Genomic DNA, 72,089 nt, shown 5'->3' on the forward strand with positions numbered 1-72,089 from the left:
AACCTTACAATATCACTGTCTCTCTCACCCCCATGGCAGCATCTGTCACACATGAGTTGTACATTTGATCAGTACTGCCATGGAACTACTTCACAGGAGTCAGAAGACTTTATTTCCATGTTGTGTGTAAGAACTACTCACTGAAGGTGAAAAAGCTTTGAGGAAATGGTTGGTACCAACATACAGCCTGGGACAGATTTCTTGAGCAATTCCACATTCCAGCTTTCCAATCCGATGAACCTTGTTTTTCTACAGCCTTTAAGCTAATTAAAACACTGATTGTCTAAGTAGTTACTGAATCTGTTTCCGAAGCTGTTTATGATTCCCCAGTCACTCATTAGAAGGTAACCAGTCATATCTTGATGGCTGTGCTATTTCTGTGTATCTTTACATATATGCAAACTCAGTAATTTTTAGAGGTGTATGTGGAAGCGTTATTTCACCCAGATGCCTTGATTGTATCAATGCTACTGCATGTCTTTAGTTTATTTCCTTCTTATCTGCTGAATTCCTAGCAAATATGTCACATGAATTGATAAGCATACATGAGATCGCAATAAGATAAACTGATTTTCAGAGGGTTAGTTTTCAGTTACTCCATAAAGCTTCATCTTTTACCATGATAGAAGCTGGTCTTTGTGAAATTATGGTAGTCAAAATCATTGATAATCAGAATCACCTGAAAACTTAAGACTTATAATTTAAAGCAGCGAATACCACCTTTTCATATAGTTACAAACTCACTGTGTAGGGGAAAAAAAAGAAGAAAAAAAAAAAAACAACACTTATACATTGTCACTCCTGCACTTGGGTTGTCATGCTTAACTTGTTACTTACATGGCCAGCCCCGAGAAGTTCAAAATCAGATAAATTTTACATTTTTTAAAGCTGATGTATCATTCCAGGATCACATTAATATTAGTAAAATCCACACATCAAATGATGTTTCACTCTTGCTAAAACAAACAAACAAACAAAAAAAAACAAACAAAAAATATTTTTATTGCATTAAGTTAAAAAAAAAAAAAAGTTAAAAGACAATTAAATGTCTAAGAATTTGGTGGATTATTATCGTGCCATACCTAGTTCTGCTATATAGTCAATATAGGTCAATATAGTCTGCTCAGGCATTCAAATACGAGAATTAAACCATGGGGGGGAGAGGGGAGGGAAGAGAAATGAAGAAATCACTGTGATAAACAACATAACTAGATTATTTCAGTAATTTTTTTTTTCTGTTCTGAAGAATAATCATAAAGAAACTGCTGCTTTCCCAGGTATATGTGCTATTCAAATTTAATCTCTAAATGTCTTTCAAGATATATTATACTACACACTATTCCACAGAATATGTTTCATGCCCCAGTGGTATATGAGGAAAGAAGGCCATGTTTGGGCAGGCATCAGAGTCAGCTGAGCCTATGCCTCACAGCCGTACCAGGAGAAAACAGTGGGAGACTCCCTGATGCAAATCATGGAGTCTTCCTGGAATATATTTCTGGGCATGTGAAGGAGGAAAACAGTCAGAATGGTTATACCATTGGCAAATCATGCCTGACTGAAATGATTGCTCTCTGTGATATGACTGAGTCTGTGAATGAGGGCACAGCAGTGCATGTCATTTACCATGTTAACAAGGCTGTGTCCTGCAACATTCATTTATTCTTGTATTGAATAAGTTAGAACATTATGGTCTGGGTGGGTGAACAACTAGGGATGGGTAGCTAAAAATCTGATTGAAGTCCTGCTAGTGGATAATGATTCATTCTCTACATGGAGGTTGGTAACAAGTGGAGTATCACAAGTGTCTAACCTGGGACCTGTTCTGTGAATGTTTCATCAGTGACCCAGAGGAGATATTGGAGTACGCTCTTGTTAGGTTTGCAGATGAGGCTAAGTTGGGGGGAACTGCTGGCAGTAGATCAGGCTGCCCAGAGATGCTGTGCAGGCTCTGTCTTGTCCTTGGAGGTTTTCAGAACAGAACTGGATAAAGACCTGAACTAGTTGGTCTAACCTTAAGTTAACCATGCTTTGAACAGGAGGTTGGACTGCAGAACTCCTGATGTCCTTTCTGAAATGAACTATCCTATGCTTAACCCCAGTTATTAGAAATGCTGGTTCTGTTATTTCATTGTAGTGGATGAAATAAATGTCAACATCTTGATTCACATATTGATAAATTTAACAGAGGTAACAGGCTATAATAAAATAGTTTAAAAATTCATGCAATGTGTTTTCTTTTTCATTCAAAGTCTATAACAGCCAATTTATGTTAAATCTTGCTTTAATGATTTTGGACACTATTCTCTTATTTGACTATCCTATGACTTTCCAAGATTACTGACTTTGTAAAAGACTTGGAGAAAGAAAATAAAAGTCATTAAATAATTCCAACTCCCATAAAATGTCAAGCTCCTTATCTTTTCTCTAATAATCACAGGTTTGACCAATTCTGTGGGATACTGTTTTTGAGCAAGCACTTCTTTCTGTTCAATTTTAGCTCAAAATTCAATCTTTGGCAGAGAGGGGAGACAGACACCTCAGGAAAGCAGTTTAACCCACTAGAACAAAATTTAACAGAGTACATCTGTTTGATCCAAGAATTATATCAACATAGATAGAATGGTGTGTATGCAATTGAGTACTGTGTGCAGTTTTGGGTGCTACAATATAAGAAGGATATAAAACTATCAGAGTGTGTCCAAAGGAGGACAACAAAGACAGAGAAAGGTCTAGAGGGTAAGATATATGAGGAGTGGCTGAGATACCTCGGTTTGCTTAGCCCAGAGCAGAGCAGGCGGACGGGAGGCCTCATGGTGGCCTGCAGCTCCCTCACGAGGGGAGCGGAGGGGCAGGCGCTGAGCTCTGCTCTCTGGGGACAGCGACAGGACCCGAGGGAACGGCATGGAGCTGTGACAGGGGAGGGTCAGGCTGGGTATTAGGGAAAGGTTCTGCATCTAGAGGGTGGTCAGGCACTGGGACAGGCTCCCCAGGGAGGCGGTCATGGCACTGAGTCTTTCTGGAGTTCAAAGAAGCTTTTAGACAATGCTCTTAAGATATATGGTTTGCTTTTTGGATGGTCCCATGTAGAGCCAAGAGTTGGACTTGATGATTCTCGTGGGTCCCTTCCAACATGGGATGCTCTCTGATTCAAAGCAGAAGGACAACCATGGTAACCATGGTTACCACACTTAAAGACAAACCTTCAGTATGCTCAAGAATAGTTAAGTGACACCCCACTAGCCATTAATTATCACATATACCTAATAATAGTATGTCGCATGGGAAAAAAACTAATAATAATAATAAGAGCTAGACTGACTATGCTACACAGTCTAGTTTGCTAAGACATTGCTAGCCCAGACTCTGGCAAAAGGATTCTAGTAATCTTTCTAAACGTCTGCTCTCCAGGTACAGATATAACAACACATGATATGATCATACATATACATTGAAATGATTTCAAATATACTGGACCTTTGTCAAGACTGCTATTCACTATCTTGAATTATCCGAAAGCCTGAATATGTTTTGGATCAAGCCACTTATTATCAACAGGGTGAATTAAGTATAGACTGTAGTCTCAAAATGTCCTTGCACCTGCAGATTGAAGTCAGACTCTCAATATTAATGGCTAATATTTTGATAGGTTATCTCTGGGTGTGTGTGCATATGGGTGTGAAAGATTTTCAGAACAAGTTCACAAATCTTCCATCATAGTTAGAAGTTGAAGTGTGTTGTACCAGTACAAACTCTACCATTATTTTAAACTCTAGTTTAGTTTCTAGTTATATTTCTAATCCTTTGCTTCTGCAAAATCATTTCAAATGTTTCCAGCATCATCAAATGTCTGTCCTTCACAACATAGATAAAAAATAATGCTTTAGTAATGCGGTAACCTAAACATGATTTTTTTTCTGAGATAGAGGGCATAAAAGTGGTGGTACATTTTTTACAGGCATTACGAGTTATGTCACCAGTGTTACTCCTATTATTTGCAAAATAATTCCCACTATAGATAACGCTATCATATTCATTTTACTTATTTTTTCCATCAAACTATAAAACATTTAATCATTCACTGAATTCCAAGATTATCAGCAATTTCCAAATATTTTTTTTTCATCCTAATATTTTTCATCCAAATATTTTTCATCCTAAGATGTGTATTGATAATTACCAATTGCTTTTACATGGAACAATGGAGGAGTGTTCTGTGTTCTACAGCCTACAAAATCTATTATCAAAAGACTGTTCTTGGGCTACCAAGAGCAGTCTCTTGTTACCTACCATTATATAACTTTTTTTTCTTAAAATGATTTAACAGTAGTTGGTTTTCTGCTCCCACAAAAGACTGTACCGGAGAATCATTTAATTCTTGAAAACTTTCTAATTTGTAGTCTAAATTGATTAATGATCAGCTTTTATCTTGGGCCATCAACTCACTTTTCTTTTCCCACTTGAAATATTCATAAGAATCATTCAAGCCTTCCTTAGACTTTCTTTGGCTACCTAAATTTGACATGCTTTTGTATTTTTTCCCCTACAGCAACACTTCATTTCCACACTTACCCCTGTAGGCTGTATTTGAGCCTCACTGACGGTGACTGACTGTAGCATGATGTTATTCCACATTAGACACTAAGAACAGTAAAAATGCCTTATAAATGGTTGGTGGAAAAAGAAAATCATTCAGGACTCCAAGTTCCACAAAAACAGAAAGTTAATCAATCACAATCACCTGTAAAAAAATCTGAATTGCTGAATTCTGATACCCATAAAAGTACTTTCTGTGGTGTAATTAAATTACTGTTCTTGATTGGGAGAAACAGCATAAAGTAGAAGACAGTATTTGCATTAGTTTTTATGCTCTTGTACTTTTTTTTCCTTAAAAATCATTCTCGGAAATTTTCCTTTGCAGGATGATGTTACATTGACTATTGAGGCTTAGCAATCTTTAACATTAACCTGGGCTACAAAAGGCAGTATCAAAGCCTTACAAGAAAAAATATTGCTGATGTAAAGGAATATTCTCTTTCAAAGTTATTGCTGAAACATATTTCATTTTCCAGTCAGCTTTCCTAGAGTGGGACACTATGCCTTGCACTAGCTGCAAAATTTTGGTCTATGGCACTTAGGTAACAAGACTGCTCCTACAGTCAGAGCAGAGATATACATCTTTACAGGGCAGTTCAGTAGGTGCATAAAATATGTGCCCTAGGCTTTCTCTAAACTTAAATAAAATAAAATAAAATAAAATAAAATAAAATAAAATAAAATAAAATAAAATAAAATAAAATAAAATAAAATAAAATAAAATGAAAATAATAAAAAAGACACTTTTAAAAGTCCACTTCTTCCATCTATCTACCACAAATTAGATTAATCTGATTTTCTTTTTTTTTTTTTTTTTTTTTCCTTTTCTACCACTTTTTACAATGTATAGGAAACAGGACTGTATCATGACCTGAACAGGAGTGTAAATTAGCAGTTGTTCCAAAATAGTAATCTGAGAAGCACAAGTGTAACTCCAGCACAGTTCAGATCATAATTTTGCCCCCGGTGATGAGTAACTCCCATACTTTCAAAATGAAACAGTTTGCAAACCACCGAAACTACAAGCCAAAACTTGCTAGGTTGGCATGTCATCAGAAGAGCTGTTGTGGGAAAGTGCTTAGGGAATATAAATCTGCCAATTTATCCTTTTACTTTTAGTAAATCACATCTCTGATGGTGGCCCTAATGTTAACTTTTTTTTGCAGTAACACACATGAAATGGATATTCTTACCTAAATAACTGAATTCATCTAAAAAGCCTCAAATTTTCTGAGGCTACATGCTCAAAGATACCTGTTACTATTACAAATACTAATTCTCGTAAAAATCATTTTCTCCATTGAGAAGTCCTTCCATGGCAGAATAGTAAACAGTGCAGAAATTATATACAATTTAGTCTGCACATTTAATTCATTATAATCAGGGGCTTTTGGACAACTCTCCTCCTACGTTTGGCAGTATATAGACTGTGCTCTGTTGCTTTAACTTTGAATTTTGCAACACTCCACATCTATTTGGTGTGTACCCCAGAGTCAGCTTAAAATGTACAAAGCTTTCATCAAAGTTGGCTTCAATTTCTATTTCAAGTTCTATTTTAGAGAAAAACTTTACTTCTCTTTTTAAAACTTATATATATATATATATATATATATATATTATATATATATTTGTGCCTTAGGGGATTATTTGTAGGAACTGATGCTGATGATGAATCTATGTAATTAGAAAATATGTCTTCATTTTTGGCAAATTACTAAATCCCTACTCCTCCTCTTCCACTAAAAAATGAGCTGTTTAGAAATGAAACATTAGAGTATTTACCAAAACAATTACACTGCATATAGAGACCATAATCAATATACTTTATATACATAAAATAGCTTTTACTTCTTTCTGATTTGCCAGCTAGAATTCATTAACATAACTGACATCCATCAAAGGTAAATTCCAGAACACAGCAATGGTCTACCAAAATACTATTCTGAGGAAAAAGGAAATATATACATATATATATATATATATATATATATATATTCCATGTATAAGATAAAGATATTCAAATCACAAATCACTAAATAAATTTCCCAAATTGCTACACAAATCTGGTAGCCTTCTATCATGGGGTTACAGCATTAGCAGATAAGGGAAGAACAACTGACCTCATCCGCCTGGACTTGTGCAAAGCACTGTCCCCCATGATATCCTTGTCTCTAAATTGGAGAGAAAGGGATTTCACAGATGGACCACTCAGTGGGTAAGGAATTGGCTGGATGGTCACACTTGAATTGTGGTCAACAGCTCAGTGTCCAAATGGAGAGCAGTGATGACTGGTGTTCCTCAGGGTTCAGTACTGGGACCAGCACTGTTTAACATATTTTTTGGTGACATGGAGAGTGGGACCAAATGCACCCTCAACAAGTTTGCCGATGACACCAACCTGTGTGGTACAGTCGACACACTGGAGAGAAGGGGTGCTATCCAGAGGGACCTGGAGAGGTGGGCCTGTATGAACTTCATGAGGTTCAACAAGGCCAAGTGCAAGGTCCTGCACCTGGGCCACAGCAATCCCAAGAACAAATATGGATTGGACAGAAGCCCTGAGAATAAGGACTTGGGGCTGTTGGTTGATGAGAATCTCAACATGAGCTGGCAATGTGCACTTGCAGCCCATAAAGCCGACCATATCCTGCACTGCTTCAAAAGAAATGTGGCCAGCAGATTGAGGGAGGGGATTCTCCCCCTCTACTCTGCTCTCATGAAACCCAACCTGAAGCATTGCGTTTAGCTCTGGGGCACCCAGCACAAGAAGGACATGGACTTATTAGAACAATTCCAGAGGAAGCCACAAGGATGATCAAGGGGCTGGAGCACCTCTCCTATGAAGAAAGGCTGAAGGAGTTGGGGTTGTTCAGCCTTGAGAAGAGAAGACTCTGGGGAGAACTCATTGCAGCTTTCTAGTACCTAAAGAGGGCCGACAGAAAAGCTGAGGAGGGACTTTTTGTCAGGGAGTGTAGTGATAGGACAAGGAATAATGGTTTAAAAAAAAAAAAAAAAAAAAAATCAGATTTAGATTAGATATGCAGAAGAAATTCTTTATTCAGAGGGTGGTGAGTCACGGGACTGAGTTGCCTGGAGAAGCTGTGGATGCCCCATCCCTGGAAGTGTTCAAGGCCAGGCTGGATGGAGCTTTGGGCAACCTGATCTAGTGGGAGGTGTCCCTGCCCATGGCAGGGAGGGAGGGTGGAATTAAATGACCCTTCCAACCCAAATCATTCCATGATTCTATGAAATTATAGATTATTTCCTTGCAGGTCATCCCAATGTAATATCTGAGGAGGTTTCTCTACTTAAAATTTATCAAATGTAAAGTGATAACATTATACACAATAAATCAATCTGTTTTAAACATGAAAGTCCTGCATCATATAATAAGAGTTTTAAATTAGGTCATAATGGAAAACTATCTCTTCAGGAGGACATCCATTCCTACAAATGACAGTGAAGGAATATGTTTTTGTGTTCTAAAATCTTAAACTCCATGGAGTACAAGGGCCTGGCTTAAAGGTGCTAGGACTTAATGACTCCAGGAAGGTCCTGATTCTGATTTGTGCTTTAAAGATCAGCTGAGAAACTGAAAAAAGGAACAGAGAGGACAAATATCACACACACACAATTTTAAAAGAATATACAATAGAATTACACTAAAACAGATCATTTAGATTAAATGAATAGTAAAGGAAAGAAGCTTGACGTGTTTAAAACCAGAGCTAGAGAGACCTATGGAAAGGATAAGTTACAGTTGCTCTTGATAGTGTCCCAGAAGGTCTCTTTGCCATATTCTGGTTTTAATACTGAGAATAAATATTATTAAAATGCAAGTACTGAGAAGAAGAGGAAGATGATTTGGACAGAAGGTGCTCATATACAACCTTGTGCTGAGAACCTGCTAAAGTGAAAAGATTTCCGGCATTAATACATGAAGAAAGAGATCTGTCTTTGACAGGGGAAAATAAACAGTAAAACTTCCATGCTGAAACATATAATGGGATGAGGGAAAAGATGGAAGAAGGAAGCACAAACCCTGTGAAACCAAAAATACAGTTCACAAGGTTCACAAAACCTCAAAACAAAACAACACAAGGTTTGCCCATCCCTTACTATTACTCATCTATGAGAAATGTTCATCCCTGACCTCTGATAAATCTTCCTCCCTGTGAAGTTTCTCCTTCTGCTTTTGGATACTGTGCTTTCTGCCAGGCTGCTACACAAACATGTTTTGAGGAATCTTTATTCTAATTCTGAGAATGAACATACATCTGCCAAAAGAAGAGGTGACTTTACAAGATGCATAAGTTTATAAAGAGAACACAGACAATGTGCTACATCAAAACACAACTAAATCCTGCAACAAACTAATTTCCAGCAGCCACCACTGAAACATGAAGCATGATTTTTTTTTTTTTTTTTTTTTTTTTAGGCTGATGACTGAGTTTTGTTCTCCCAAAAGGTAAGAAAAAAATATTCCAGTAGCTGGAATATTTGCCAGCATTCCCAAGGAGACTGACAATTTACATTTGTTTTCTTTCACCCCCCACTCTCTCAACTCTGTGCTACTTTACAAGCTCAGAAAATCTAGAAGTGCTGTAATAGAAAAAGTACAAGCAGAATAAATTTCTGTGTACTCATGATCATGTTTTATATACAAAAATTGATTTTCCTTTTGACCCATAGTTTTCTGGACCTAACTTTCAGTTGTATCTACTGTTCTACACTAAAGACAGCACAGAGCTGTATCACCCTGCAGGAAAAACTAGGGTAGAAGGAAACACATTGTTTCCTGAAGCTCTACATTTGCATTGGAGACATTGGGTGTGATTTGTGACACCCTAAGCATAACACATATTTCCTTCCAGCATGATCAGCCACTTCTGGCTGTGTGTCTGTGGGGGAGAAGGTATGATTACATTTACTTCTGCCTCTATTCCTTTGAAATACTTCCATGAGACTGAACCTGCACATTCTTCAGTACAGCAGTTGCAGTCCTGGACTGTCACAGCCTAACTATACAGAAAGTCTGGAATGGAGTGAAAGGGAACAATTTATTTCTAAATAAATAAGGAACGGGTTAGTACATGATTTTTCCTTCAACATCATGTTTCCTTCTAAAACAACAGATTTTGCAGACATGATAGAATGCTTACCATTTTCCCTCCAAAGTCTTGTTCCTAAACATATTAGAAAGCAACCTGATACCAAACTTCATTAGTGTTAACTTGGAAACTCTCTAAAGCAGCCTTATATTCCAGCTTAGTAATAATGAGAAAGGGTGGAGTCACATACTATTTAAACAACAAAGCAAACTGTAAGCTATGATAAATAAATGCCTGAAAGAAAACACCCTGACTCCACCTTTGTCTGATTCAAATGAAAAAATACCAGTTTCAACCAAACCACAAATGCACACATACACACACAAATACACACAAACAATGCCATTCTAAATTCCATGATTTGATGACTGAAGCATTTTGAACAGGTGAATTACTTCATCAGTAAAACTGCTGTCCTTTGAATGATACTCAAAATATTTACAGGACTTTTTTTTTTTTTTTTTCATTTATCTGCTAAAAAAATGAAAAATTAAAAAATATAAGTTTCAAAAATTAATATCACTATGTGTTCTTAAAAATCCTGTGAAAATGCATTTTGTATTTTTTCTATTGTGTTACATGCTACAGTTCTTATGGCTTGCTTTTCATACAGTTCATGCCTTGCTTTACTGATAGGTTCTTTGTTTTTTTGTGTGTGATTTTTTTTGTTTGTTTGTTTTTCTCTATCAGCAAAGAGCAGCTACTTTAGCTCTTCATTTTATTCCCTGTTGTCACTGTCCTTCCTTTAGTTTTTGCATGCTTTATGTCTCCCATGTAAACAAACAGGCCAAATATTTTGCTTCACTCTTCAACAAATTCCTTGAGTTTCTCCTCCTTCTTGACTGAACATGGCCAGAAAACTGAAAATTATCTGTCTTCTGAACCACAAGCTGTAAACTCACAATGTAGCTGCCACTCTCCTGGAGCCATATAGAAATAAACCATAAGAATAGCCAGACCAGGTAAAAGCAAAGATATTTTTAGCCTGGTATCCAGTTCCCAGCATTGGCCATTAGCAGATGCATAGAGAAGAGCATACAAACAGGGCAAACTTTGATTATACATCCTCTACACATTCTCCCAGCCTCCAGCAATCTATGACTCATAGATTTCCTGCATGATCATGTCTTCTATCTCCAAAGAGGCCAAAGAGGCCTAGGGAGATGAAGAACCAAATACAACTCAGAACTTGCTGATGAGACACATCTAACCTGAAAGCAAGAAAGGAAGCATATGTATAAAAGGGTTAAAATATCAACAGTAGTTGTAAAGAAGATTGTGTTAGGCACTGAAAGCAGTCTAGCCACAGAAGATAGCGGTCTAAACCTACTTTGCAAATTAGCTGTACAGAGCAACAGGTTGCCACTTCCAGATATACACACACAAAGAGTCCCTAACTCATTTCAGTTACAATCAGGTGTTTGATAAGCTTAAATAGTAGGTTTCACTATCCCTTTTGACTGGAATAGGTTAGAGAATACTCACACTAGTCAAATTGCAGATCCAAAGTCCAGTTGCACTCAGAAGAGAGGCAGTCAGCTTTTCAGCTGGCATAGGTAGACATGACAAGTGCTACCCACAACAGTATAGGGCTAGAAACGAGAAAAGATGTACCCTGAGCCACCTGAAGGTACAATGATTCCCAGTTATTCATCATCACACTGTCACCAGAGATTACCACGTGTACAGTTCTGCAAAACATAGTGCTGTAGTAATGGACAGAATCATTCTCTTGTTGGTAAAATGAAGGCTTGTTTTCCTTATGAAATGCAGGTGTCACTAGCAGAACAGAATTAATGCTTTTCCAGGACAGCACTCCTTTATAAATTCTGTACTAAACTGGGTGATATTCCTCCTAGTCTGTTTAAAAAAAAAAAAAAATGGCTAAATGACTTCACATTTTTAAATAATCTGTTTGAAATAATTTAGCTGATTTTGTCAAAAGAAAGTAGAAAATGCTCACGGGAACTTCCAGCTGAACTAGAGGGTAGGATAAACCATAATGGAAGGCAATGGTATGCATCTAGGAAGCAATAGTAGGGTATCTTCTGCTTCAACAGTTGCAACACTCCTATCTATACACACCTATCTGCAACCATGATGTCATAGACAAGCCAGCTTCACATGGGAATTTTTACTTAAATCATTATCAGTTAATAAAAGTTTTTGATCATTAATGTGGATATTGAGAAAAAGGGGAAAAAAAAAAAAAAAAAAAAAGGAAAAAAAAAAAAGAGAGAGAGAAAGCATAATTAGATAACACTTAGGGAAATACATCTCCTTGCCTTCCCCAAGTTCAAGTTAAGCCAAACATTTATGCTCCCCAGCTGCTAATGGTAATTACTCTGACATACATCATGGGTTACAACATTCAGTCTGTCCCAGTTCCTCCCTTGAAGTGCTGGGGGAAGTTGGGGCTATATGTTCAATGTTTCTGCCATTCTGTGCTTACTGGTTTCTGTTTGATGCTCTTGGTTTCTAACTGTTTTTCTCTGAGACACTTTGCTTCTTGCTGATTTTCTTCTGCTGCATTTTGCTTATTACTGGTTTTCATCTCGTGCATTTTGCTACTTTAGATTTTCCTTCCCTTTTTTTTTTTTTTTTTTTTTTTTTGCTACTCCAGACATTTTCCAACTTTCTTTCCATCTGCATGTCTCCAGCTATGCCTCCAGCCTGTAGTGGCTACCACTTTTCTCAAATATGTTTGAGCATCATGTATTCCCTTGACTGACTGAAGTTTTGGTGTGAGATGGGTTGTTCAGATAGATTACAGAACAGCTGGAACTGACTGTGGCAGACACAGAACAGTTCATGGTTCCTCACATGCAAGTCACATCTGCAGCCCCTTGCTACCAAGATCCTGAAATTTATGCCCAAAATACATGGCTGAGGTAAAACACCATACTTATATTAGATTACTAGATTACTTTTAGTATCTGTGTGAACTTCTTTAAAGAGCAACTCATTTAATGTCTTCAAATGATGTTACATCATGTCATGAAATCATCTTCAGAAACACAGGAAACATCTTCAATAAATGGATTTTTTGCTATATATAGCAAGTGATTTAAAGAAGGGTATGACCTCAAGAAGCTTCAGGTAGACAATGAAAAAGGCCTCCAACACTCACAGCTGCACTAGAACAAGTGCGTTGCTTTATCACTTTGATAGTCTTTGAGCAAGAAAACATATCCCAATGTTTAGACCCCAATGGGGTCTATAAAAACTTGTGTGTAGTACTGGTTCTTCCCTAGACTGATAAATTTTTATGTGGTGGGAAAGGCAAGCAGGCATCACCAACTGAAGACAAAAATATAGCTGGAAACACCTGTGAGGTGACTGGGGGAAGACAACAAAAATATTATATATTGTTTCTGCCAGTGCACTGTCCCATCAAGACATTTTAGTCACAGCTGTTTGGGCACCTTGTTTATTTATGAGAGAGATGAAGCAAGGAAAGGGGAAAGATGGCCTGCAGAAAGGGTCCAAGACTTTCACAGATGTGGAATGTTTTTCACAGGTCTGGTGTTACCTCTGTCACCCTAAGTCCTTTCCTTACCAGCCTTAACTTTCAGGTCATATCCTAGTCTATACCCTACATATCTGAGACACCAAGCATAAACCTAGATAATCTAGCAAACCCTATGCCAGTTTTTTTTTTCTTTTTTTTTTTTTCCTCTTTTCAAAAAGCTGGTTCTGTTGAACCATTCATCATTCAACAGAAAGCGTAGTTAGTTTTGTCAAGCAATTTGTCCTGAATGTTGCCTTGAGCTATATCTGTATTTAGATAGATAAGTATTTAAACCATTCTGTTCAAACTACAGAACTTTTTTTTATCCTTCTATTTGAGCATCTCAATTTTTGCAGCTAATGGCAAAGATGCTTTTTAACCTTTCTTACTTCAATTATATATTTTACTTAACCTTAAGGATAAGGTCATTTGACTGTTGAAACAGTCCTTCTGAGGAATGCAGTTCCTGAAAATGGATGTGAACTTGCTTGAGTGTCATGAAACATAACATTTGGACTTCATTCTTGCAGATGGACAGGACCTGAAGCTGTTAGGCAAAATGAAGCCCCATTGTATAAATCTGTCCTCTTCCTTTTTTTTTTTTTTTTCTTTTTTTTTTCTTTTTTTCATAATGCAGGTGTCATGAGCAAGGTAAAGTCATGCTTTTCTGAGATAACACTTCTTTAATGACACTTCTGCACAGTAGAGCACATCAACTTTTGCACAGTTACGAAATCTGGGAATCAAAGGTTGCAGTGTTGTTGGAATTTGAGGTTTGGACAAACAAACTTCCTCCTACTGATTTGTGGCATGTGAATGGGGTACTTCAGGTCTTCCTTCACAGAAGAAGAGTACAAAAAGCTCACCCACAGTGAAGGATGGGGTACATTACTTTTCTGATTACACAGCATATTCTACCATATTCCTTCAATATCTTCAAATTTAATAATTCAGAAGAAATACTTCATGACACAATAAGTATTTGAAACTTAGAGACATTTCCCTTGTGGGGTAACTTTTAATATGGCTACCAACCAAGCACTTCTGAAGCAGTTGCAATAAACAAAGGAGTCCAACCCTTACCTAATTGGCTAGCACATACTTTCAGGCTCCAGAATTGCAAAACATGTCACATATCAACAACAGGCCAAGTCATCAAAAACTCCATCTCCCAAAAAGAAAAATCTTGATGGATGGAAAACATTTAGAACCACTGGAGGGAGATTTGGAAGAAAAAAAAATGGGTAAGGATGAGCTAAAGGAGCAGTGGTTGCCCTCATGGCTCAACAAAGGATTTCAGAAAAGGGTGAAACGATGCATTTCTGAGATTACCTCCCAGTTAAAAAAGAATGAGTTCCAACACAAAGCTAAAAGTAAAAACATACAGCCAACAATGAAGTGCTGGACCACAGTAGCTTTGCCTTAAATAATCTCTTACTTCCCACTAAACTACACTTTAAAATATGGTTCTACAGCAACTGAAGTAAATCTAATTACTATCTGTTGCTGCCTTTACTTTTCGTGAATTTCTTCCCTATTGGTAAAAGAGCAGGCACACCACGAACCATCAGAATCAAAAGCAAATTAATAAAATTTTACACTTGCAATGCAGAGTCCTGAAGTAGTAGGCATGGTTGGTAGTGGACCCTTGGTCCATTAGTATATAATGCTCATCCTGTTAGGGTATGATGACACACTAAGGTCACATACCTAATGGATTCTAAATACAAAACAGATTCCTGCCACCTTGTTTCTTTAAGAAGGAAGCAGTAAGTAATGTCTCCTGCTTCTGCACACTAAGTAGTAGAGGTATGTGATTTAATACTCAAGTGTATCAGACTGTGCTTGAGAGATCAGATTTCAATCTTCCTTCATAAATGATGAAAGTTCTTGGACTTTGTTACTAACATTATTATGGCATTTAGAGGTTTGAAGTTAAGAACGGACTCATTACACTGACAACTAGTCTAAGAGAAATGCTTTTCCATTCACTTCTAATGTATTCTATGAATCCTTATCATACTCTTAAAGCACATCATGCCAGTTTGTATGATGTTACACAGCAGATCTCAATGTGTTATGACATACTGTTATCTGCAACATGCAATCCTAAAATCAGAGCAGGTAATGAAAATGCATTTGTTCTTTATATAATCCTTTCACTGATCATTATTTCCCTTTAGAATGCAAATTTCAGCAATATGGGTAGGCATGGACACATACAAATAAACATATAGTAATAAGAAAAACAAAATGAAATGAGCAATACAATCTAATTTGAATACTGAAAATAAAACTGAAGCCTAGTATAAGACATTTGACTATACCCATTTAAGTCTGTTTTTCAGAAATATGACCCTCAATGTTGATAAGTCCTTGTTCTGTTCCTTCTTTGTCCTTGGTATATAGGGAAATAAAAAATCCATTTGCTCCAGCAAAATAAAGTGTGGAGCGGAAATCATATGAAGCAACAGGACAGTGAGACCGCAAGTGAATAGATGCATCTGAAATGGCCTTATTTAAATCTTCCCTATGGCAATGGCTTTGAATTCACTGGAGAAAATCCAGGGCATGAGAAATTAGAAATAGGCCTGAAATCCTTGTCAGGCTCTGTGAGAACACATGCAGAAGTGTCCAATGATATGACAACAAACAACAGCCGACATATAAGCTTCTCCTCTGTGAATTATTAAAGGTGGCCTGGCAGAATTAATATTATTAAGACTGCTTAATACTGTATATTTTGCCTCTTTTTAGCTGCATCTAACTTAAAGAAACTACAACTGAACCAAACTTAAAATGTAACTAAGATATATTCACTTAACATAAGACTTATTAGTCCTATGGAAAATCTCAACTGAAATGATTCAGCCTTGAGATCATTTTACCTTGATGATCTTGACCTGAAAATTGTAGCAGATATATCCACAAATGCATCAGCCATCTTTGCCACATCAGCAGTGGACTCCTCGGTGGTAAAGCACAGAACTTAAATTAACAAACATTAGATTTTAATCTGTTGGCTCAAGTCCGTAAATGTCCTCAGACAGGTACCTTCTGGATGCCTAAAAATGGACTTCAACATTTACATCATTAGCTTAGATCTTGAATTTCACAAAAAATTTTGCTTTCATGAAATGATATGAAAAGCAACAGTATGGCAAGCAATACAACATTGCCTCACTCCCTTCATTTTGACTACAAGACAGATTAAGAAATTAGTAGTGTTCAGATCTTAAGTACAGAGATACTACTCTCAGCCCATATATTTCACAAACTTTCAAAATGTAGGAATTTATTATTTATTAAATTTATTATAATAAATTATATTTATTAATTTATTGATTATTTATTAAAGTTCCTCACTTTTTTGTTTGTTTGTTTTATTTTAAGTATTAGTAATACAGGTATACATAATTTCCCTGCAGACAGATGGAAAGGAATATTAACTAAATATGGAATCAAGAAATGTAAAACAAAAGTTAAGATCAAGTAACAATGGAATTTAAAATAATAGGCAGAAAAAAAAAATCATGGTCAATGGGACTTGATGAAAGATTTGTTAATAAAAATCATGAGTAAAAGAAATCATAGTTCTTGTGTCTGTTGCTATGAAGAGGTAGGAAGAATATCAATTACACCAGAAAAGGCAGATGACAAAATTATTATTCATGCAGGAAAAGGCAGAGGTTTTCAGCATTTATCTCTTTTCTATATTTGAAGAAAAAGCTAAGCATGCCTTTGTACCATAAAATAATGGTGAAATATTTCCTTTTCAAGATTAGCTAAGGATGATGTTAAAGAGAAGCAACTAGAAATAATTGCTGCAAAGTAAATAGGCCTGGATAACTTTCTGCTTGTTGGAATTTTCTTTGCCAATGCTTCAAAGAGGTAAATGTGATGATCCAAGGCAAACTAATATAACAGCTGCAACAGCTCCACAAATTAAAGGGGGAATTGTTAATGCATATTACTTTATCCCATCAAATGATCAATTCCATTTGTATTTATATGGCCTAAATTTATATGAGAGCAGCATACCATTGTGCATGTTCCAATTGGTTACCACTATGAAAACCTGGCTTATACCTCATTGAAGTATTTAGGAAAGCATTTATCAGGAAGAATGTAATCAAAATGACACACTTCATGACTAGTTCACCAAATCCTCATGAATGAAGGACAGAGAGGTTCTGTAGGTAAGGAGACACAAAACTATACATAGATGACCAAACTGCGTAGTAACAGAGGCCACGCTTCTTAGAGAAAGTGCTAAATACATCACCTTCTGACCTTAGTTGGAACTGTCAACACAGACTTTCACACCTGTACATTAAATACAGATTCTGAAGTGCTAAACAGTTTCTGGATCAGTATTGCAACTAAAGTCTGCAGAAGTAGAATATGGTTAGCTGCCCTCCTCTATGTAGGAACATACTATGGTGCTTGGCATTGGTTTTCTTCTCTGATCTCATCTAGAAAGAAGTTTTAGTCATTATTTTCTAGTATAAGCAGTTCTGGATATACCTTCTCTGACTTCTCTACTCGCTTTCTTGCAGTCCAAGGCCATTCACATTCCTTCCGTTTCCACCTTCATCAACCTAACAATTATCCATAGCTTCTAATTCAGTGTCAGCTAAAACACATCTTTAGCATCATTTTCAACACTGCTACAGACTCTTTCAACACTTTTTTTTTCTGTATCACTATCTTAAATGCGGTCAACTTGGTTCCTTTTCACCTCACACAAAATATACTATTTATATCTTAGTATAACAATGTCCTTTTATAAATATTATATATATATATATATAAAAATGACATGTGGACCAGGATATATTGCCCACTATTCCTCCATCACACAAGACTACCCTAACAAGGAGGGACATATTCAGAATGTTTAAACAGTGATTTCACTTGGAATTTAGATTCTCAGAGTTCAAGAATAATTAAAGCTGCCTACCCTCAAGAATCACTTTACTGTTGAACATGTCAAACAGCAAAAAAAAATATTAGAAAAATTCCATTTTGTTGCCCATGAAAAACTACGCACTCCTTGCCTCACAGGGTAGGTATAGTCAGAGCACCATTAGCCTGGTAACCGGAAGACCTTCCAGGAAGGTTACAGGTGTGCCTCTCCTTAATGCCATGAGTCTAGAACCCATATCTTCCCTTCCTTTGTAAGCGTCCTCACCACTAGAGTATTTTAGTGCTTTCACAACAGGGTGACATTTCATTCCCATGTGGATGTGTGGTGGTTTTACCGTGCTGGGCAGCTAAACACTACAACCGTTCTCTCGCTCCCCCTCCTTAGATGAGAAGGGGGAGAAGTAAAGCAAAGAACAACTCACAGGTTGAGATAAGGATAATTCAATTAAAGGGAAATAATTATAATAATTACATAAAGACTACCATGAACTAAACAATTTAACTAAGGGGAAATAAAAAGGGAAAGGGGAAAAGGGGGGGGGGGGGGAAGGGAAAAAAAGGGAGGAATACAAATAAATAAAACAAATGAAGGCTATGTGGAAGTGCAGAGGAAAGAAATTACTCTCTACTTCCCACAAATGAGCGATGATTGACCACGTCCTTGAAGCAGGGCCTCAACGCACGTAGCCGGTGTTTGGGAGGAGGACTGACGTTTTCGCAACGAGAGCCCACCCCTCCCCTCTTCTTCCTGTTTCCACCTTTTATTGCTGAGTGTGACATCACATGGTATGGAATATCCCTTTGGTTGGTTTAGGTCAGCTGCCTTAGTGATGTTTCTCTTCTCACTTTTTGCCCACCCCCTAGGAGGGTTAGAGAGAGGCCCGATGCTGTGCCAGCACTGCTCAGCAGTAGACACAACACTGGTGTGATAACACTGCTGTTCCAGCTACAAGTGCAGAGTACAGCACTGTATGGGCTGCTGCAGGGAAAGTACAGGATGTTGTTGCCCTCTGCCAAACTCTGAGCTAGGTGCCTCTTCAGACATACCCTTTTGCATGATGAATGTCCACACTAGTGCTGACGGCTGGTCAAAAATGATTGCCTAAACAACTCAAGAAATACAAGCTCCTCTTCCTCAATCCCAGAAGGGGCAGCCAGGATGTAAGCTGTATGTGGCATTTGGGAAGGAGAGTGTTTGGTCTGTGGCACAACCATCTCTTCTTTGTCCTAGATTTATTGTTGCTATCAGATAGTGAAAATGATATGGAAAGGTGGAAAATACATAATTCCACTTTACATTATGTAAAAGGGGATAATAAGTCTACCTGCCATAGTCTTAAGAAGGCATGCAGGATACCTGCCGTAGTCTTAAGAAGGCATGCAGGATGTGATCACAGGTAGTTTCTAACACAGTGCAGAAGGGGAAGGACAGAAGGATGCAGAGTTGTCAGTTGAATAATACTCATAAAAGTCCGTTAGAGCTAAACAATTACTAGGACTTCATTGTAAGGACTTATATCTGTGATGTAAACAGACTTGAGAATGATGTCAAAATACATTCTTACTGTCTGTGTAGACAAAAGCACAATTAGGTAGTTATGACTGTCCCACACGCTATATCTATACCAATCGGGTTAAGATTATGATTGTGCATTCATGGAGTACCTGAAAATACACAGTAAACTGAAATCACATGTAATATAAACATAGTTACTGAAAAGTAACAGAAAGAATTATTCAGATATCTAAATAGATAGATGCCTGAATAGGCATCTAAAACTTCAGAAAACAGTATATCAGAGACTTCCATGTAGGAAGATGATAAAGCAAGTGAAGGCAGATAATGAAGGACCTGCACAACTCTCACATAAGTTTTGAGCAACAGTATACCACTGCCTAACAGTATACCACTGCCACCTAAAACAGCATCTCTTCACATATTTGAATTACCGCCTAACTGTGAACAGTTACCAAAAGAATACTGAGGCCCTACCTCCTCAAAATAAGACCTTTTGGAAGGCTCTCCATTTATACTCCAAAGTTGTAAGTTCCATGTCAGGTGTCAAAAATTATACACAGGAAAGCAATAAAAAATAATATGCCTAAAATATTCCAAATGGAATATTCTTGTATGCCTCAGCTATTGCTGTCCAATTTTATCTTATTGTTTCGATGTACACATTTTAAGATCTGATATAGGAGACTTATTAGCTTGAAATATGAATAAATTCATCCTTTCAGAAAGCATAATAGTTAAATTGTAGCATATTTTTTGTTAATTTTTAACATTTAGGAAGCAATTAAAAAACTAAACAACTAGATACACTGATTAACATAACATAAGCCAAGATAAACTTTACAAAGTTCATGGAAACAAAACAGAAAATGAAAAATTATTATAATAAAGTTAGTATATTACTACTGATAAGATACACAGAAAAATATCCTTTGATCACACAGTCATATGTGGTTTATGGTACATACCTTAGTTATCTATGAATAAAACATTGAGCAAGGACAGTCACTAAATTTCTAATTATAGTAGAAATGTTGGAGTGCATTCAGCTGAGCCTTGATCAAAGATCATTTAATGATACTCATTCCTTCCCATCTTTTTTTTTATTATTATTATTATTATTTTTTTTTAAATTTAAGAGCATATTAACAAACCACATATAAACTTTCTGTGTATGCTATTAGAATTGTTCTTCCCAGACACTTGATCTGACTTCAAAAAAAAAGAAAGTGTAGCCTATACTAACAAGAACAATTATAGTTACAGAAAAATATATTCAATACATAATCTTCTTCTCCACATGAACTTCTGTCATCAATTATATGCATTAGCATAGTATTGAGAATCCTTTGTAGAGAGGCATACACATCAATTCAGCTTGTTACTGGTACCATCTGTGGCTGATCCTAATGAAAATAGCAGTGACTGGTGATGGTTCTGCAAAAGACTACATGTAAGATGCCTGTGTAGGACTAGGTTTTTTACTAGTTAATAATTAAATTCCTTTAGCTTAGCAAAGATCAGGAACACTGGTAATTTGCCCATTAGAAAGCTGGGGCACACCCATTCAGAGTAATCTGGTGTTTCCCTCCTGTATGTGGTTCAAAGGACAGACAGATTTTATTTCTGTGGTTAGTGTAACTTTAAAGCAGTTCTCTCATTACTGAATGGTTGAGAAGCTGAAGCGCAGAAAGTGGAGATGGAGACACACTGGAAGTGACCGTAATGAAAAGTAGTAATAAAGATATGAATGCTTTTACACTGTTCAATTTTAGCTCGTGAAGCCTTAACTAGGAGCTTATACAGCCATAAAAGTGCTTGAAAACTTAAACTGCTGTGCTGAAGTGCTGTCACCCATTACACTGAAGAATGTGTATTCATCGTGTCCATATTGCAACTACTATGTTTTTTTAACAACTCTGGACTTAAGCCACCAAAATCCCTGTCCTCTTAATCTATTTTAAATGTTGCCTCTTGCTTTTAAAATTAGAAATATGTCTCTATAGAGAGTAGAAATGAGTAGTGTAAGACCATAAGAACATACAAGATTTTGTTTGACTGTGTTGGTATTCTGTTTGTTTTTTAATTTAGTATCAATATTCAAGACAGATCAAGTAAAGAGATAACATCTCTTTTTGCAAGTCTTCACTGATATTATTATCATCAACATCATCATCACCATCATCATCACCATGAAGTTCAACAAGGCCAAGTGCTGGGTCCTGCACCTGGGGCGCAATAACCCCAAGCAGAGCTACAGACTGGGAGAGGAATGGTTGGAGAGCTGCCAGACAGAGAAGGACCTGGGAGTGATGGTGGATAGTCGGCTGAGTATGAGCCAGCAGTGTGCTCAGGTGGCCAAGAAGGCCAACGGCATCCTGGCTTGTATCAGGAACAGTGTGACCAGCAGGGCTAGGGAGGTGATCGTCCCCCTGTACTCAGCTCTGGTGAGGCCGCACCTCGAGTACTGTGTTCAGTTTTGGGCCCCTCGCTACAAGAAGGACATCGAGGTGCTAGAGCAGGTGCAGAGAAGGGCGACGAAGCTGGTGAGGGGCCTGGAGAACAAGTCCTACGAGGAACGGCTGAGGGAGCTGGGCTTGTTCAGCCTGGAGAAGAGGAGGCTCAGGGGCGACCTTATCGCTCTCTATAGGTACCTCAAGGGAGGCTGTAGCGAGGTGGGGGTTGGTCTGTTCTCCCACGTGCCTGGTGACAGGACGAGGGGGAATGGGATTAAGTTGAGCCAGGGGAGTTTTAGGTTAGATGTTAGGAAGAACTTCTTCACTGAAAGGGTTGCGAGGCATTGGAACAGTCTGCCCAGGGAAGTGGTGGAGTCATCATCCCTGGAAGTCTTCAAAAGACGTTTAGATGTAGATCTTAGGGATATGGTTTAGTGGAGGACTGTTAGCGTTAGGTCAGAGGTTGGACTCGATGATCTTGAGGTCTCTTCCAACCTAGAAAATTCTGTGATTCTGTGATCATTGAAAATCAATTAAACTTTTATGTCCTCAAGTATAGAAAGCCATGGTAGTACTTCCACTGAGTTTTGGAATCAATTTATGATTAACAAATTACTGAATTATTTTACTGTGAACAGAGCAATATGCCTTTTGGATCCAGTCACTGAAACCATGGAATGATATAAATTTTCTACTATTAAGCTAATAACTCAGCTAAGGTTTTCCAATATTTATCTTTCACATTTCAAAATTTTCATATGATAATTTTGAAAAGGGGAGGTAGAACAGAATATATTTCAATCTGTATTTCAGCATTTACTTAAAACTAAACAAAGGTACATGAACAATGTTTTGTTTTGTTTTCTTTACCCCATACAGAGAAACCTAAGAATCATCTGTTCCAGTGTTTCTCATTTTAAATGGAGGATTACCTATTGATCTACTTTTGCAACTTTATACTTTTTTATTAAATAACAAAAAATAACCTAAACCTTGACTTTTTTTTTTTATCACTTCTTTTTCCAACCTCAATTTTGCTCATTTATATGTTGGCAAACATAAAATTCATAGAAATTGTGACTTCTTACTATATCCACTAGTATATAGATTACAGGTTGAAAAATATCCAGTCTCTCTCATGATTTTATTCCATTGAACAAAACACTGGGATCAATTACTTGCAAACTTTAGTAGTTGAAGTATGTACTGCTGCTGAAACAAACAGAATTAAACTAGCCAAACATAGGACTTTATTAAGAGTTGCCTCACTGCACAAACTCTCTATTCCAGCATTTTGGCTTGCACCGCACAAAGACCTGAGGGCAGGCAGAGGTGGTCTCCTTCTCACCCACATTTGTTATTCATTGATTTGCCAATATCAGTATCAACCTGTTCTACTCAACAAAAAAGTTGGTTTCCACCTTGAAATCTGAGACTTAATAGGCATTCTATTATTTTTATCAGCCAATTATATCTCTGAATATTCTTGTTATCCCTAAAAATACAATATTCTTTTTAATCTTGTTACATTCTTGGCCCTTGTGATTTGGCAGTGAGTTCCACACTCTAATTACAAGTTTTATAAGTAGAGGTAATTATAGGTTGTAGGGGTTTTTTATCAGTTTTGAATGTTACCTTTTAATTTTCCCTAATGTTCCTGTGCTCATGTTAGATGACAGAGAACACAGTCATCTAATCTACTGTACCTAGACAATTATTTTACTGCATACCCTTTCTTAATCTTCTCTCTAACATAAAAAAAAAAAAAAAAAAAATCTTTCAAAAGAGATTTTTTTTCATATCCTTAGTCATTCTCATTACCCTTCCTTGATCCCACTTTAGTTCTTCAATACACTTTTTGAAATGGGGAAAACAGCTGCTGAGTTTGTGCAGTCTCCCTATGAACGCAATATGTATAACAGTGGAAGATGAGGCCCTGAGAACTCAGTTCTGTAGAGAGCCATGCTCCTTGAGTCATAAATATTAATTCTGGAGAGATTTTCCAGTCAGACTTCTCTTGGCACAATGTCACAGTATATAACATAAATTCTGCATCAAATCTGTAACTTCTTTTCACATGTGAGTATATCTTCTTGCATCCTTTTCTTTAAATCCAGTTTCAACATGAAGTTTTCAATTTACAGAGAACTATATTTATCCTCTGATATCCATTTCCATTTTACTTCTATAGATTGTTGCTTTGTTCCAGTTCCCACGCTGGGAAACTTCTTGTGTGAGACTTAAAGAGCTATCAAATAGGAGAAGGAAAAAAAAAAAAAAACTTCTAGGCAGTGATGGTAAAAGCTTACCTCTTAACCTTCTCCTGAGCAAACAAAATGGATCAAGCTATTAAAGACTGATGTTTTAACACGTGGTTTCTTGACCTTATATTTTCCTTGAAAGCCTTACCAGTTTTTCAGCATTCTTTTGACAGTACCCCAGTACTGGTCTCAATAACACTGTACCAAAAGGGTTACATTTATTGCTTATCCTTAAATTAATACTTCCCTGTTAAAAGGTCAGCATTCAGCCCCTTAGTGTCTTCATCAGACACTTGTAAACAGGTGGTTATTTCTACAAGTAGCCTGTACCACTGCCCATCATTACCACTATCTTGTATATTCAAAGGCTATTTTTCATTTATATTATTTACATTACTTTTATCATGGAAAATCCTCCATCACAGATCAGATATTTCTACTGTTCCAAATAAAAATATGGTCTTTAACTCAAAGGTATCTTTGGATTTCTCGTTTCTTCTTCCATTTCTCCAGCTTCTTAGCTGAACACATTTCACAAAGAACAAAGTATGTGGATAGGTAGATTAATCTTGACATGAGTTAAAACCTATTAATTGTTTGTGATTTCATCCTCCATCCTTCATAAAGGCTGAAACACATCATATCAGCTCACTAGTAACAGAAGTTTAAGATATTTCTCAAAGATCCAGAGTGTAGTAAAACACAATTAAACTCTTAAGGGTCATACCTTGTTTTCTGATTTATTCATACTTTGTTACTACTAAGTGCTAAATCTTGATTGTCTCAAAGGAACATTGCTTCTGCAACAATCAAATAATGATTATTTTCATAGAGCCCTTGATCCAAACAGCTAATCAGACTACTGCTAGTAACATCTACCTGTATATATTGTACATAGTCTAGTCTGAAAAACAGTAATTGTAGTTATACAAGACAAAGTGAACTTCTAGTAAAGTTTTCAAGGGCAGATTGTAAATAGATAATCTCTGCTAATACAAATGCATCATCAATGATAACATATAAGTACAAACAAAATTGTGTATCTCTGTGTGTAAAGGGGAAGCAGGAGATAATAGGTATATACTACCTAGCCAGGACACAAGAAAAAGCCTGTTTACTAATGTAGAAATATGAACTAAAGTGGAAGTTTACCCTCCTAGTGGTAGGTGTCACCTTTGACTGAATTTACTCAGTAGTTTGACTGAATAAAGGAGAAAGAATGCACCATATTGAGAAATTTAAGGTCTATTACTGCTAGAGTTGTCAACATCTTTCTCTAATCGCTCATCATTCTAATAACATTTTCTTAAAAAGCAAACAAAATAAGGAGACATTATGGCTTTTTTAAGAAGCACTGGTCAAAAGGAAGGCAGTGAAGTTGCTGGAAAAGTGTCCTGCTAACCTGTCTGTAGGACCTGGCAGAGTCAGCCATATCTGTTGTTCATCCTAACTTGCAAGTAAACAGGCAGGTACAGCAGGGTCCTGCCTTAGCTGCATAGTGAACATGACTGAGGTCAGAAACAAACAAGAACCATATGGGAGATGGAAGTGAGAAGTGACAAGGAGGAACACCAAAGCATTGCCCAGCCACGCAGGGATTGAATTAAGAGGGCCAACACTTGTTTGCAGTTAAAACTGGTGAAGGATATAAAGGATAGCAGGAACACCATTGCAGGTACATTGGCAGCAAAATGAGAGACCAAGTAAAACCTGGCCTTGCTGCTGAAAACAGTGGGTGACCTTACGACACAGGGTAGGTACTCAATGTCTTCTTTGTCTCAGTTTCTACTGCCAAGGTTTGCTCTCAGATCTTCCAGAGCTCCATGCCAAGTAGCAAGGGTCAAGTTAGGGACTATTTAAACAAGCTGGAAATGTAATACAAGTCTATGGAATTGCACAGTATACATCTGAGAGTACTAAGACTGCCAGCAAATGTCACGCAAGGGTGCTCTCTATCTTTCCTGAAAGGCCACAGTGGTCAGAGGAGGATCCTGACAACAATAAAAATGTTATGTCTGTCTTAGAAAAGGGTGAGGATGATCTGGCTGACTAAACTTACCTCAGTCCCTGGGAAAATTATGGAGCAAGCACTCATGGAGACCATTCCCATTCATACAATGACAAGTACATGATCAAGAACAGCCATCTTGAATTTACCCAGTGCAAATTGTGCTTAAGCAGTCTGATTGCCTTCTACAATTAAATCACATGCTGTCTGGGAGAAGGTGGAGTAGTAGGTGTTACACTCCTTGCCTTCAGCAAGGCTTTTAATGCAATTTCCTACTGTCCTTCGAGCCAAACTGGGGAATAATAACCCAGATAGGTGGACTACAAGATTGGTTAAAAACTGGAAAGATCATTGGGCTCAAAGGGTAGTTAATAAATGTTTGAAGTCCAATTAGCAGGTGATTCCAAGTGGCATTTCCCAGAACCAAGACAGGGGATTACATTATTTAATCCACGACCCACATGATACAATGCTTAGGAACCGCAGGGTGACACCAAATCATAGGGTGCTCTACTGTAGAGTAGAGCAGCCATTCAGGGAGACCTCAACAAACTGAAGGAGTGGACAACAGATAAATATGCCTTGAAGTTCCAAAAAGATAAATACAAGGTCCTGCATCTGGGACAAGACATACCTATGCAGGAGTGCAGGTTGGTACTTCCAGTTCTATGGGTGAGGGCAACGAACTGAACAGTGTGCCCTTGCAGCAACGAATACTAACCACATCTTGGGCTGCATTAGTAAGACCATAGCCAGCAGGTCAAGGGACATGATTATTACTCTCTGTTCAGCACATATAAAGCCACATCTAGAGCACTATGTTCAATTTTCTCACTCCCAAAACAAAAGAGAGGCTGAAGAGAGTAAAGAGAAGGGTCACTAAGATGGCTTTGAGCATCTGATATATTTAGACACTCAGAGGCTGAAGGACCTGAAAACACCGATATTCTTAATAAGTGTATTGGACTTTTACTGCTAGAGCATTCCTTATGGTTATATTATGCAAACAGACACATTTTGGCCATCCTATCTTGAAGACCTACAATAGCTACAGGTGTACATTCGACAATGCTAATGCCAGCAGTGCACTATGTGATGATGTATCACAGTAAACTTTGAACTGGGTTCCACACAGACATTAGAAGATAGCTTACAGTGGTACTGTCTCTGTGCTGCAAGCAGACACTCCAGTGGAATTTCTGTATTTCTATGCCTGATGAACTCATGCTTGCTCAGAGACCCTTGCACAGAAAAAATGATTTGTACATCAAAGAGCTAACTGGCATCCTACCCATGAATGATTTTCCATTTATAGTTGCAAAGCCACCACTAAAGAGGCCAGAACTAGTTTATAAAATATTTCTGCAGCTATAATTGTTTAGGACCACTGAACTGCATGTTCCAAGCCAGATCAAAAGGAGCACCACAAACCCATGAAAGGCTTATGTGTAAAGACAGGGTAAATTCCATGTCTGGGATCCATCTGTAATTCTGTCAAACCAAGAATCCTTGTAGCTGTATACAAATTAAATGTCTGTCTGCCAAAATTACATGAATGAAGAACAAATACTCCCTTATCTTTTCTTTTTTTTTTTTTTTTTAATTTACAGTAACTACCTTATTTTCTTTAACGTTAAATGTAAAGTACCCTTCCTGTTACACCGCTGTGAAAATACAAATCAGATCAGGAGTTGTACCAATACCAGATATCGATCTTGGTCTTTTTTACCAATTTGCCTCAAAGAGATGTGTGAAGGTACGCTATGTTCTCATCTTAAAGTATTAGGGCTGACACACCTGAAGAAGATACAATCCTAAATGCAAAAGTATATTGAAGAAACTCCAAATTATTTTCTGGAACAGGCTCAAGGCAAATGTATCATTGATCTATCACAGACTGACAAGACAAAGATGGATGAATGAAATTGCAAACACAGCTGGAATGAAAAAGACCTGATGTTTTACATGTGCAGACTAGTGATACATGCATGACTTTTCATGCTTAACGATATAACAAAAATAATAATAAAAAAAAAACTACTTGTAGTGTTACTTACCTAAATAATTAGCATTTATCTATATTAATATTTAATGCCTGTTTTTCCTCTTTAGAAATATTTGCTATTTTAATAAGCAGATATCTAATTTTGAGCATGAGGAACACTTCCTCTTTGTGTAAAACAATGCTTAAAATAGCCACTGACAAAAGCAGCTAAATCTTTACAATATACCTAGGACATGAATTTTCAGATCATGAAATCTTCCTGTTATTTGTGCCTGTTTACACCTCAGCAGCAATAAACTGTGCATATGTCACTATCTGGAGAAACCTTTTAAAAATTTCTTTCATGTTATTAGAGATAGCCAAAATTCCTCACCAAAAAAAGAAAAAAGAAAAAAGGAAAAAAAAAAAAAAAAGTGCCCTTTTATTGTTTTATCTGATAAGTCCAAATCATTATTTTTAAAAAAAAAGAAAAAATCATAAACCAGAAGCTTCCCAATCCCTTCAGCTGCTCACTAACCCCAGTGGTTTAGCCGCATTCCTCTGGAAATACCACATTCTGTACGAGATAGTAACTTTTATAGACCAATTGATCTAGCTTCAAAAAGCACATTCTGGGACACAAAGGGTTGAAACTGCGCCTGAAAACTTGACCTTTACATCAGTTGGTCTAATCTAATAAAAGATATTACGCCTCCCTAGAAGCCCTCGCTTTGTTTATAGGCATGACTGTCTGAGATTGTAGCACTACTATTATCAGAGAATGCCAACTGCAACACGGCTCTCCCAGCGCCTGGAGCGGAAGGACTGCCAGCTCTTGAAGTGGTTGTCCAAAAATACCTCCACTTCAGGGATCCCCGTGCAATATCAGCTTCTCCTCCCCCACTTTTTCCAACATGGGGACACCAGGCGTTCCCGTTACGCAGCCAGGGCACGGGTGCTGTGAGGGGGCCTGTGGTGCTGTGAGGCACTCTCTGGGTCTGCTGCCTGCAAACACTGTGCTTGGCCAAACTTCGGCCTCGCTCGCCTGCCTGCCATCCCTCCACTCAGCGCCTCTGGAGAGCGGCCCAAGCAGCTACTGGAGCAGTTCTCAAGATGCTGTTACACGCCAAGCACAGCAGACGCTTATTTATTTATTATTTATTTTCGAAACCAGTGGCCCACCACCTCTGGCGGGCCGACGCTTGGCAGCTTCTCCCCTCCCTGCCAGCCTCCTCAGCCCAGGCGGCCGCCGGCGGCCTGACGTGGGGCGGCCGTTAACGGCCTCCCCGGGGCCGCTCGGCGGCGCCCCGGGAAGCCTCGGGGGAGGAGGGCGGCGGCACTGGGGGGGCTCCGTCCCCTCAGCGCCTCCTCCACCGTCGCGGCTCCGCCATTCCTGTAGAGGCAGCGCCCCCTGCGGGGCGGGCGGGGGGGGCGCCGTGCCGGGAGGAGCCGTCAGCCGGCCGCCGCCGGAGCGGGGAGGCGGGGAAGCCCTCGGGGGCGCTCCGCGGGGGCTGCGTGACTGGAGAGGAGCGCGGGGCTCACGGGCACGGGAAAACACCGCGGGGCGAGCGCACAGCGCGCTGCCTCGCCCGGCGCCGGCTCTGCGGAGAGCAGGGCGGGAGGGGAGGGGAAGGAGGGAGCGGGGGGAAGCGCCGCACCCCGGCCATGGCGGCGGCGTGTCCCCGGCCCCCCCTTCCCTCCCCGCCCGGCCCCAGACGCCGCGTCTCGGCCCGGCGCGCGGCGACCTTCCCGCAGCCGCGGGGCGGGGCCGCGGCGTTCCCGCCCTCCGCCGCATGCAGATGAGGCCCCTCCTCATTGGCCTGCGCCGGGAGCTCTTTGAAAAGGCGCCCGCTGATTGGCCGTCCGCAAATGTTAACGCAAATAGGAGAATCTCCCCCCTCCCTCCTCCTCCTCCCCCTCGCCCCCCCTCCCCTTTCTCGCCGCTGGTGCGTGCTGCGTGCCTCAGACGCCCTGTAACGCTGCGCGCCGCTTACTACAAACAAGTAGTTCCCGGCCCCCCGCCATCTCCCCCCGCCCGCCGGCGCGACGGGGAGGGCCGGGGACTCCGCAGCCCCCACCGCCGCACCGCGGGCGCCCCGTCGCGGAGGAGAGGAGGGGTCGGGCCGGGGCGGCGGGGAGAGGCGTGTCCCCCCCCATACACACACACCGCCTCCCCCGCGGAGGGATACCCTCTCGGCACCATCCGCGCTCTGCCCGCACCAAAATATTGGGAGTTAAGAAGCGGCTCCGCGGCGCCGCCGCCTCAGAAGCGCGCGGGCAGGCAGGGCGGCGGCGCGGCTCCTGCGCCCAGCCCGCTCCCCGCCGCCACCACCGCACCGCAGGGCCGGCTTTACGGACGCGGCCCCCGGCTGGAAGGGGCCCTTTCGCCGCCGCCGGAGAACGAGGACCAGGACAAGGAGGGGGACTTGGCGCGGATCCGTGCCGGGGAGGCCGTCGGTGCCCGCCGCAGGGCCACCAGGGAAGCCCCGCGCGGAGGGTCTGGGCTCGGTGAGGAGGAGGAGGAGGAGGACGCAGGGGGCTCCCCCCGCACGGAAGATGTTGCTCTCCAAGTTCGGCTCGCTGGCCCACATCTGCAGCCCCGCCAGCATGGACCACTTGCCGGTGAAGATCCTGCAGCCAGGTACGGCGGGGCGCCGGGGGCTTCCCCCCGCGGGCGGCCCCAGCCCCGTGGCCGGCGGCACGCAGCCGCCCGAAACTTGGGGCTCTCCCCTTTTTATTAAGATTTTTCTTTTTTTTTAATATAACCGAAGAAGATTTTTGAGGAGGAAATTTTTTAAAAAAAAAAAAAAAAGCCTCGTGCAGAATTAGGGCGACGCGTCCAGCGGACGTGCTGGGGGGGGGGGGGATTTAATATATATATATTATTATTTTATTTTTTAATTTTTTTTTGAGCCCTAATTTTCGCCGAGGCGTAGCCCGGTCGCTAACGCCGCGCTTTCCCTCCCGTTTCCCCAGTGAAAGTGGAGAAGGAGCCGTTCGACAAAGTGTACCAGGTGGGCTCCGTGCTGGGCAGCGGCGGTTTCGGCACCGTCTACGCGGGCAGCAGGATCGCCGACGGCTTGCCGGTGAGGCTCGGGGCGGCTCGGCGGGCTGCGGGCACGGGGCGAGCCCTGCCCTGCCCGGCCCCGCCGCTCACCGCCCTTCCTTTCCCCCCTCCTCGCCCCGCAGGTCGCCGTGAAGCATGTGGTGAAGGAGCGGGTGACCGAGTGGGGCACGATTGTAAGTACTTCATTTTTATTTTTTTTTTCTTATTAATTTTATTTTGGGGAGGGGTGGGCTCCGTCGGGGCTATTGTGTGGGCGGCGGGGCTCGCCCCGCCCGCCGGCGCGGTGTCTGCGTCGGGGGGAATTTGGCGGGGGTTCGCCGCCGCAGCGCCGCGCCCGCCCCTCGGACTGCGGCAGCGGAGGAGCCACCCCGCGGGGCGGCGGTGGGTGGCACTGCCCTACCCTGCCTTGCCTCGTCCTGCCCTGCCCTGCCCGCCGCCCCCGAGTGACCCGCTCGCCACCCCTTTCTCTGCCCAGGGCGGCGTCATGGTGCCCTTGGAGATCGTCCTCCTGAAGAAGGTGGGCTCCGGATTCAGGGGGGTCATCAAGCTGCTGGACTGGTACGAGCGTCCTGATGGCTACCTGATCATCATGGAGCGGCCCGAGCTGGTGAAGGATCTCTTCGACTTCATCACGGAGAAGGGAGCCCTGGACGAGGACACGGCCCGTGGGTTCTTCCGGCAGGTGCTGGAGGCGGTGCGCCACTGCTACGGCTGCGGCGTGGTGCACCGGGACATCAAGGATGAGAACCTGCTGGTTGACCTCAGGACAGGCGAGCTGAAGCTAATCGACTTCGGCTCGGGGGCCATCCTCAAGGACACAGTCTATACTGACTTTGATGGTACGTGCCCTCCTTGCCTGGGGCAGCCCAGCCACGGCGTGCCGAATTTGGCCAGACCCCGTGCCCCTCCCAGGGCGATGCCCTATAGCTGACGCTTATCCTGTTTCTGGCGCCTCCAAGTAGCGAGGGCGCCTCTGACGCAGCGGTTCATATCAGGTCTATCGGTAATGGAAACCTTTGGACCCGAAGCAGCTTAGGGTGTTCAGTTGCATAGGAAAGAAGCAATTCCAGGCAGTGACGCAGCAGTTTATATTTCCCTGTCTTGGAAAAAGCATTTTTTTTCCTAGAGGGCGATCTGTTTACATGGAGGTTTCACCAGTGTCGGATGTTTCCATGTGTGGATATGCAGTTTTTACATGCAGTGCTTTTTTTAACTCGAAGCAATAGCTCTCCCCCTCCCTTTCCGCTGGTGTCCTGGAAATCCCGCATTGCAGATTTCAAAGTGATGGGACAAATACGCTCCCTGCAAATAACGTGATACTAGCTTCAGGGTCAGGCTTAATGGTTTAGAGATGGGAAATCTGAAAATAAGCTTGCACATGATAGAGGATATTTTCCCTTGCCCTTTGAATGTGACTGATGTAACCAAGGGACTTTTTTTTTTTTTTTTTTCCAACCTCCATCCTCAGCTGCTGCACTTAACATCTGTTTGTTGTGAAACCCGAACCCCTAGGCCACGTGACCTTCAGCATCACAAATTCTCGTTTTTGTTTGGTATCCAAGGAGCACCGCAGGCAAAGAGAGGGCGGGTTAAAAAGGCTGCTGCAGAGAAGCATGGGGCCTTTTTTTTTTTTTTTTTTTAAACATAAAAATTGTAAGCAGCCTTATTTTGTTTACTGCCCAGTGGAATTGGATAAAGCAGATTATCCCTGTGTAATAAGGCAGACCTGAGTTTCACCTTCTCGACTCCTTCTCTTCTCCTCCCCGACAGCCCCCTTTGTCCTTTTGTGTCTATTTTTGGTGTGATGCTGCAGACGCCACGTGGTCAGTGAAAGGGAGCTCGCCTTAGTAAACAGTCAGCTGATGGCAGCCCTGTTATTCCTTGCAACAAAATAGCACAACCGGATGGTTGATGGTGTAATTCCACAGATGACCTGAAGTTACACCACTAATGGTTTGGGGCCATAAAAAAAAAAAAAAAAACTGCTTTTTTTTTCTTTTTTTTTTTTTTATTCCAAACAATGAACTTAATTTAGCCTTAGTAGAGCTACTTGAAGAATGGGAAAACACTAATCCTTTACTTTTTTTCCTGCTTTTAGGAACGAGAGTATACAGCCCGCCAGAGTGGATCAGATACCACAGATACCATGGGAGATCAGCGACAGTATGGTCTCTGGGTGTTCTGCTGTATGATATGGTTTGCGGAGACATCCCTTTTGAGCAAGATGAAGAAATCTTGCGGGGACGATTATACTTCAGGAGGAGAATTTCACCTGGTGAGTTGTGTGGGGGTGTTGAGTGGGGACTTTTTTATTTTTTTAGGATTTCTGTTTTTTTTGAGATTATCTTGAACTTACAAAAGTTATGTGTCTGGGTGGGTTGGCTGGTTGTTTTCCAAGACAGTCTCTTTATTTTTCTGATCTAGAATTCCTTCTTTGCTTGTTTCAGAATGTCAACAGCTGATCAAATGGTGCCTTTCACTGAGGCCTTCAGACAGACCAACACTTGAGCAAATTTTTGACCATCAATGGATGCACAAATCTGAAGTAGTGAAGTCTGAGGACTGTGACATAAGGCTACGGACCCTTGATACTGATGTATCGAGCACAAGTTCAAGTAATGAGAGTCTGTGAATTACTAAGGACCTCGCATTGGGAGGGGAGCTACAAGCAGAAAGACCACAGTGCTGCTGCCAATACGTAGGAGGGGCTAGAAAAATGCATTCATTATTCTGTAGTTGAATCTTTGTCTGAGGGACTTGATTTTATTTTCCCCTTTTGCTGGTTTCTGCTTTGGAATGAGAGATTTCCTTTGGAAACGCTGATGTTTGGGAGTTGCAGGCCAGTACTTAGTCAAAGACTGACCTTATTAAGAAAGCAGTGACCTCTTGAATACATGGTAAACTTTTTTGCTCTCATAGAGCCTGGACTAGATTTTATTTGCTTTTGAGTGCCTTTTTGAAAGCTGCTTCAGTGGGACTTTCTTTTTTGAGCTGTGTATGTCCAAAGAAGATCCAGTTCATTATAGGAATTTGCTCCCTTTAGACCCAGTGCTGGAGGAAGCAGCTCCTATGATGCATTGGAGAACATGTTCGGTGATTGAATGAAGTAGTCCCATCCACTGGTGATGGAATACTTGAACACAGACATTTCACTCCTGCCCCCAGCCCTTTCCAAATCCAACCCACCTCTGCTGCTCAAAGTATTTCTTATAGCCTGCACAGAAATATGAACAGGTATATCAGCTTTTTTATCAGAAACATTTATTCATGTTTCCTTTTATCATCTCTACCACTGGGCATGAGAAGCCCCTTTCTCAACTCCCCCTGGCCTTTTGTCACCCTGCGAGTCTTAAGAGTATGTATGGGCATGTTGAATGCACAATCAATGCAATATTCAAGGACTTTACTTTTTTTTCCATACCTGTATAATGTGTTTATGTAAACTTGGTTTTCCCATGTACTATACAGTTATTTATTGTTTGAAGTTTAGAAGACCTCCCACAGGTTTCAGCTGTGGCTATTTATTTGGTTAATTTATTTGGTTAGAGTTATTCAACACTGTGCTTTCCCCTCCTCCTCCCCATGGGAATTCTAGTGGTTTGCCCATGGCACTTTTTTTCTGCATTCCTGTCAACTTTTGTTTAAAAAAAGAAAAAAGACAAAAAAATATTTCTGACCTTATCAATTTTTGTTGGAAGATGGAAAATTGTTGTACAAAGTCTAATTTAAGGGAAATAGAATGACTTTTTAAAGTTAGTCAGTATGCCTTTTGTCTGGTATTGCACCAGAAATGTAAAGTAATGCTGTTTGGAAAGGTTTTAAATTATTGACATTGTACAGTCTCCGTGCATTGGCTCTGGAAGGTAGAGTGGCAGAGTCATAAACCTTAATTTATTTTAATAGCTGTGTTTCTGTGATCTGGTTGCATTTATGCAGCTTGGATTTGGATTTTTTTCTTCTGTTTAACAGTGTGAAATGTATGGAGATCATATTTTTTATACAGGTATTTCAATTAAACATTTTTTGTACATAACAGTTCTGTGTGTCTGTATGCGCTCACTTTTATCTTCACCATTACTCTTGAATCCAGCTGGGGAACAAGTGTTCTGTTAATGAACTTAACTTGTAAAGGCCTACACCATCTGACCTGGAGTTAATAGGCCTATGCTATTAACTGGTGGCAGTTTTGGAAGAATTAATCAATCCCTTGTCTTGACTGTACCTACTTCTTGATCACCATATTTGATGTTGAACTGCAATAGGTATATGATGCAGCAGCACTAAGGGCCTACCTGAAGAGAGCTGGCCTGTGATTATGTATTTTCAACTCTGTAAACACTGAATAACTGAAATACCACTGTACTCATTGTCCTTAAACGTAACAAAGAAGCATTTTTGTACTTGCTCATGGTGACTGTTTTCATAGTTGACTTGTTTACTTTCCATTACATTCCATTTCCTTCCTTCCTCTTGCCCCCTTCCTCCTGGGGGTGGAAGAGAATTTCCTGTGGAAATACCAGCATTCTTGGAGAGTTGAGTGCCTGTTTTCTTTCACTTTCTTGTTATCAAAAACACCCAGTGTATTGTATCACTCCATGTGATACTTGGGGGACACGTGAGATTCTCACCCATAGCAAGAGAAATACCCTCAGCATTCATCTTTGTTGGGAGTTGAGTCCTGCAGATTACTGAGTTCATCCTGATTTCTATAAAGCTGGTGCCTGTTGACCTGACTTGGTCTTTTTGTGGGGGTGGTAATGATTACAGGGTTTAATTACCCCAGAGGGATCTGTAAGGTATATTTAAGGATGTATTCAGTCATTAAAGGTGCTTTGTAGTATTAATAGTAAGAGGCTAGGCTTAAAATCTGTTGGGTTTGCTTTATTTCCCTTTCTGGAGATCTTTCTGCCAGCTCATCTACTATTATTTTGGTTCCCTGTGGGGAATATCTCACTTGCTGACATCATATCAAGCTCCTGATGCTAACTAGTTTAGACTCAAAATGCCACTGAATAGCAGGAGGTAAAGCAGAAGGGGGGAAAGACCATTTCTGTGTGTGCAGTTTCCTGATGACATGGGGGGGAGGGTAGGTAGTTTTTTCTTGTCCATAGAGAGTTCAGTTGTTGGGGGGGGGGGGGAGAAGACAAAACAAAAAGCAGTTGTGTCCATCAACTTGACTATTTCCTTTTTTTTTTTTTTTTAATCTGCAAATTGCTTTTTAATTTTAGAATTCTCAAGTTTTTTATCAAAATCCCTGTGTATGTTAAGTGTATTCCCTGCAAAACTCACATATACATGAAAACACTTACTATTGCAATTACACAGATGAAAGATTTTGCAGTTAATATTGCTGGAGGTGGTCACACTATCCTGTCCTAAGAGTAGAATGCTTAAAAGTGCAGGTTGGGAGTTGTAATTGATTATCTTTCGCTTAAGAGTAGAGATGCAGATATACTGGAGGAGGGATGATCCCCGTGCCTAGTGCAGATCTTTAGGGAAGCATGTTTCTAACCACAAGTAGTCCCTGGAGAAATTCCAGTAGCTGATGATAATTAACATCTTCCACTCCAGTGGCTTTACATGCTCACAGCTGTTGAAAGTGGTGGTAGCGACCATGAGGGTGAGCTTTCAATGGGCTACCGGGAAAGCAATTCTAAAAATACATTTGTAAAGCTGTTGCTGATTGCTGAACTGGATGCTTTCAAAGTTTCCACAGGAGTCTATTTTACTCTATTTTACTCTTCTTGCTCTCACAGAGAAATGCTGTTGAAGCATTCTGTTTTGCAACATAAAAAAAAAAAAAAAAGGTTTTCACCTTTTGCTACTGAGGCAAAATGCATTAAAAGGATAAAGGTCAAAAGGACACGGGTGCTGGTGCTGACTCCCCTCTGGGATTAGTTCAACATAAAAGGTATACTTTCAGTACTGCAAAGGCAGCTTTCGTTGTGAAACTCCCCTGTACACTAATAGAAGACACGTGGCTGAAACAGCATATACTGAAAGTAATGATTTGTAAAAAATAGCTTTTCACTACAGTTGAATGTTGGAAAATGATGTGTTCATATAGTTCCATTAGCTGAGCGTTACTGTCAAACTGAGCAAGTCAGTGACAGGTCTTGGTTTCTCCTGCACTTCTATCTGTTATTATTTTGATATCATCAAATGTTTCTTCCCTGGGATCCTCCTCTTTATGCTCTCTCTGCATACTCAGTTGGTTTTCCACAGAACAAAGCTTGAAAAGGAAAATTCTGCAGATCATTTAAAACATTACTTAAATTGCAAACTGGTTCAACCTTGACAAATTGATGTAGCTGCAGTCACACCTATGCATGAATGTATGCTACTAGCTTCATAACAGGTATTTCAAATATTCTCCAGTGATGAAAGAGTCTTAACAATATAGTATTTTGTGTAATTAATCGCCCTAACATATATATATATATAGAGTATATATATGTATTCTTTTGTATTAATTCAAAAGCATACACTGGCATTTTTTTTTTTTTTCCAGTTCACTAAGCCTGTATTTACTGAAGCAAACAAAAAAGACCCTTTAAAAAAAAAAATCAAAGGGATGTTAGAAAGATTGACAAAGGTGTGTTCTCACCAGACTCCTATGGCTCTCTTTCAGTGGTTTACTGACCTCTGTTGGTGAAATTAAAGTATATGTTCTGAAAATGATGTGTACGTTGCAAAGAGAGATTTTAAAATATTGCTGACTGATATTTTTAGATATGGAAGGATATGGCTAATTCTTAAAGGCCCCATAAACTTTGGAAGGCTACAATTTCAGAAAAGAAAAAAAAAAAAAAGTCAATATGAAAATAGATTTTCATTTTGTTAACTTAGGGCAATGCTAAGGTACATGCAGTTGGTGAAAATGTAGCTGTTGGAAGAGAGGAATTTGAATTAAAAGGCTGTCAGCTCAGTGTCTAAAGCTGAAGAGGCAGCCTGCCCAGTGAGCCCCCAGTCACTTACATTACTCTTGGCATGAACGTTTACGAGCATATTGGCCCTCATTCTACGACATCATTCCAGCCACGATGAGAAGCACTTGTCTTCTGGCATACAGATGGGCAGTAATTCTCAGTAGCATAACTAGATAACATTACAGAACATTGTGGCCCCATCGGTTTATTATCAGTCTAATCTTCCTACTAACAACAGTGATGCTACTATTGGTGACAGAAGGTAAGATGGTGACATTTCAGTTTCGTCCTGATACACAGCTTTTCTGATATTGTTGTACTGCGGCTCGCTGTACTTGTAAATTTGTGATCACTTAGCTTCATGGTTAACTGTGCTTGAAAAAATATAATATGTATTTGCCTACGGGGTTCCTTCAGGTAGCTGATATATCACATGTATTAGGCTTTGGTTGTATTGTAGAACTGGTTAATAAAGTGATAAGGAAGCCATAAAACCATGCAACTAAAGATAAATTTAAATCTGTATTTAGACAGAATTCCAAATTAATCTCAGAGAATATCTCAAAACTGATGAATTCATCTGGATCAATAAAAAATATGGGCATAGAGACATAACAGAATATTATTTGCTGAAAGCAGTTGTACTACAGAATCCCAGAACTGGAGAATAACAAGGCAAAATGAAGAGCGCATAAATACTTGAAACTATTGCATAGATTTCCTCAGCTAGCAAAGCCACTCCTTCTGTTCCCATAAATTTAAAAGGTATTCAATCTTTTGCGTCCTTTACTGCTCAAAATCCTGCTATTATTTATGATATGACCAGGCACACTTGAGTTTTAAGAGATATTATGTGGTTTCCAAATATCTATTAAATTTTTCATATTTGTATCTCAGATGCTAGAACTTGTTTTTCCTTGAAAATCCAATGAAAGAAATATTTGCATATGGAAGCATTATGCTTACATAATAATATAAATTCAATATAGGTCTCAGATTAGCTGTGTTTAAGCTCTAATTAATATGGTCTTAGTAGGAATGCTATCTATTCTTGCTAATACTCTGCTAATTGACTATACAAACCATTATGTAAAAAGCTGCTTATAGTAGTCCAGTAAGAGAATTATTGGGACCCATACTTTAACTTGCACTTCTTTCTCAGGTGAGTCTGTGTTAAACTTTGAAATTACATTTGAGTCACGGTCAACAGAGGTAGATCTATGTGGTTCTTTATTTACTGTTAATGACTTAGCAAATCACTCTTACAATTGGGTATAACAAAAAATCGCAGAAAATTATACTAAAAATTGAAAGCTACTTTGCTCTCAGAATTCTGGAAAATGTTTTATAATTTCATGAAACATGCCATCATATAGCTAGTTGGATTTTGTTTTACATACGTTCTATTGGAAAAATCTGTTGAAATAAAAGGCTTTGCTTGAAACACCTCTTTTACTTATTATAGATAGTCTGTTTTCAAGGTTAGACTCAGTGTCTCTCTACTTTTTTGGTACCCTTGTTTTAGGCCAGGAAAACATAGACAATAAAAATCAGTCTACTCCAGATAAAAATATAAATATATTATCAATTCCGTTCTATGACTTTGTTTTGTTTGTTTGTTTGTTTGTTTCTCCTTCTGTTAGTTGTTTCTTTGTTTTGTTTTGTTTTGTTTTGTTTTGTTTTGTTTTGTTGCATGGTTTTATTTTTTTTCCAAGTTTCAAATCCTTATAAAATCATTAAATAGAACAGTTTCTTTCAAATCATCCTATGGAAAGGTGTACACTAATAGTTGGCAAATGTTCCCAACATCACAAACTCTACAAAGATTTTTCTGTTGTTTAAATAGCAAAAGCCCTACAATATACAGATTTTCATTAGCATAGAAAAGTATAACAAATTTCAGTTTTCTGGTCTATGGTCTGAGGTAAATAGTTAGCAAAATCACCCCACAGGAAGACAGATCAAGGTTGCAAGGAAGAACTTTGTGTCTGTAAAGATAGCTGAACACCAGAATAAACTGACTGTAGAGTATATCAAATCACCATTTTTCAAAAGTCATCTAGGAATTCTTGTTCCTGTCTTGATGCAAGTACAGCCAATTTAGAAATACTAGGGATTTGATCAGCCTAATGCTCATGAGTTTAGAAAAAAAAGTTTTCAGTCCACAATGCTCATTCTGCTTGTTGAACCAATATAAAATTTATTGACAGTGTCCCTTTTGCTACTGGCAAAACATAATGCACATTTGACCTAATCAATAGAAGTAGTGACAGAGACTTTTTAATGATGGTGAAGCTATGGGGTTACTGACCTTCTCTCAAAGCCAACATCAGCTAAACTGTTCCTCCCTCACACCATCCTTTCCTTTTGCTAGTACACTGACATTCAAATCAATAAAATGATCTCTGTGATAATGATCCAGACTAAGTGAGGGAATATGCACAACAGCTTGGGACTGGCATGTGGAGGAAGAGAGATTTTATTGCAAAAGAAAAGATATGTGTAATATCAGGCTTACTTTTCTTTAGACTGTGCTATCAAAGGAATCCCATAGTTTCTATCTTATAATTTATGCAACAAAGAATTTAATTTTACAAGGAATGTTGACAAATCCTACTATTTTTAACCTTGCATGCAAGCTATTTTAGATGCTCTTTTTTTGTTTTTTGTTTTTTGTTTTTTTTTTTTTTCAGATTAGGCTCTGAGCACCTGCTTGACAGGCATGCAGTACCTCACCTCCTGATAAAGCAGAAGAACTTCAATCACTTGGAGTCTTGTAAAGATTACAACATAATTCATGAATATTTCTGCACATCTTGGTATTATGCCCTATTTTGTAACCAGCTTCACAGGTACAATTGTAAATGAGACAATACATTAAACGTATCAGAATAGCTAATAAATGATGACACTTTTCAGCTATGCACACACAAAAACAGTTGCAGCGACAAGAGTAATGCAGGTGAGTTGAGAAATAAAAATTTGATTTATGATTTTATGCCAAGATCTATGATTTCCCTATTTCTATGTCGTTTTCAGTTTCATCAGCAAATATAATCTAATCTCCTTTGTCATCTCTAGGATACTTCTACTGATACTCATAATATAACATACATGTATTGTATTCCAGTATACTTAAAGGAAAGCTACAACAACTGATCTTGGAAATCTTGATTAATCCCTATGTAAACCATGAACTTTGAGTGCATTTTAAAGATACACTGTTCTCCAGTCTAGTGCTTATTGTGGTGATTCACTCAAACATCTCTGACTGATGAGTATCATCACTTCCCTGACATTTCCTAGCCAAAGTGCTCCTGGTGGCATAGGATCCAATTCTGCAGTTGTTGGGTAAAATAATAATAACAATAACAATAACGATAATTTAAAAATCCATTAATATCCAGGGGGAACTTGGTCTGTGTAGTGATTACAGGATTATCTCTTAGTTTGTGACAGAAGAAGGGATGTCCTAGAGAGGAAATCACATAGTGGTTTGTGTTGGAAGGGACTTTAAGACCATCTAGTGCCAACCCCTCTGCCATGGGCAGGGACACTTCCCACTAGATCAGGTTGCCCAAAGCCCCATCCAGCCTGGCCTTGAACACTTCCAGGGATTGGGCATCCACAGCTTCTTTGGGCAACCTGTGCCTGTGCCTCACCACCCACTGAGTAAGGAATTTCTTCTGAATATCTAATCTAAATCTACCCTTTTTTAGTTTAGAACCATTACTCCTTGTCCTATCACTACACTTCCTGACAAAGAGTCCCTCCCCAGCTTTTCTGTAAGCCCCCTTCAGGTGCTTGAAGGCTAGTATAAGGTCTCCCCTGAGCCTTTTCTTCTCGAGGCTGAACAACCCCACTTCCCTCAGCCTTAGGTGAGGTGCTCTAGCCCTCTGATCATCTTTGTGGCCCTCCTCTGGATTAATTCTAATACATTTATTTCCTTCTTGTGCTGGGGGTCCAAGAGCTAAACACAGTGCTCCAGGCAGGAGTACTCCAAGGGAATAAGAAATGCTGAAATTGTAAAGAAAACCCTCTACTGCAAAGTTGAAACCCCATAGAGAGAGGGGAAAGGGAATCCTTTCTTTCAGAAGCCAGAGCTGCATCCTTCTGTAAGATAGAAAAAGAGCTATTTGGAAAGCAAGGGCAAAGTAAATCAGGAATAAATAAATAAATACATAAATAAATAAAACTGCCTGTAAAAGTAAGGCCTGGATGTCAGTTTTGTTAATACCACATAGAATAGTTATTCATGAAAAGTCTTGCTTCCCAGCCTTTTACTGTGAGAAAGTGCTCATAACAATGTTTGCAAAAATTGATACTACTTTTTTCCTGTTTCTCTGTTTGAACAGAGTTTTCATTTCACAAACTGAGCACATGATGCAACTTCTATTATGATCAGTGACAAAATCCCACTGATATAGGTGAGAATGTGTCAGTCTCACTCACAGACCAGAAAATACTTTCATATTATTTACTAAGTTACATTTTTATTATTGTTATATTTATCAACTAATATCCACAATGGTGAAAGCTGTACTGATGTCAATGGTCTTTTTCACCCATGGAGCTTTCAGAACATTTAGAAACTTCATTGATTAATTATAAATATGTGTATGATTAAATCCCTTCACCAGCCTCTCACTGACACCTTATATGAGACCTTTCCCAATCCCAGAACAAAGTAATATCGTTGATGGCACTGAACATTTAGCCAATTTATTAAAACAAACAAACAAACAAACAACTTCTTTTTATCTTCTATAACTTCACTTCTCTGCATTTTATTCTAATCCATACTTTCTTAGGCCTCTGCTTTTCCACCTTCTGGTAAAATCTGCCTACGAAGACTTAAATGTTGAAAATAATTTTATAACCCAGTGAATCTCTATATGGATAAATTCAGTACTTAATCACATTTTCTTACCTCTGTCTGTAGGTAGTAACCCCAAAATATTTGAAATAATTTGTTCATTCTGACCACTGGAAAAGTATGTATCTGATTGTCGTCAATTTTGAGTGACATAAGACTGAGTTCATATATTAGTAATATAATTTACTAATATTTCATACCATTTTGTAAGGCTCCTGCAATGAACAGGTTAGCTCAGATGAAGTAACTAAACACCGTAAATGGTGATTACCAAGGCAATATTAGAAAATCATAAAGAATCACTTAAAAACGTAATCAGAAGTGTACATGAAATATTCCCCCCACGCCCCCCACCCCCGCAACCTCCCCTGTAAGATGGCCACTACAGGCTTGTGTGGCACTTGAGACAAGCTATGATGAAAGACACTTTAAATGACTGAGGAGACAATAAAACATCAAATGGCTTGGTACTGTCTTTTTGCAGGGAAAAGTCACCCTTCTCTTTGCAGAAATAAAGTCTTTGTTCTAGAATACTGCATTTGCTGCTGCTAAAATACAATTTAATTGATTGCCAATTGGCTGAGACATGGAGAAAAACACAAACATTTGTGTTCAATTGGTCATGAAATATCTAGATTAACATTTACAGAGCTGTTAGCTAACTCAAGTTAATTGGCAATCAATTCACTGTAAAAGAGGAGCAAAAAGTCCAGATCCATGGACTTGGCTAACAGTTTTCAGTTGTCTTCTTAAGCTTATTGCCAATCAAACTTTCCTAGATACATTTTCAAGCTAACACCTATTTGAGGAAAATGGATACTAAAATGTAACTCGTTTTCTCTCTTTCTCTTTTTATGAGTTTTATACAAAGCCTTTTTGGGGACATTCATTCAAATACCTACGATATCAATTTTGCTGAAATGGCCTCAGCAAGGCTAGATGAAACCATGATCTAGGTGAGGAGGTGAGTGCATCCTGCAGTGCCTCAGAGCAGGGTGTCACCTTCCCCCACCCACCTACTCTCACCCCTTGCAAGACATCTCTGGTGGATGGCTCTCATGTATATCTGCACACACATTTGCCCTTAGAAGATGGATTGCTTATTTGAAAAGCAATTTGTAGCAAAATTATTATGAATAACAATAATGATAATGTAAACATATGCTTTGAAGCTGCAATAATTGTGTCCATTGTAAATAATTAAATGACAATAATAAATTTCATAAACTGAAGAAAAGTCACACCAGCTACTTGTTCTGAATACTGCCTGTTTAAAACTATGGAGCAGCTACTTGAGACAGATTTCCTCACACATGTTTTTAAATCTAAACAACCTAAAAACAGGATATGGATATGGTATAGATAGATAGATAGATAGATAGATAGATAGATAGATAGATAGATAGATAGATAGAATAGGATATGTTGTGCAGATTTTGACCACAAGCTGGCCTGCATATGCCACTGTAATTTATACAGTTGAGTACCTTCCACTTTCTCAAGGATATTAACTGGCATGAACCTTCATTTTTTTTCATTTCCAGTAATTAATTCCCTGTAAAGAGTGACTGAAAACACTAAACAAAAGCATTTAATCAGAAATTATTAGAGTTGGCTTGTCAGTCGTTTGTTAATCACCATTCATTTTTGTACAAGGAGTGAAAATTTTATTAAACCTTATACTTAATTAAAACATATTGTTTCCGTAGCAGATTGGAAAGTACTGTCATCTGTTTAGACTTGTATCCTAAGATTCATTAAGGATTCATGTTTCCTGCAACATGTAGGCATTTAGAAATTCATTCTGTTGGGATCTGTATGGAGGTACAAAGGGTGATGGTTGTAGCACAGTGAAGTATTCTTTTATTGAAGGCCTTCCAAAACCTCACCGTAATGCAGACTGACAACGTAGTGAAGGAATACTAATGAAAGTGAATGGGCTGAAAACTAGAAAGTAAAGAATAGTGAGGAAAAAAATTGCTTCACAGATTTTAGAATTCCTTATAGTCTGATCTTGTGAGTGATATACATGTAAGCACTAGAATTTTGTACAATCATTCCTCCTTGAGTCTTTATTACAATACTTATATATATATGTGATATATGTGTAAAAAAAAAAAAAAAAAAATGTATATTTGGCACAGGAAGTGACTACAGCAGTTTGTTCAAAGTTAATGAAGCCAGATTGCTTTAGTGTAACATTCCCCCAAGAGTCAGAAGGGAAAATGCAGAAAAAAAATGACAGTGACTGATTACTGTTTATTATTAGAGCAAGGTGCAAAGACTTGCAAAACGCTGCCTGTTTTCAATGTCTGTTTACATACATTGGCGTCCTGGTGCATGTTATGTAGGAACATGTAAGAGGTGTGTATCTCATTACTTTTCTTTCTGGGCAGATTGTTCTATGGGCTCTAAGTATTTACCAGAATGTAAAAGACGCTGTTGTATCCAGGAAGATGACTGAGCCACAGTCAGCCATTTGGCCAAAGCTGAGGTTGAATTGGCTTGTTGGACTGAGGTAAAATAAGGGAATCTCAGCTATACATTGTAGGACCTTGCTGTTATCTAGCCTGCTATTTATTACCCCATCCCTGCCTGTGCCTTGGCCTAGACTTTATGTTTGGCTCTGTGGATTTCTTGACTCTTCACCACTTTCTTTGCCATTTTTGCACCAGAAACTGTAGTTTGGTGTATCCTTTGGTTTTCTTAGTTTCTGTCTTTTTCTTCTATCCCTGACACCAGCAATTTGCTAACAGCATCCACACCCCAGGTGTACTGTTGCTGTGATGACATTAAAGGGATTGTACTGTGAACATATATTCAGATGCAACAGTAACAAGTACAGTGCTTCACCAACAGACAGAAGCATATGTAGGTAAAAAAGCATTAACATTTTATATTATTGCTATTTAACATTAGTAACTATTGATTATGTAAGTAACATAGCTGATCCCAGGAAAGAATCACAGCTTTACTATTAATCATTAATCATTTCCAGTCCAGGAAGACAAACAGCAGGCAAAGTGTAGGGGAAGAGGGATGAATATATTTTTTAAAAACAAATGCCATCTATTTCCATTGGCCCTCTGCCTAACCATTATTAACTTGCAATAGTTTGTAGGCATCCAAGTTGAATCTTCCTGCTGTTACTAGAAAATTTTTCTTGGCTCACATATGAAAATAATTTCCTTTTAAATTCAACATTATGTTATTACAACATCCATGCTGATAGTCTGATGGTCAAATGGTCAAAGCTACAAAAAAGAAAGCTTAGGCAATCATATCAATATGTATATATACCTGAAGGGAGGGTGCAAAGAGGACAGAGCCAGCCTCTTTTCAAAGATGTCCAGTAACAGGACAAGGGGCAATGGTCACAAGGTTAAATGCAGTAGGTTCCATCTAAACATCAGGAAGCACTTTTTCACTGTGAGGGTAACTGAACATTGGCACAAAGTTGCCCAGAAAGATTGTGAAGTCTCTCTACTTTGAGATATACCAAAACCATCTGGACATGGTCCTCTAGGTCACCCTGCTTGAGCACAGGGTTTGGACAAAATGACCTCCAGAGGTCCCTTCCAAACTCAGCCATTCTATGATTCTGTGAAATTTGATGATTGTACATTTGAGTATCACACAGAACCATCATTAGTGTGTGATGATGACTTTATATCTTTGACCAGCCTTGTCTAGGGATACCCAAATCTGCCTCTTACCCAGTCATATAACAGGCATGTTTATTATTCCATGCCAGTCACACTTGTTTATTCCTGACATAGTCATGGCACTTATGACTCCTCATGCTGCTGTGACATATGACCCTTACGCCATAAATATTCTTTTGTATTACACAAGGGTATCACTATGGAAGGAGGATTACGTGAGGTCATGACTAGAGTCTGATCCTGCCTCATCTCCAGATGTACAAGCAGAAAACACTTGAGTGGATTAATATATAAGTGGCTTTTAGGGGCAACTGTCCCTTTGTTCTGACATTGCTAGGTGAACAGAAGGATTGGTGTTGCTAGATGGCCCCAATCTGTTCAATAACCATCTACATCAGCTTATAACACAGGATAACCTTGGCCAAGAGCATCAAGTGGAACCTGACTGCCTTTTCCACATACACAGGCGCATTACTTTTTAATTTTAGGCTTGTACATTGACAGCTACCACACTCGGTCATAGTTGGCAGTTCATCTCATCTCCCCTTCAACAACCAAAAGAACCAGTCATAGCAACAATGTCACTTCTAGCAGGAAACTGTGCAAGCCACAGTTGCTCTGCTAAAACAGAAGAAAAAGAGAGAAAGAAAATGGTGATATGAGAAGGTTTATAGGGTGGACTTTTGCTTCTAGCTGTCTAATGGACTACTCTGGTAGAATGGAGTTGCTGGAGGAGATTTTTTACTTCCTGATAGCTTTGTAATTTTACTACCATATGTAGAAAAATTGCTAGTTTACCACATTTATGAGTGCTTATTAGAATTATATGGTCCCATTGGATCTAGAAGAACTGATAATTCATGTAACGAATTTAACAGGAATGTGCCTCCTACACAGCTGATGTGCTGAATGAGGTCCCTTTTCTGTTTAGGCATCTTATAGCTGGTACATCAAGTGATGATTCTGGTAATTCAAGGACTGAAACCAGGAAAATGTCTTCTAAAAACTACTGCATTTTTCATGTGGATGAATTCTTTGTTCTTTTACTCTATATCTGCGTTTCTCAAAAAGAAAATTCAAACCATACCGCATTGTCAGGTTTTCCCTCCAACTCCTTACACTTTGCTATTGATCCTGCTATCAGTGTTTTTACCTTGCTAGCATCTGGGTTGCCAAGCTGGAATGAGAGAGAGGATCTAATCTTGGGACTCACCTATCCTGACTTTAGAAATTAGTACTGTAATTAAGGGAAGTATTAAAATAATGACAGCAAGCTTGGCTTTCAGAAAAGTCTGTGATCTGAAGCCTGGTAGTTCCATCCCTTTACTTGGAATCAATGAAGTCCAGAAGATGTGATAAAGATTAATTGTTGTATAAAGCAAAAACACCTATGATAAAGAGTCTTGCCAGACCTGCCTTGGATACCTTCAGAGGACGGAGCAAAACCTATGAAGTCAAATGTTAGAAAAATGCCAAAGTTGTAGGTCTGCCTTAACAGTGTTAGTTTCATAAGCATTGGGGTTTGAGAGAGACATGAGATTTGACTAGAACCTTCCTGTCTTGTGACATTTAAAAATAAAGATTATATCTCTGGATCCTTCTGCTCTCCCAAGGAAATGAATTACTAACCAACTGCAGAAAAGCTCAGAAGGTGAGTGAGAATAGCATGACTGTATGCTACAGATGATCAAGTAGTGAAAACAGTGGGAGGAAAATTGACAGAGTAACAGTGTGCAAAGGTAGTGTCCTGGAAAATTCCTTTTATCACAGGTTTAGGGATCAATCCTGCAAAGACCTTAAGTGCTAATAACACATAATATCACTATCTAAAGTTCTGTCTAGACTTGGAGACTGAGGCCAGTTTGTCCTAGATTATGCAGATTTCAGGGTGATTAGATGAAGTCCCTAGTCTTTTTTCTTTCTTTTTTTTTTTTTTTCCTCCTTTTTTTTTTTTGTGTGATGTTAATGAAAAGTGTTCATTAGCATGTAATTAATTCAGTAAACGTCTGTTCAGGTGCAAATGTAAAGGCATATGGCAAAGAAGTGCTTGGTTCTTAACAGCAACAGCAAAAATCTTATTCCTCAGAAGAATTCACTACTTCTTAAACTGTTAAAGTCAAAGATTAGTAAAAGGAGGTCTCTTTATCTTGAGTGCTCAATGGCAAAAGATCTTGTTAATATAATTTCATTTATATTGTTGGATCTTGAGCCTTTCCACACTGTTAAAATCAGCAACATGTGAAAATGAGAGTGAGGAGGTTTCAATGATTTACTCTTCTCTCTGGTACCAAGAGGAGTCAGTCAAACTAATTTTAAGGTAATCAATGTACTTTTGAACCACCGCAGAACAGGTAGCCAGTCTGGAAGAAATCAAGACTTACAGAGAACTTCTCCAGTAGGTGTTAAAGTGTTCCAATCTTCTCAAAAGAAGTTTCTTGAAAATGAAAACACCCCTTAGAGATAAGTATAGAGAGAAACAATGCAGCTCTAAGAGGTGTAAAAGGCTCTATTCATCTTGGTGGGTTCTCATCCTTCTTGCTTGTGGCCAAGGTCTTAAAATCTGCAATACGATCAGCCTATTGTTAGCAACTAGCACTGTGGGGCATGTCATTTATGCCGTATACCTGTGTATAGCTACAGATAACACCTGCATCATATATGTCATTACAGTAAAAGCACAGGACTCAAACAATTTTAGTGTACCGGAGATTCCAGGCACTACAGTCTCAGCCCCCAACCTGTAGAAAATACTCAAGGTGCAGTTCTCCTTTCTCTGCCTTCCTCACCTGCCTCTACCTGAAAAGGTCACTGGAACCTCTGAGGTCAGACTAGGAGAAAAGAGAGGACTTGGCCCTGAGTGGCAAAGGAATTCCTAAACTTTTGTTTCCAACCAGAGAAATAGATGCAAGAAGTCTCCTCACTGCTGACCCAACTTTCCTTGGGGAATAGAATAGAACAGAACAGAACAGAACAGAACAGGACAGAACGAGAGATGAATTTTGTTGTGTTGTATTGAGTTGAGTAGAGTTGAGCTGAGCTGAACTGAGTTAAGTTGAATTGAGTTGAATTGAGTTGGAAGGAACCTACAAAGATCATCAAGTCCAACAGCCTGAACATTTCTAACCATTTCTTCTGCTAAACAAAAGTTAAAGTATATTACTGACGGCATTATCCATAATGCAGCCTTTTGAACACTGACAGGCATGGGGCATCAATTACCTCTCTAGGAAGCGTGTTCTAGTGTTTGACCACACTCACGACAAAGACATTTTTACTAATTCACCCTGTCATCAGTTACCAGGGAGCAGAGACCAGAAATTCTGTCTCTGCTTCCCCTCCTCAGGCAGTTGCAGAGAGCAACAAGGTCACCTCTCAGCATTCGTTTCTCTGAATTAGATAAACCAAATGTCCTCAGACATACCTTCCCGTGCTTTTAGCAGCTTTGTCATCCTCCTCTGGATGCATTTAAGTATCTTAACATCCTTTTTATATTGTGGAGCCCAGAACTGCACTCTATATTCAAGGTGAGACTGCACTGCAAGAGACAGTTGGAGAAATAGGATCTTTATTGTCCTTGTTTTCATGAGACAGGATAGATGCCTCACCTTCTCACCCCCCCATCCTCTTCTCATTCCTAGCATGTATTTGACTTTGAAGGTATGTCACAGTTTTTCTTTCTCCATAACATCCTCCCATTTTCCTGTCTCCTCCCTTTGTCACTTGAACTCATCCTGCTTGGGAAATGAGACAAAACTCTACCCAAATATTCTCTGTCTTTCAGACTCTGTCTGTTTGCCTGTACCAGCTCTCCCCAGAAGATAGATCCACATATTTTTATTTTCCGAAAAATAATTTGGGTACTATTTACTACTACCACCACCACCAGTACTACTACATCTTTTCTGACAATACCTGCAATTTCTTCCCTTCTCATTATATTGACATGACTCAAGTAGAGTCTCAGTCAGTGACAACTGCATAGCACAACATCCTACCTAAGTGATGCAAAAGTAAGAAAACCACATGCTTTCCCAGCCACTCAATGAGTATGTGGAGATTCTGGTACTGGTTTCATGATTTAGGTTATCATTAGGCAACTGTCATTTAGGCTGTCTTCTTTTAGTAGTAATTCCAGTATCCATGGTTGTTGACTTTTCATTCAGTTCGGGAATATCTTTATGGGTGAATGTTCCACTCAATGGAGAAAAATGATCTGTTTATGTCACTAAAGGGGGCAGAAGGAAGGTGTACTCTTTCTTTCTCCTAAAGATAAGGGGATCATAACATAAAGTTCAGAAACTTTTTCCTATGATCTGTAACAAAATCATACTTTGTTCTGCAATTGCTTGTTGACCACTACCAGGCATTTTCACTGCTAAAGTCATGTGAATGAGTATTTATACCACTGTTATTATCTGAAATAACAGAGTGCTTGAAATGCCTAGTTTTTCTGCAAAGTTGATTGGGCCACAGCTAATACTATTAAGTGATGATTTTAAAATATTTACTGTTTTAATCTGATGTATACTTTCAGTTATCTGCACGCCAGGATGTGTCCAGGCTGCTGGCAAAGAGCAAGCAGAGAAATTATATGTTTGTAAATTCTGAAAGCTCATTTACAGGAATATTATATATATTTGGAGGGGGGGGGGGGGGGGGGAGAGAGCTGTTTTGCTGTCAGAATAAGAGCAATAATATCAGTCCTTAACATTGCTTCCACACTAATTGCGGCAATCCTGACCCTAATGTTTCTAAATTATACTAACCACTATTAATTTAAGACCCTGAAATTATATTAATAGTTTCATATGGGTTATTTTCCCAATTTCTGTTATAAATCCATTAATTCAAGGCTTGTGCATTTGTCTTCTCGGTCATATGTATAACACATGTTGGCCTATTTCTGTCCTCATTTCAAAAGCCACATGACACATTTGCAGCAAAAATGTACTGGAAAACGATGTCCTTTGGCCTCCTAACACTGTAACACTTGTTACTATTGCTGCCTTTATGTACTTAAACTTGTTGGGGGGACCTGGAAAGGAAAAATGTCACTTATTTCTGACTTCTGGTCAGTAGAAACCTTTATATATATATGTATATATATATATATAATAAAAATGGTTGGATTATATTCTTTCAACCCTTTCACCTGCATTTACAGTAGATCTCTGAATGAGAAGGTCAAACATTTATTTTAGGCATTTTAGCTGTTAGCCAAATAGCTGCACTGGAATTTGATCAATAGATACTTAAAGCCAGGAAAAATGACCAATGATAACATACTGTTAAATGTTAAAAAGAAAGAAAGGAAGAAAATAAATCCCTGCATATCTGTTCAGTACTTATAGAAATTTCATTAAAAATTTCAATTAGTTCCCTGCACATGTCACATGGAATGCATCAGTTTCATTGCTTCAAGTACAATTAAGCTGAAAGACCACAGAGCATTTAAAAAGGAAGCAAGGTCGTGGCTCCTGAATGGCAGCAGTATTACCACAGGCAGTGCGCTTAGGGAGGTGACTCCTATCTCACTAAAAGAGTTTTGTCTAGACAGTGACAGTGCATAAGCACTAGGCACTAAATGAGACTTCAATAGCTAAGTCTAGTCATGCTTTTGATCTGCAAGACAATCAAAAATAAATGAATTTCCAGAATCTTAGGTGTGTGAGTTTTTGTTTTGTGTTTGGTTTTCTCCAAATAGAAGTGTCACAATGCAGAAATAATTAATAACATATGTTACTGTTGATATCTTTACTCACAATTGCTTTATTTGGTGTTAATTTTTTCTTTTTATTTTTTTATTCAAGACAAGATACACTTTGAATAATCCATAATTCTGCCCTAGAGAAAACTGTGATTTATACCAGAAACGGCAAGTAATATTTTAAAAGGTAAATTAAATCACATCATTCTTCTTGTGTAAAACTCCTTATTTAAAATACCCTTGCTCATTTCAGCAGTATGAAACATAATTAAGTCTGAAGACTATTTTTATTTATGTAACTGTAGAAATATTACAGAGAGACTGAAGCAAAATCCAAATGAGATCTTTTTTAGAAAAAAAAAAAAAAATGTCATTGCTAACCTGCTTACTTACATTCCCAACAATAAGACTTGGAAAACTAGTACTAAACTACCTTCTATATGTGTAAAGTAATTGTTTTAGATGAACACAGATGACCTTTTTAAAGTAATGTCTTCTTAATGTATACGTATTAAAAGGGCATGTGCATGATATGTTTCCTCATCCCTTCATGGTTCCTCACTTAGCCCCATAATATTGTGATGTAAACACTGTTGATCAGAGATGCCAGCCCCAGTAGTCTGACCTTTAGTGAAGATTTTAATTCAGCCCAGTTTAAGCTTCACCTTAGCAGGAGATGCTATATCAATGTGAACTGTAAAACAAATGAAACATTTACTTGTACCATGAGCTGCTCCTTCATGAGGCACACAGAAACAACCTAAGAAAGCTTATTTTAATTTTTAGTATATGAGAAATACCAGTTCCTAATTTCATTGTCTTTGCTGAAGGATCATGGTCAAAGTCTTCAGAAGGACAAAATTGTGATGCTCCATGAAACTCACAAGTTTCCCATGAGTAGAAAAGAAAAACCATACAGAGAGGGAGCAAACTTATTCTTTGAGAATAAATAGGAACTTTACAGTGGCATTTATTGGGCAAGAGTAAAGATTATGTTTTGTTTGCTTTGCCACATGCCCACATTAGGGTGAGAATTTATGACTTCTGTAAGAACATTTTTTGCTGGATGCAAAAACAACAATGGCTATTATAATAGTAAATGAAAGGAAAAGATTTTGGAATAAAAAAGCCAAATGTTGTTTAAGGTGATTTGCAGAAGATTGTTAAAAATAAGCTTGTCACTGCCTCTCACTTAAAAAATACAAAAGTGCAAGGGAGGATTCTTAAAGGCTTTTCTTCACATTTTTAACAGTTTCATAATGAAAGAATATAACATAATTCAAAAGAATGTAATTTTAAAACCATCATACACATATAATACACTACAGTATATACAATATATCTACATGTTTTCATCAGAAGAGAAGTTGGAAAATGGTTTAACTATTTCATTCCAAATCTAGATTTAGGCAGACTCAAAGACAAAGATCATTTCCTCCTTGCAATTTCTAGGTATAAATCTTATTCCTGGGTAATACTACCAAGAACTACATCCTCAAGATATTGTAATGATTATGATGTGATGATTGTGGTGAGTCTACAGTACTACAGTACTTTGTAGGTGAGCCTACAAAGTGATTGCCACAGAAAACCACCACATTTCATGCACTTATTTCTTTGATATATTTTTTATATACTTTGATATACACTAGGAAAATAAATACATAAATAAATCACATTCCTTACATCTTGATTATAAATGTGCAGAGAATGTATACTGCTTTTAAACACGCCTCAAAGGGACTGTAAAGGTGATTTTTAGCATGAGTAATTAGCTTCGGAAATATATTGTAACTTTTATTTCCTCTTTCCTTATAGCATTATCATGATTTATTGTGTGATCTTTCCAAACCTGATGATATTCAAAGGCTGGACATCTTCCACTGCATCTAGCTGAACCAACTTAATCTCTGTAAAAACTTTGTTTTTGAAGCATGTTTGTTGGAAACCATAGGTTATTCTCTTTTGTAAGAAGAAGTTGATGTTGTGGTGACTCTGAAAGTATAAATATCTATTTTTTTCAAAAGATTTTCTTGTGAGTCACATTAGTCATGGTGCTATGTTCTTACTCCATCTTTGGTCTTGAATGAATCATTGTCTAGTGAAGAAACTCTATGATGAAGATCACCGTCCTGCTGCCTTCCTAATATTTCTGTATGAAGGGGAAGGACAACTGCTTTTCTGCAGTTTGAATATCTTTCCTTGGTAACTAGAGACTCTGAAGTAAAAGAAAGTTGAAATAAAAAAATGTAGGATATGTGCACTTATTTATATTAACCTTTTAGATCAATTGTTTAGCTAATATTTGTGCCTGTAGTGTTAAGAAAATAATAAAATGCAAGTGACATCAACCTTCCTTTTCTTCACAAATAAAAGCACTTATCTACTTAACTGTCAGTGATTTTTTTTATTATTATTATCATTATTTTTTAAACTCAGATTCTATGTGTTTTTCTCCTGCATCCAAAAATTATGCAAACTTGTTTCTACTGGAATTCCATACCCAGACTTAATAACTGTAATAAATTTTCAGTTAGACATATGGATGAGACTGTATTAAAACAAAAGAACTAACATTTTGAAATTTCCAATATGATATAGCCAGTAGATAGAGCACAAATTTATTGTTTGTAATTTCCAAATTACAAACTGACCTTTGAGTATTACAAAGCTGCGTTACTTTTACTTCTTATTCCTGGGTATAACTAAGGGTATAACTAAGCTGAGGCTTGCTTGCTTGCTTGCTTTCCTTTTTTCTTTCTTTCTTTCATTCTTTCATTCTTTTCCTTCCTTCCTTCCTTCCTTCCTTCCTTCCTTCCTTCCTTCCTTCCTTCCTTCCTTCCTTCCTTCCTTCCTTCCTTCCTTCCTTCCTTCCTTCCTTCCTCTTCCTCTTCCTCTCTTTCTCTTTCTCTTTCTCTTTCTCTTTCTCTTTCTCTTTCTCTTTCTCTTTCTCTTTCTCTTTCTCTTTCTCTTTCTCTTTCTCTTTCTCTCTTTTTTTTTCCTGTAATTCCTATAGTTCCTCTAATTTTCCTGTAATCTTGTCTGAGATTTTGAAATTGTATGGAATGATAATTTCATCACTAAGACTTGTTTGTTATATTCATAACCATTCTCCTTTAGGAGATGATGACAACAATGTGTCTAGCTAGCCTTTATATACCTGTTCACAGTCAGCAAACAATTCACAACTGTTCAACTCAGATATCTAGAACTGATCTGGGGAAAGAAAGATACTTCATATAGCTTCAATATATTGTTTGATCTGCTACTGAAATCTGGACACAGTTCTCAGATCTTCCCTATGTCTATCTAACAAGCTGAATTACCTACTTAAGTCACCATCATGCCTTGATGAAAGAAGGTGATAAACCTAGCTGGTGATAAACCGTTAAAGTCATTGCATAGAGAAGCATAAATAGTTCATAATGGGAGTTATTTCTAATGCCAGAGATTAATGCAGAGCAGAGCCTCTGCCAGTATCTCAGATATTACAAATTCTGTAAAATTTACAAATTGCCCATGGCTTCAAAAAAAAAAATTCTCTAAATAAAATATTTAAACATTTTTTCTTCCCAATAGGCACTGGAGAAAGCAAATATGTTTTCTTATTCAGACAACAGAATCATTTTGTCTTCTGTATTGTCTACATTTGTTACTGTTTAGATCCATTCATCTCTGTTTAAAAAAAAAAAAACAACTTTTTTCTCCCTGTGTAGGGTATCATGACAAGAGTCTTCAAATAAAACTGAGTTTTAAGAAACAGTTAGTGAGTACACTGTTTATAGTCTTGAATATCCAGTAGAGTTTTAAATTCTTTGTAATGCCAAAGCAAAAGTAATACACTTTAGTTGGGTTCTGGTCCCACTTATTTTTGAAAAGCTTTGTGTATTCTTTACAGAAAAAAAAAATGCATATTCTCTTTTACAAAGAGTGAAGATCATATTTTTCAATACCATGTTCTTTGGTGCCACTATAGAATAAGAGTTTTATATTTTGTGTCTGTAGTTCCCAGTCTTACAGTTGAGCAGGAAATGAAGCAGTTCTGACACTCACACAGTACTCACCAAAAGCACAGGAAACCCATGTAACCACATACTCAGAGTATAAATGAGAATGAACAGAAAATATTTTCAATGGTGATACAGAGCTACAAATTAGATTGTACTCCAGAATTTAATCAGTCAATATGTCAATATTTATCAAGTAATAAGTCAATATGCTCACTACAGTTTCTTTGTGAAACAATACCATGTGAAAGTATTGAGAATGTAATGGAACAGACATAAAGTATCCAAGCTGTAAATGTTTTGAGAGAGGAGACATAGAATGGGTAAGCAAATTGTTGAATGACATCTTCAAAACATATACAACTTATGACAATCACAGTTTAGTCTCCCTTGAACCTGTCTTATCTGAGGCTCATCTGATCTAGCCTTATCCATTGAGCAGCACAATAACCCACTGTTTTAGGTATATTAGACTTCCACATAGGAGTAATTAGTGTAATGTTGGTTGTTCTCATGTTCAAAGAAACTGCAGTACTTCTGAACACCTGGATAACGCATAGCTGCAATGAAGCCAATGAGCTGTCTGGCATATGACAGGGTTTTGCTTTCACAACAATGCACCATCAGTTTCAGGAGAGTTTTATAAACCATAAACACATGCCCTCAAGTCTAATCCATCTTGTCCTGTAAGACAAGATTTTTTAAGATATTTATTGTACATTTATAACAGCATTCTGTTATTTCATATAGAAGACACATTTCTGCATTGTGAATTTAGCCCTCTGTAAAGGGGACTGTCTTGTCTTGCTGAGTGTCAAAACAAACATACAGCTTTTGAGAGGACAATTAAATGTGTTTTGTTGGCAGAGTCATCCACATAGTCATCAGCTCTTCTATGAATGTTCTCCTCTGTATCCTGTGAGTACTGAGTCAGGAAAATGTCACTTCAGTGGTGTTCACATCTTTTCATACTTGTTTTCCAAAAATAATATTCAGGGGATCAAGTTCTGTAAAACACCATGTTTAGAAAAAAAAAAAAAAATCAAATGTTTGCCTAAGCATTCTAAATATTTATTTATTATTTCTATTCATTTATAAACCTTGATTTTTGATGCATGGTTAAACAAATAATTCCATCAAGAAACATTCTTTAATATGTGTAAAAAAACAACAATGTATACATTGTGAAATGGGAATATTGATATGCATAACAGAATGCTGATGACTTAGGCTTGGAATACTTTTCTAATAATTAAAAATAATAAAAACATACTTTCTCAATCAACAAATGATTACTCTTAAAAAGTTAAAATTAATGAATTTTTCACTAAAAATTTTGTTATTCGTTGAACTTCTCTCACAGATCAAAAGATTACTTTCCAGTTGGCATCACTTTCACTGACCACAACAACTGCTTCTGAGACTTTTCCAAGTGTGACAGATGAAAATTGTCTGTGTTAGGATCAGTCAAATGAAAGAGATGCTACACTGCTATTTAGAAGATTATACATAAGGAGACATACCATCTATCTAGGCTGAGCTACACATAAACTGTTTCTATAAAGATGCCAGTTGTGTTAAAAACCTTTCATTGTACCAGTACTAATCATTAGGTGAAAAAAAAACATCTTTCACAGAGTGACTTGCAGTTTAATTGAAACTTATAATGAGTTTAGATGTACTGCAGGCTAATGCAACAGTATAAATTTGATTTGGAACAGATCTGGACCCTTTTGTCAAAGTGGTGAAAACGCTGTAGTTTTTGAAGGCTTTAAATTTTATGCTTGCAAAACCTAAGCCAATAACGAGTTGAAACACCATGGACAGATGATACCTGATACAGCACAAAACTTGTCAATACAACAATAACCTGTCAACTCTTTAAATCAAATTTGAACAGCCAAGGCAAATTTATTCCAGATCAGCATTGTGTATCACTCAGCTAATGTAGTTTCAGTTTGTCCATTCAAGTTCTGAAGCTGTATTTTCAGTTTTCAAATCATGGATTCTCTATTTTACATTGATATAGCTGTAACATTTATGTTCACATCTTAAGTTACTTTGACACGATTTTTGTGTACAGATAATACTAAAACAGTGTCTTCTGACAGTATGTGTGGGTCTAAATTTTATAACAGAACCTGCATCTTTGATGTGATTCAGAGTCCATTCCTGGTTTGGAGCCTTATATTAACCACAAATGTCAGCAGATGTGACACTGGAAGGTTATAAGAACCAGGCAAGAAATACTTCCCCTGAATGATGCCTCAGCATCAGCAATGCATCTCAGTCTCAAGCATCTTAAGCATCAATCTCAAGCATCTCAAAGACAACATGGCTGCATTTGGTTACCTCTCTGCTGGACTTTCATTGCTGCTCAGTTCAGGGATGGCTTTGAGCAAGTCAGGCATGCAGTTCTCTGTGATTACAGTTGATTTCTTTCATTGGGCCAATCAATTCTTCATGCTACAATATTGTAGCTTCTGCACCCAACTCAACAGAGTGGACATCACTGTTTTTTGGTTTTTTTTTTTTGTTTGTTTTTTGTTTTTTTTTTTTTCCTCATGACATATTTTACTTCAGAAAAGTAAGTCTTCGATATGTGACCTTGTAATTAGTTACACTAGTGTAAACTTTTGTCTGAACCCATGCTGCTTAGTTTAAAACCATGCTTGGTACTCTCTTTCTACAGTCCAGCTCTCCTTTAACCACTTGAAGTGTTGTTACCATAATTTCTGGGAAAAGTTTTTATTCTAATAAATATTCTGAATATAAATACCAAGTATTCAATTACTATATGACAAAATAGTATGAAGCAAATCAAAATATACTTAACCTAACAGCAAGAAGTTACAAATACCCAGGGAGTAAATCAGGTATGTTCTCTAGGCAAAATAAACAGACTCTTAAGAGGTGTGTAAAGAAAAAGTAAACAAACAAGCACAAACCAGTTTTATTTGAAAATAATTCCCTTGAACAGTAGGAATAAATCTTATCTAAAATGGAATATTTATCAGTGAAAATTCTTCCAGTTTTCCATTAGCTGAGTAGAATTTCTGCTTGGGGTGACAACCAGCACAACAGCAGAAGCAACTCAAAAAGTATTATACAGATCACAGAATCACAGAATCACAGAATTTCTAGGTTGGAAGAGACCTCAAGATCATCGAGTCCAACCTCTGACCTAATGCTAGCAGTCCCCACTAAACCATATCCCTAAGCTCTACATCTAAACGTCTTTTGAAGACTTCCAGGGATGGTGACTCCACCACTTCCCTGGGCAGCCTGTTCCAATGCCTCACAACCCTTTCAGTGAAGAAGTTCTTCCTAACATCTAACCTAAAACTCCCCTGGCTCAACTTAAGCCCATTCCCCCTCATCCTGTCACCAGGCACGTGGGAGAACAGACCAATCCCCACCTCGCTACAGCCTCCCTTGAGGTACCTATAGAGAGCGATAAGGTCGCCCCTGAGCCTCCTCTTCTCCAGGCTGAACAAGCCCAGCTCCCTCAGCCGCTCCTCGTAGGACTTGTTCTCCAGGCCCCTCACCAGCTTCGTCGCCCTTCTCTGCACCCGCTCAAGCACCTCGATGTCCTTCTTGTAGCGAGGGGCCCAAAACTGAACACAGTACTCGAGGTGCAGCCTCACCAGAGCTGAGTACAGGGGGACGATCACCTCCCTAGCCCTGCTGGTCACACTGTTCCTGATACAAGCCAGGATGCCGTTGGCCTTCTTGGCCACCTGAGCACACTGCTGGCTCATATTCAGCCGACTATCCACCATCACTCCCAGGTCCTTCTCTGCCTGGCAGCTCTCCAACCACTCCTCTCCCAGCCTATAGCTCTGCTTGGGGTTATTGCGCCCCAGGGCAAAATATGTTAAGATGTTAAAATAAATGTTGAGGGCATTTATTTATTTATTTATTTATTTATTTTCCAAGGGGAAAAAATGAGGGGAAGGGTAGTATTTAAAAAATGCATATATTATAGAAAAAAAGGTTTGGATATTTAGTTTGTGTTGTCTCAGTGAAATTTTGGAGGGGCTAATGTGTGTTTTTTTGCCATTCACAAAGAGAAAGCAGTGCATTGAGGTAGAGCTGCAGTTCCCATTATAATCCTTCTGCATCTGCCCTTGCTTAACATATATTACACGTATCTCAGGCAAATTGTTTGGACTGTGAAAATTTACATGTTCTACCCTAGCTTTAAAGAGCTTCATTTTTACAGAAAGTTTGAACTGAGATCTTTAATTTTGTGAATATGAAAAACAACCCAAACTTTACTCTGTAAATTTTTATATTCATATTTGTATTTTATATTCATATTTTTTAAATGTAAAACATTCAGAATATGACTATGAAGTTTTATATTCTTTTTTGTATACAGTTAATGCAATCTCTGTCCTCAAGGAATATGTCTACACACCTGTATAGATGTGTGTGAAAGAGTGTTTGTGCTCTGATTCTAGAATGGAGAGACAGCCATTTCCTTAAAATTGATTAAATTTAAAAACAAAACAAGGCTAAATTATATCCTGTTGAAAACATGAAGTCCTGAAGATGTGAAAGGCAACCTTTATTTAGTGGTCATTGTTACAGAGCTACAACAGACTGTTACACGGAGTATTTTAAACTCAAACAACCATTCAATGTTTCAGTCTCTGCAGTATATTCTGCACAGGCATTTTACCTAATCTATTCAACAGACTGTTAAAATTTCCATCACTGGAAGCAATGGTCTCTTTGCTTGCGGTTTGGGAATTGACTGCTAAGGAAGGATTAGCCTCCAGAGCTAAGAGAGATGGCGGCATTGCCATCTCTGCCCTTGGACTTTGCTGGGAAGGAAGGGTGGACTGTGACCTTGAAAAACCCTTCCTTGGCTCCTGATGATCCCAAACACCTTTGCTCCATCCTGCTTCTGCATTGTCCTACCCATTTTGGTCCTACCCATTTTCAAGGTTATGCCAATTCCTTCTAGTTTGTATCCATCTTTTTTTTTTCAGTGGTAATAGCTACCTTACACTTCAGTTTTCCCCTTCCCTACCCCCTGCCTCCCTTTCTTTGTAAGCAGGCTTTCTGCCACTTGGTGTGCACAGCTTGGGATCCTGCCAACACAACTGAGACAGCAAGTCTGGAAATAGCCTATAGAGCCCTGCTTTGCTAGACTGGAAACTTTTATATAAAATAGGCTGGAAAGATTTATACAATGGATTGGCAGCTGATTAACAGAAAAACACACCCAGGAGCCAAAATGAATTTTGAGTGCTGTGGAAGAATGCCAGCTTGACAGCTCTGCAAACCAAAGCTATCCACAGTACAGGTACAGGATAGGGACCAACTCCACCAGCTCCCTGAGAAAATCTGGCAACTCTGATGAGCAACAGTCAGTTTCTGTGGCCATGAAATTTTGCTTCAAAAAGTCCTAGGAATAAAACAATAAGGAAATCATCTCATAAACATTGTAAATGTCTGATTAAGGTAGACTTCTTTTCCTTCTCTGAAGTTCATGGTAATAGTTTGGATCATATAAACACTTACATGGGTCAGACTCATACCACCACTCAGATGTTTTTAATTGCTCTGCAGAATGTTTTTAAAACAAAGTATTTTCAGGTGGCTAAAACTTACAAATCTATCTGACTTCAGATAAATTATCTGTTAAAGAAGACCTTACCAAGATCAAAAGCACTGATATGAAACCCCAGGACAGTAGATTTATCTAGGGAAAAAAAAAAAAAAAAAAAAAAAAAGATTCATGTCATGAAGATATTTTCCACTGAGTTACTTTAATACACAGAAAGAGTTATCTAAGTCCAATGGTATTCATAACATATCACAAACTTTGAGGTGGGGGCAGGGGGAGCAGGGAAATGTGCCTTGTGAATTTTTTCTTTATTTTCAACAAATGAAAACAAAAATTTAGAAACAATGTAATATCACTAGCAGTATTTTACCAACCGATATTGTATTTTGTGTTTCCATTCCCTTAGTATGTTTAACTTTGGTTTCCAATAGAATATTATAATGATGACTGATTAGAGTTCACTGAAGATCTCATACATATATACATACACACATTTACTAAATTACAGTAATCGTAAATCTGGCTTTTAGAATACTGGTACGAATACTATATTGCTTCAGTTCTACCATTTGCTCTTCAAGCCAAAATTCGAAAATTTGAAAAACTGAAAAAATTCGAAATACTGAATCAATAACTGAATACATTCAGAACAATGTTCTTTATTGAGAAAGATGTTAAAGCACTTTGAAGCTGTTGTTGCAAATACTACCTCCATGTAGGTTACCATGTTCTTCAAGCTTTTGAAGGACTCCAAACCTGATGAGAGTTTTTACAATCATTGCTAGACGTTTTCAATCAGATGGTTTTTCAGTATGAAACTGAAGTTTGAACAAACTCAGTTTCTTGTGAAACACTGACTAGTTGTAATTAATTTTACTTTTAAGCAACGAACATCTGAAGAATAAAAAATTATAGTTTTCAGACACAAGCATAAAAACTTCAACATGAAGTAATCTGGAGTGAGTAAGCCATGACACTACATCTAATAAATATTGCTTCTTATTCGTTGGTCTGATCTGGGATCCTTTTCCAAATGAAAATTAAACCATTTGCATATGAAGGTCATTATTTTCTCTTTCTAGAGTCTATTGTGGCAAACATATTACCACCTTTGAAAAACAGTGCCTGAGATTGGTGGGAAAAGATGCCTACGTCTATGGGCCATATTCTGTGATTCCATTATTGTATATTTGTCTACCATAAAGCCAAGTAATCAATCAGACACATATGAGAACTTCACTGGCACAGATAGTCTACCAAGTTATTGACAATATCTTTCCATGAAAATATAACTAAAACTTACTAGATTTTTTTCCCCATTTTTCTCAGATTTCAAAAAAAAAAAAGAATCTCTAATTTTCTTCCATCTTTTCTCCTGTCCCTTTATCAGCTTTAAATGTTCCAAGATGCACGTTATTGTGCAAAAATATTTTCTTAGATAATAGCTGACACTCCCTCTGGCTTTAGAATCAGTATACCAATGTGCTATAATCATGAAAGGCCAGGTTGTGCTTCCCACATTTATAACTGAAAGAAAGTATAAACACTTTTAAGATTGATTTTCTTTTCGTATCTTCCCCTCCCCCCATGTTAAAATCATAGGATAGGTGACCGTCTTACTCAAAGCAGGGTCATCTTGAGGTCAAGCCTAGATGGCTCAGGGTGTTATGTTGTTGAGCATTGAAAACATCCAAGGGTGATGGAAATATACTGCACAGATTCTGGGTAACTTGTTCCAATTCTATACTGTCCTCATGGGAGATGAAAAATGTGTGTCACATCTGAAAAGTTCTTGCTCCATTATGTCCACTGTTTCTTGTCCTCCTGCTATATACTGCTATGAAGAACTTAGTTCTGTAATCCTGATGACTTAGAGTTAGGAGGTGGGGGCTGATGTTTGGTCTCCACCAAGCCATCTCTTCTACAGGTTGGGCAAGCCCAACTCTCTGTTTCTCTTCACCTGGTATGTGTTCCAGCACCCCAAGATCTTTACAGTCCTCAGACAAACATGCTTTTATTTATTGATATCTGTCTTGTACTAGGGGATCCCCGAGTAGACATAGTACTCCAACTGTGGTCTGGAGAGTGATGAGTAGAACGCAGTGCCTAGAACAGGTACTAGCAGTCAAGACTGTAGAATATTTTTACCCTTCCAAAGTCATGCTCCATCTTGCAGCCTCCAGCAGGCAGGGCACTAATTCTTTTGCTCTCAAAGAATATTGGCACAGCTTCAGCTGGAGGGATAGAGGCAGACTGCAGCTTTCCCATAGCTCAGTTGAGCTATTTTGTATTGACAAAGCATCACCATATAACTTTGTAAACCCTGATGAGATTGAGCCTTGAAATGTGTTCAGTCACGTCAAGAAAGGTGCTTTTCCGTTTGTTTAAGTGGAATCTTCAACAGCTTAGCCTGCCTGCCTGCCTTCCTTCTTTCCTTCCTTCCTCCCTCTCTCCCTTCCTCCCTCCCTCTCTCCCCTCCCTCCTTCCTTCCTTCCTTCCTTCCTTCCTTCCTTCCTTCCTTCCTTCCTTCCTTCCTTCCTTCCTTCCTTCCTTCCTTCCTTCCTTCCTTCCTTCCTTCCTTCCTTCCTTCCTTCCAGACTGAATCTTTGCACAGACAGAGACCTCAGAGTCACAGCTTTAAAGAGTACCCACTCAGGCTATGCTCAGCTTTCCTTTGGTATAAGGATATTCAGATGAGAGGAAAGCTATAGAAGGTTGTAACCTCTATGTTTATGACTGATCCTGACATTTTTGTCTAATGCAAAATAAAGTTAATTTGCAGTTGAGATCATCCTGGAGACATGGTTGGGTAGTCCCTAGAAAATGAGAGTCAAGCTTTCTCAAACTGAGACAGAGTGGGAATCCAGGTCTTGCATATCTCAGAGCCTTTTTATTATTATACTATTAAAATAGAGTGGAGACAGAGGAACACTGTGTTCTCTTCAAAAAAAAAAAAAAAAGTCATCTTAACACATCATCACAGAAAATGTCTGAATAATAAACATGCATCTTCAAATTTGAAGATACTTTCTCTATCCTTTTATGGTAGAGGGCACATCAATATTTGCTTTAGGAAGATAGATCATTCCATAAGAAATATGAATGCAAGATATATTACATCAAGAAATCTGTGCTTTCCATGGTAGGGGAATACAGAATAATAGTATCTCAAAAATTAATTAGGAAAATATATATTTATTAAAAGTGTCTTGTATTTTTTCTCATTTTGAGGTTTTAAAGGACAGTGAAAGAAAGTTTTGTTGGTTTCTGGAAATAATAAAGTCTTTGGTTTTATTCAATTGTTTAATTACTTAATTTAACACGCATTACCCTTACTATGAAGCTTTTTTTAATTTATTTATTTTTCCAAATAGCTTTCCTGTTCAGATATAAGAAAGTGCATCTAAACCAATAAAGCCTGATTCAGGAACTGATGGGCTCATTTGCATCCTGGCCAGAACATCAATCAATAGCTTTCATTTTGTTTAAAGGTCAGGGGCCAAATTAGAGTTTGAAAAGTCCTTGTAAAACCTTTGGGTAATTTTGAGATTGAGTCTAATGAAAGATTAATGAATACAGGCATCCATTTCTAGCCCATCTATTTACATATGACTTCTACCTTCAGTCCTGCTGAGTGGCAATCAAAGTGAATCAGTCTGTTTCTGTAGATAATGCTGACTAGCTAAGAATAGCTTCTGCTACCATAGCAGTCTTTTCATGACTTTTTTTTTTTTTTTCCTATGTTTTTTTCATAAGCATAGAAATTCAGATCTGGGAAGAAACAGTGGATACAATCTGGATATTTATCACTCACACCAAAATTTACCATAATTTCCATTCTAAGTTTATCATTAATAGTAGATACTTACCTGTGGTAAATATCTCATAAATAATAGCTCAGCCAAACTAAAGACACAGTGAAAAAATTCCACTGGTGAATAAGAGCAGAATGTTCTCTGGATCATAAATCATATTTCCAAAACAAACAGCGTTGGATACATGATCTTTTTACAGTGGTAATCACTTCACTGAGAAACCTGAAGGTTTTGATTATATTTAATAAATGCAGTTAATTAATTTCACTTTTCTAGTATGATCTGATCTATAGAGAAAAATATATATTTCCATTTCTGGTACATTAATTACTTCTGTGAAACACTTGGTTTGTTTTCTTGATTAAGGGAGAAGAAACGCTCTTGGTCCAAATTTTTGTTGCAAGGCTAATAGCTCAGTTTTTGTTTTCATATGAAGTGAGTTATTTTGTAGAATGATATTGTGTGGCCCACACAAAGAAGAAAATATCATTTCTGATGAAAGTCATTAGACATTTCTCTTAATACTCAGCTAACTTAAGCTTCATGAGACCCTTTCCTAAATTTATTTTGAATGATCTTTTGGCTGTAGAAACATTATTTGAGACTCAGAAATATGTGAGAAGCCTTTTTTTTTCTCAAGGCTGTTTCTTTTTCTTCAGTAGTGTTGACATTTTTCATAATTGTTAAAAGTTTTTCTAACAGGTGTTGCTTCTTTTACTTTCGTATTTCAAACTTCAGATAAAATATAAATATATAAAATATATATAATATATATAATATATATCATAATATGTTATAATATATAATATATTACAATATAATATATTTATATATTAAATATAAAATCAACTAATGCCCAGAACACTGAATATTTCCCTCCCATTCTGCAGAAAAGTAGATAATATATATTTGCTTGGTCCTGACCACTGTGAAATTCCTGAGTGTATCTGAAGTGCTCTTCAGTCATTTCTTCTGTTTCAAACTAGATGCACAACTTTCAGTCACTCTTGTTATTTCTGGTCAGTCTCAAATGTTGAGAGTTACCTGCTAGCTTTGTATTGGAAAATCCTTTCATTGTTACTAGATACTAATTAGAGAAATCACTGATATTTCAGAAGCAATTTTACAGAGCTCTACTCCAAACTACTGGAAGCACATTCTATTCATATACTTCATGAAACAATGAAAAAGAATAAATTATCCCAGATATATTATTGGTGTGATGAGACATCTTTAAGCAAGCAGTATAAATTTTTCCTCATGCCGTGTGTACCAAAAGCTGAAGATATGTTCTTATGCATCTGTGTAGGTATGCAATAATATTGAACTTGTTTTAGGCTTTCTTTTGATTAATAGGATGATGGGTAAAAAAAGTTGTTTTTCCTTTTCTGTGAATATTAGTAGCTTATTTTTAAATGTGAGTTCTAAAAAATTCAAGATATTCTACAAGAAAAAAACACACATTAATTTAGGCATAAGATACTTATGGAGGTAAGGTACAACAGTCATGATATGCATGTCATGCATTTAAACTGAATTATTCCTAACCTGAATTACAGAGCTAAGTTGTGAAAACTTGTTATTTTGGTCTGTGTTAATAGAGTGACTGGCACAATAAGGACCCAATCAATGAATGAAGTTTTAAGCCACTGTCTCACTAAAAATGCTAAATAGTAATAATTGCTTTGTCAATTAGAAGAATATACTTTTACACTCTGTACTGAATCTGACCTACAGTTGTCTATTATTATTCCAAGTTATTAAGAGACATGGTTAAGAGTTTAACTTAATGAATAACTCGTAGAACTTGATAAATACGTAGATGGAATTCCAGGTGACCCCAGAAAATTAAAAAAAAATAATTTCTCATTGTCATCACAAATGTTACTCAAACCCCAGTGATCTTATTGCTCTGCTGTAACAATCTCATCATGGGTTCTGCCAAATTAGTGACATATTTGTATGAAGAAATTACCTAATTTTGTGGCTACAGAGCTACAAATTCTACAGGACTTCTATCTACACATCAAAAATAACAAGAATCACATGGTACCTCATGTGACCAATAATATACTAGTCCTGAAGCTAATGAATATTAATGAAAATGGTAAAATGACATTCAATATAATATTCAAATTCACTTAGAATTTCAAAATTATGAGCACAAAAGTAATTTTTGTCAGAAAGGTGGTCTTCGTTTAGAATTACCACTGGCTAAAGGAGCTGTCCTGTGACAGCTTTGGTCTCAAGACTGTATGGTACAGTCAGGTCCCTAGGCAGTGGAATGGCCAAACTGTCCAGAGAGGAATCTGAACATGGTAGGATATATGTTACATGTCAATACATACATGTATGTGGTGACTGAAGAGCTGAAGCAGTCATCAAGCAGATTTTTACTAAGATAATCAGGAGACCGGAATCCTAACAGGTCTTGCAGCTGGAAGCTGCAAGAGTGAGAGACAACATGTTGATTCCACCCACAAGGTGCCCAAAATCCATATACTGATTCTGGCACTACTAAACTCTGTGCAGCACAAATTTGTACAGAAAATGTGCAACCAAATCCCATTGGTTTCAGTGAAACACCACCTCTGGCGTTTTCTTGTGTAAAGAGACTGAACATACATGAAAGCATACAAAATAAATCTTATTTAAGTTCTTCCTTCTTACAACGCATTGCAACTACTTTCTTCTTCTTGTCTGAGTGTAGATGTTACTTTCTCGTTGTGGAACTGTAAAATTCCTAGAGCATTTTGTCATGGTGTATACATGTAGACATTTATATCAATAGGATACATATTTCAACTACCTGAGAAAGACATGTAACATCTTAGCAAGCATATTGTATGAGGATGTTTCTGTAATGTGTGTAAGGAATGTAACGTGTGTAAGGAATAAAAAGGTCTCCTATATCATTCAGGTTGTCCCCAGTTCCTACAAGAGAGCAGAAGTGACATGACATGAATAAAAAAGAAGGCAAGCACATGACAAGATGATGTCCTGGAAACTTGTTTGTTCTTTCCAACTATATTACATGATCTAATAAAAAATATCACCCTGTAAACATGACTTCTTCTAACACTCATTTTATTTGAAGCTCTGAAGCTGCTCTTGTAGTGTTATCTCCCCCATAAACGAGCCTGTTCATCTTAGTCAAACAGCGACATCTGATGAATAAAGAAATATACCTTTACTGACAGAGAAATTTTGTAATTTATTTTAAATAGGAGTAGAAATGCTTTCAGTGTTTTTAGAAGGTTTTATTGAAAAGCAAAGAATGAACTCAAACAAAAATCTTTCCATGGCATTATACCAATTTCATTCAGATAAACAGTTTCACCCAATGGATGATTCCAGTAACTGAAATAAATAAGTTTTATGAAAACTATGTTCTCTAGAACGTAAATGAACTTGCCTAAACTCAGAGATCCACGAAGTAGACATATGACTGACCTTTTTCCCCATGGCTTTTTTTATAATCTGTGGAGAAAAACCATGTTCTTCTTGGGTGCTGTTCATCTCATGTCAAAGTAGGCAACCAAAATAAATCAAATGAATTGAACTCTAAATTGGTGCTTTTTTTTTTTTTTTTTTTAAACAGTGATATAAAGGGACATTAATGTGGCTACTTCAGATGTCGATTACTACAAAGTAGATATATAAAGTTGGTGAGATGAATCTCATCTCATCAGAAGATGAATCCCATGAAAAATGCCTGTTTAATAGCCAGTCTTTATAAGAGGTTGTGACACCCAATATTTTAGTATCTGATTTAATTGGACAAACCAATTATAACTTTACAGACTTCTGCTGTTCCTGTTTCAATTGTCAGTTCTAAAAAGCTTTTGTATTATAATTTATTTTCTAATCCAATAAAAATCATTGCACTTTGAACCCTGTCCACTTCTCACAAAGAATCTTATAACTGAAATGCTTCCTCTATTCATTCTTTGGTCCAACTGACTATATTAGTCTTTATCTTACAGTAATTGTGCAGTTTTTGCATCAACCTATGTGAAAAATCATAAAAATAAGAGGTGTAAGGAAGGAAAAAAACAAGCAAGCATATTTCTTAACAAGTTTTCAAATGTAACAGTCTACAGAATTTTTAGTTTAAAAATGAAAGCTAATTTTCAGAATGTTTTTTATGTACACGGGCTATACACTCAGTAATTTGAATTTCATCTCACTTTAGCCAACTAAAAGAGGTAACCTATCAAGAGAGATAGTTAAAATTGTTTATCTTCTGCTATGGGTCTGATTTAAGATTATTCTCCTCTTTCTCTCTAGCACGGTCTCTATTTTGCTGGCATATTTGTTATTGGAGCTGTGATATCTCCACAGAAGAAGGTTAGAAATAGAAATGGTCATTCTGCAGGCAAAGGAAGGTCATCCCAGAGTGGTTCTCTCTTATGAGGCCTGGGTGATTTCACATGTACATAAGTGCATGGCTGGAGAGGCTAGTCATGGACAGAGACTTAAGCCAGTTTTCTCTTTGCAGACAACATGTGGTTTGATGGCATTATGCTATTGTTTATGGTCTACCTATAGTCATTAAAGAGGCAATTCAGAGGCATATAGTCTCTGAATATAGTTTCCAGAGGCAATTCATTTAAATTATTTCAGGCACTTAGCATAGGATGTGAGGACCAGGGCATCATCCAAAGTGCCTGTCTACCTGCATTACCTGAGAGAAGATGTAGATGAGCAGGTTACATATCAAAGTTCTGAGAAGATTAATTTAAGTGAGATAATACCATTTTAAATCTTTAAGGATGTAATTTGTATATGTCAGCTTGGAGATTTAAATACCCTTGTGGACATGCAAAAAGTGTATTTACAATAATGTTCATGTGTGAAAAAGGACTTTTGCAGTACCTTGTGAGTCATGCATGTACTGCCACAAACAAATATAGTAATTATTTGTATGCTTAAGTGTTTATTTAACTGTACTACAGAAATAGTAGAGGGCTATTGAAGCACTTTGGAAGACAATTGGTATTTTTAGCTTGTAAACTGAGTAAGTTAAACTTGTGGGAACTTAATCTATACCAAGACCGGAGCTACATTTTTTCTGACTCTTCAGAAGAAAATAGAAAACCTTCCTAGTGAGAACAGCTGTAAGACCAAGGAATGCACTCATTTTTGTATACTCCTGCCACTGGGTACCAGGGCATAGGAAGCCTATACACAGTTCCCAACATGTGTACATAGACTGATTAATATTTTGAACTTCACCTAGAGAATCTCCTATGGGCAGGTGTAGTGGGTTTACGTAGCAAGGTTTTGGTAGCAGGGGGCCATAGGGGTGGTTTCTGTGAGAAGGATCTAGAAGCTGCCCCATCTTTGGTAAGGGCCCCACTGCTGACCAGAGTCGAGCCAATAAGCGATGTTGTTTTGCACCTCTGTGAGAGCATATTTAAGACAGGAAAAAAAAAAAAACACTGCACATGCAGTAGCTGGGAAAGTGAGAGGAGTGAGGAACAGCCTTGCATGTGCCAAGGTCAGTGAAGAAGGAGGGGGAGAGATGCTCCAGGGGCCGGAGCAGAAGTCCCCCGCGGCCTGTGGTGAGGACCATGGTGAAGCAGGCTGTCCCCCTGCAGCCCATGGAGTACCACGGTGGAGCAGAGTTCCACGCTGCAGTCCGTGGAGGAGACCATGGTGGAGCAGGTGGCCCTGCACCGACGGAGACTGCCACAGACTGCCGCCTGTGGAAGATCCCTGCTGGAGAAGATTCTTAGCCAGACCTGTAGCCCATGGAGAGGAGCCCACGCAAGAGCAGGTGACCTGGCAGGAGCTGCTGCCCGTGGGGGACCCAGGTTGGAGCAGTTTGCTCCTGAGGGATGGACCCTGTGGTATGGACCCATATCTGGAGCAGTTCTGGAAGAGCTGCTGCCTGTGGGAAGCCCATGCCAGATCAGTTCATCAAGGACTGCATCCCGTGGGAGGGACCCCACAGCACAGGGGACAAGAGTGACTGAGGAGCGGCAGAGAAGAAGCGCTGTAGACTGACCATAAACCCCATTCCCTCATTCCCCTGCACTGCTTCAGGGGGAGGAGGTGGAAGAGG

The 72,089-nt window shown here is 38.4% G+C and overlaps 1 protein-coding gene across 1 annotated transcript; it reads left to right on the top strand.

The window, feature by feature from the left end:
• Positions 1-30,794: 30,794 nt before the first annotated feature.
• On the top strand, positions 30,795-35,474 carry PIM3 (Pim-3 proto-oncogene, serine/threonine kinase). The gene is made up of 6 exons (XM_082782109.1): positions 30,795-31,013; positions 31,349-31,458; positions 31,562-31,612; positions 31,915-32,278; positions 33,538-33,714; positions 33,887-35,474. Exons 1-6 carry the CDS (start codon positions 30,929-30,931, stop codon positions 34,069-34,071), a joined length of 972 nt encoding a protein of 323 aa, XP_082638235.1. The 5' UTR covers positions 30,795-30,928; the 3' UTR covers positions 34,072-35,474.
• The last annotated feature ends 36,615 nt before the right edge of the window (positions 35,475-72,089 follow it).

Source organism: Aythya marila (genome assembly GCF_965140915.1).
Source record: "Aythya marila genome assembly, chromosome: 1".
NCBI lineage: Eukaryota > Metazoa > Chordata > Aves > Anseriformes > Anatidae > Aythya > Aythya marila.

What these genes read in the sequence shown, in the direction of transcription:
- PIM3 (XM_082782109.1), top strand. Translation starts at nt 30,929, where the DNA reads ATGTTGCTCTCCAAGTTCGGCTCGCTGGCCCACATCTGCAGCCCCGCC. An exon ending in GGTGAAGATCCTGCAGCCAG is followed by an intron (nt 31,014 to 31,348) that starts GTACGGCGGGGC and finishes CCGTTTCCCCAG; the next exon opens with TGAAAGTGGAGAAGGAGCCG. An exon ending in AGTCTATACTGACTTTGATG is followed by an intron (nt 32,279 to 33,537) that starts GTACGTGCCCTC and finishes TCCTGCTTTTAG; the next exon opens with GAACGAGAGTATACAGCCCG.